We start from the raw sequence: 72,089 nt of genomic DNA, 5'->3' as shown, positions 1-72,089 counted from the left end.
GTTCTTAGCCTTCTCTGCAGCTGTTAGTTTCTGGTGCTAGCTGCAGAAGTGAGAGGCTCATGGAAAATGAGTATCCTCAGCATTAGGTTTGTAAGAGTATTTATGGTGGAAGCATTTGAAGCCGCATTCAGTGGAACTGGGAACCACAAGACTTCCACCTTAACTGTTAATTGAGGTAACTTTCTTCCTTGCTTGCCTACAAGCCTATTTTCAGAGGAAATATATAGAAGCTGTGATTTCATGTTAGTGAACTAGACATTAAACCCCCCAGACTTGTTTTTTTTGCATGTTTGCATTATTCAGCAGAACAGTGCAACAGAATTTATTTTTATGAATATCAGGGTTATAGAATGCATGCAATTCATTATTTATTTAAATACCTCATGTTATTGCTACATGTATGTAACTCTAATCTTTACCTGAATACTTGCCAATGATTATATGTCTTGCTTCAGGTACATGATACATGTGTATGCCAACATAACACTGCTGGAACTAACTGTGAAAGTTGTGCTGACCTCTTCAATGACCTGCCCTGGAGGCCAGCTGACGAAAACAATCCTAATGTGTGCAAAAGTAAGTTTTATAAACACCTCTTCATAACTAGGAACTAGTAGTCAGTACTTATACTATATTCTATAAAGATCACCATTTTTGACTAGATTACCCAATGATGACCCCAGAATAAGAAATTTTAGGACTCTTCAAGAAAAAAATTACTCTCACTTAGGAGAATTCATCTTCCTGTTGTGTCTCTGGGAAGTGAAGGGAAATGTCTTCAATGGTACACAGGCAGCATCAAATACATTTACAGTTAAATTTAATGTTTTGTATTCTGTAAAACAACTACAATACTAAAAGCATTTTAGCTATACATTTACTTCACAGTTTCAGGGATTCACAGTTACAACATTATACAATACTTTTTGTATTTGTAAATAAATAAATACAAAACCACATCATTTAATCATATAATTACTACACTACTAATAGCTACTGTACTTACTAATTACTATTTAACATTACATTTCTATGGTTATATTATATAGGCTGTACAATCACTATTCTAATTTAGCAATCTATATATATATAAATAAAAAAAATATATAAATATATATTATATATAAATATAAAAAAAAAAAATATATATATTGTGATGTTTATTTGCCTTGGTAATTATTGTCACTGAGCCTAAAAATAAGGGAGAACATTGTCATTAGAATAAACATACAGGGAGAGACCAAGTTTAACACATATTAACACATGAGAGCTAGCCACCAAACTGCCTCCTAGTCCTAAAGGATGCCATTGGAAATTCATACCTTGGTAGGAACACATAACAGTTATGTTTTATGCTTTGGTAACACCAAGTACAAGATGCAATGATTACAAGGCAAATTGATCCTTATACGTTGAGTCTAGAAGTATACATGTCAGGTTATGTTGTAACTTGAGAACTTTTGTTTAAAATAAAGATCTGGCACCAGGGTCTCTTCCTAAAAATATTTCAACTGGAGAAGGCCTAACTCTCTTTGTAGATGACCTGATTACTTTACTATTACTTGATAATCATGATAGCCTGTTTGTTACTTTTGCGCTTTAAATATTATTTAAATGTAATGCTTTGTCATCATCTACTGGTAATTTTTGTGAACTGCATCGTGCGTAATGATATGATCCCTATTTGCTAATAGGAAGGCAACTCTATAGTCATGAAATACAAATTGCAATGCTTCACTGACTTTTGGGAATTTGTGCTATTAATAATTTACAGAATTTATTGTCATGGCTGTAAGAAAACAATGAGGACAGGTCTGGAAGGTATTAAAGTTAACTAGTAGTTTTGTAGAAGTGTTGCTGGGTAGAGTTTATGCGACATTGCTCTTTTTTCTTTAAGTTAAAAGTTAGTCTATATCCAACCGGTATTTTAGATTTTCATGCTGGAAATTGAAATAGCTTTCTTTCTTATATCTTTTGGACTCTCTTTCTTTTGGTGAGAATTTCTTGGCCTGTTGTATCAACATGGCTGTCCCACTCCTGTCTGTTCTTTTGCTGTTAGATTTTTAGTTCATTTTGTCACATGTGGAATGTTTCTCAACCAAATATTATATAAAAAACAGATAATTCAAAAATGGAGCTGGAAACTTTGGCAAACTGATCTTGCTACTAAATTCCTATGGAGATATTAGAAGTTGGCCCATGCCTCATTCCACCAGACCGTAGTGTCCAATCTGGGTGCTTTGGTCTTCCAGTAAAATCACATTGTGTTTCATGTTAGTAATCTGTGTCTCATTTTTTCCAGAGTGCAACTGTAACAATCACTCGGACAAATGTCGCTTTGACCCTGCGGTATATGAAGCTAGTGGCAGAGTGAGTGGAGGCGTATGTGAGGATTGTGCTGATGGCACCACAGGAACAAATTGTGAGCGGTGTAAACCTGATTACTACAGGAATCCTAATCGGGACATCGGCCATCGAGATGCCTGTGTTTGTAAGTAGCCTTCATAGTAGGATGTTTTATAGCTAATAATAATATTAATGGGGAAAGTTGTTCATTGAATTTATTGGAGTACCCGGAAAAATTTTTAATTAGGTTACTGTAGAGAAAAAGTACATTTATTAGTGGCTAAAATACAAAACCTAAATAAGCCATGACAGGTAGTAATGATGTACACACTTTTGTGTGACCACAATGATTCCATGTTCCAAACCAACATTTACAAATATGTATTATCATAAACTCCATCATCCATGTCACTAAAGTATTCAAAATGACTAATGTAAAGGTAACTTTATGCTGTATATGCATTTTATCCTGTGCTAGCTGAATTTCTACCTTAACTGTGTTTTCATAAATTATGTGGTTCCCTAGAGTCAGTATTTTTTTTTAAATACTAAATGCATACACAATATATGTACTTTAAATATTTATTCAATGTCTACAAACACAAATTACACATACAGTTCACTGTAGATCCAGCAGGCATTTACAGTAGATCTCAGACACTATTTGCATGTCTGTTAGTCCATTTAATCCACTGCCTGAACAAACACCTCACCCACTTTTCAACAACCAGGACAAAAGGCAATGTGGTTGGAGGTTGTTGTGCTGGTTCACAACTGTCCATTGAAGCTAGGTAACCTCATCAGATCTGTGTTACATTTTTTTATAATAATTATAACTTCTTTGCAGAGTTCTCCAGTATTCTGAAATAGGGGAAGAGGGCCTATAAATGAAATCACAGCCTATATATAGTTACATACATAGGAAGTCAGGTTAAAAAAAGAGATAAATAAACATATCCCAGATAAAAAAAACCCTATGGACATAGTTAATATAGTAGGAAATAGTTGTGATGATATGAATCATAAATCCCCATCCCAATAATGCTGGCCAGTGGAAAGGCTTATTATTGCAATTTTTAAATAGATCACCTTTGAATTTTAGAGTATTGGTACTTTTTGCAAGGTAGCTTTAAGTAATGGATACACCTTAAAGTTCCTTTTATCCACAACAGCACAGCACTTTATTTTTTTTACACTAGAGACAGGTTAATGGGCAAATTACAAAAAAGCAGAAACCTGTACTATTAGAACAGCAACAGCATTCAATTTGAGATTATTTCTGTGCCAGAATCCCAAAAAAAGTTTATGAAATTTCTTTGAAATATTAAAATAAAATTTGCAATGAAATTAATATTAATGAAATCACAAGAAATAATTATTCTAAGTGGTTAATGAAGCTTTAATTTTTATTTATAGCATATGCCTATAAATCAGCCATAGACACACAAATATTTAAACATCTTTGATGACATGAAGTGGTCATATAAATGCTTTTCCTGAGATAAAACAAACGGTATTACTTGAAACTTTTTCAGCTAGAGCAATGAAAGTCTCCATACAAGTTTGATACATTTTGAACAAAAAAAGTCCTGATAATGAAAAAATGCTGATAAGAATGAGTGACTTTTTAATGTTTGTTTCAGCTTGTGATTGTGATCCAGAGGGTAGCATTGCTGGGGGTAGCTGTGATCAAACAAACGGAAGATGTATCTGTAAAGAAAATGTTGGAGGAGAGCGTTGTGACCAGTGCAAGCCTGGGTTTTATTCCCTCAGTGGTTCTAATCCACAGGGATGTATAAGTAAGTGACAGAAGGATAAATTACCAATCACATATTATTATTCAATTATTTATGCATGCTATTTTTATTATATCTGTCATTAGAGGGTTTTTCTTTTAGGTCACAAAATATTCTCCATATGCATCTTATTTTAAGATCTCTTTACTTGGAAAGGAAAGGTTTATTTGTTTGTCCTCTTTATTCCTCCTCAAGAAGTGTAATAATAATGCTGATTAACTAACAATGATCATACCTAATTATTTAGTTTGATGCCTACTCTTTGAAAACAACCTTGTGTTCACATTGCTATATATAGGGGTCCTCAACCTCAGACCATTTTTAGTATTTCTAAAATAGACAGCAGTAAAGAAAATTACATTTATATCGAACTCTGGTCTGTATGTGGCCCTCCAGGACAGGAGTTGAAGACTTCCTGCTGTATATGATGCATTTTATATTTTACTTTATATTACTTGGTATTAGTCAGTGTGAGCCATGTTATTAAAAGCACTGTTTGCATGGGTACACATATTGCTAGTACACCATAATTGTATACATTTTTTTCTAGCAAATAATTATGTTTCTAAATATACTAAGAAAAAGATAATAAAGACAATTCTGTACATTATTTTTATTACCTAAAGCTATAAATAATCATAATAAACATTCTAAAAGAAGAACTAGCAGCCACTGAATGCATAAGTACACTAAGCTTTACAGATACAAGGATGTATAATTCTGCTTGATATACAGAGTGGTAACAGTAGAGTCTGCTGTACCTGCTGCTCTTAGACCCACTGTACAGCTCATTGTAATTTTAACTTTTTACATTTTTTTGCTGCCAAATGTGAACAGAGGTTCCTCCTGTATCATACGGTATGCAATTGAATAATGGTTCTATTTATGTATGCACTAACCTGAATCCCAGTGAGAGACCCAAGAATCTCCTTTCATAGAAGAAGTTACAATATTTTTGCAGATGGTAAATTCACAGTAAAATCAAATTTTACATCTTACCAAATGTCCACCACTGGAGGGCAGCAACAAACTACAAGAGCATGTAAAGTGTAAGACATTGAAATGTAAAGTTTTAAATTCAATCCTGAATTTTAAAGGTTCATATAAAGTTTAACATAGGGTTAAAAAGATTTTTCAAGCATTTGCAAGCATTGTCTTGTTGATTGGTAAATTCATTCTTTAGTCACATAAATATTTTGCTTTGGGGTAAAATTTACATTTTTTTAGTTAATAATTTTTTTTCTTTGTCCAGTCCAATATGTATATAGGTAGTATATTGCTACAGTGATCTCAGTAAGCATTTATATCCTTTAAAGAATAATCAGATCTGCAGATTGTGTAAAGAGGTATCCATGGAGCTATATAGAGTCATATTGTGAGTCAAATACTTAAAAGTGATCAAATTGGCAATAAAGTTACCAATCCATGGCTTTTTTAAATTACTTGTTTTGACTACCAAGGCTACTTGGCTAAAGCTACATACACACTTCCAATTATTATCGTTGGAAAACGAACGACGAACGTTCATGCACGATATATACGAACGATCGTATAGCACCGATCCTGCACATAGAGTTAACGACACGATCGTTTGTAGATATTGTACACACAATAGATACGATCGTTTGAGCGATAGAGGAACTATGTGCACGACAGGAAAGTGAACGGACGTTGGTTCATCACGCATGCTCTGAACATGGACGATCAACGAACGACCGTACACACGAACGATGTTCAACGATCGTCGTCCAATCCGATCCGTCGGTCCGGTCGTTCGTTTCCAGCGACTTTCCTCGTTCNTCGGCGTCGTTGGTTACTTTTTTACGAACGATTTTTTGCCCAATCGATCGTTCGTCGTTCGATTGGAACGATAAAAATTGGAAGTGTGTACGCACCTTTACCCTTCTCAAATGATTTTTAACACTTTCGTATATGTAAAATAAACAAGATTTAATGCTGAAATATTATTCTTGTGCATATCACATTGGCCATGATGCTGCAACCTACAGCACTACTCTAGAATTAGCTTCAGTCTAAGATCAGTCTGCCTTTATTACTTTACCACTTTAATAGAAATATATCCTCAGTACCATTTGCATTCCAGTAATTGAGTTTACTGTTACTTGGAATTGATCTATCATTGACAAGCAGAAACTGAAACAAAGGGTATAAAGTAGACAATGCATGAGAGCTAAAGAAAAGAGTAAAAAAATTACATTAAGAATAAATTCCTCTTTTAATGTATTGGACCATGAAGGTTATGTGTTTTCTTAGCTGACTGTAAGCTTCTTTAATATGGTCATTCAAGTTTAGAAAATGGTAGTGGTTGCTGTGAGCAAATTGTTAAAAAAAGAGTTCTTTAATGCATGAATAGATTTAGATACTGAGAAGGTGAACAAATATGGAGCGATTTCAGCTTTCCTTTATTCTCTGTATGAGATCTGCCAGGGTAATGCCATTATTTCTTTATCATATACTTTATTTTTTGGAGCCTTTAAACAGAGCAATTCTGTTATCAGGATCCTAAAGGTATATGGCATAGAAAAAACAGTTGGATCCTTGGCTAATAGCAATCAGGATTTGGGTTAACTAAACATGGGGCACAGTTATGTTTCAATTGATTAATATTATAAGGTTTACTTGATTTTTTTTCTTTGCTTTAGAGTGTGACTGTGACCCTCAAGGGACTGCCACAGACCAGCCATGTGACAGTGAAACTGGACAGTGTCGGTGTCTTCCAAATGTTATAGGCTTACGGTGTGATCAGTGTGCTTCCCAATACTGGAATATTGCTAGTAGAAGAGGCTGTCAACTGTGCGATTGTCATCCCAGGAACTCGTATAGTCTTCAGTGTAATCAGGTAAAGGAAAGATGTTCATACTGAAATAATTACCAGCTACTCAGTTTCAATACAATATACCTTCTGAAGAACAAGATGAAAAGTTCAGTCTTGCTATGTAGTCAATGTGTATTAGTTTTTTTTTTTTTTTACTGTTGTTTCTTTTTATACTCTCTATTCTTGCCGAATCCCCTATTCCTTCTCATGATACAGCATTCTTGTAGCTTCTGTTGTCAGTGTTCTCCTGTGTCTCATTCTTTCATATTCACTTGATTGTCTGGTATCCATTTTTCCACCAAAGTTTGAATGGTTTAAATAAAAGAAACAGCCTTCTTTTGAGTAATATCTTTAATCACCAATGCATTTTTTTAAATTACACTTTCCTGGCATATTTTTCAATATTTGAACATCACATAGAGTCTTAAAAGCCTATTCATATTACGTCTTGCACTTCTTTCCCTCTAGCATTTTCATTCTCCCTAAAACTAGTATACATAATTCTTGTAACAGTCATCTGATGCGTTTTGAGTACATTTGTACTTTTCCTCAGGCAAAACAGTCTAAAAGCAATTTTACACAATTTTTTTCTGAACAGGAATTAGCAAGTCATATAAGCCCCTAAAAGCCAAACTGTGACTAGACAATATTATGTAATATGTAGTATTCAATATTACAAACCATAGAGCTAATAAATAGTAATGATTGTAGTAGTTTGAATATTACAGTAAAAGCACTGTGGACACAGTTGGTTGTGTAAGTTAGTTAGTGTTATACATTATTAATTAATATTGTTTTCATTGTAGGTCACTGGCCAGTGTTTATGTAGAGAAGGCTTTGGTGGTCAGCGGTGCACTGAGTGCCCGGTCAGGATGTATGGAAACTTGCAGACTGGATGTCAAGGTTTGTTTCATACGCTTGTTTACGACATAACATAAAATGCTGGCTGTATACTGTATTTTTGGTTTTTAAAATTGAGTATTTTATTATTTAGTTGAGAATACTGACATGGTTAAATATTTTTTTTACATAGAAGTGAAATTTAAATGACTGATTTATTTTGTTTTTACACAGCATGCAATTGTGACTTTCGAGGAACCATTGATATTGGTTGTGATAAGACAACTGGAAGGTGCTTGTGTCAACAAGGTGTTATAGGCACACAATGTGACTCCTGTGAAAGGGGATATACTGGAACATACCCAGACTGCAAGCAATGCCATTCCTGTTTTCAGTTTTATGACAATGAACTTAGGACTCTTGGTATTCAAATGCAAACCCTACGAAATGCAAGTGCGATCGATGGAGGACAGTCTACTGTAGATTTTGGACCCCGGATAGCCATGTGCAATGAAGAACTTAAGCGTATTCAGAAACTGTCAAGTGGGTCAGGTGTCTCAGACAATGAGCTTGTACGCATGGAAAACCAACTGGTAAAAATGAGGTAAAGCAGTGGCAACTCTTACACTCCTTGTATCAACAGCGTACCTAGCAATTACTATGTTTAACCTATGGGATAAGTGAACTCACTTTTGGGAACTGCAACTAGATCCCACCAGAATTCCTTTTTTCAATGTGATCTATAAGATTTTTGCCCAGTGGCAATTAACCATGAAGATATCCTCAGCAAAAAAATAACTGTGTAAATAAATGTCGAAACATTGAAATTAACTACAGTGGAAGGCTTTGAAAACATGTTTTCCCAACTATACTTTAAACAAGCAGTACAACATATTAAACAATTTGAGAATTATGCTCACTAATAAATCAATGGACATTCTCCACTTTCCCATTATATGATAAATCATATAATGAATCATTATGCAAATTGTGTAAAAAAATATATTGTTTAATATTAGCATTTAGGCTGCTCTACCTACAGGAACAAGGAAAATGTGTAATGCTTTTGTTTTTTACAAAGACATTTTTTGTTTTTTACAGAGAGGACATGAGAAAGCTAAATCCTGACCTGCCACCTTTAGATGGTTTTGAGACCCTTTCAAACGACTTGGGCTCCTTGGGACTCTACTATAACAATATTTATATGCTTTACCAGGGAAAAATTACCCAGAAAGGAAATATGGAGGCTCAAAATGCTTCAGGTAAAAAAATTATTCTTACCATCCAAATAGAGGGGAAACAAATACAGCTATTGTAATAAAGGGTAAGTCCACCAAAAAGTCATATTTTAGATATAGATCATTTCTGGATTCTCGTTTGTCATACTATACCAGCTGGATTTTAGATAGCTGTGTATTTCTTCGTACCTTTGTGTGTTCAACCGTCTCCTATGGCATTCTCTATTCTTTAAATAAATTAAAGACGAGGCAGGAAAAGCAGAAGCATCCTACAATAGACATAGGAAGCATACTGAAGTACATGGGTCTCATTATTTGAGTCCCTAGGTAGGGTACCTCTCTAACATCTATCAAGAAATAAAATAAAAATCTAGGTGGACTGAGCCTTGTAAAAAGAGAAAAATCTGGATGAGCATTATTAACAGAACATGTTTGCTTTTGCCTAGGTTTATATACTATTGTTAGTTCTGCCTACCAGTCAACACAGGAGTCTGCAAAATCCATAGCAGCAGCTGTTGCAATTGTATCCCAATCAAGAGAAGGTAGAAGGGGTTTAAATGGGGTTGAAGGAAAGATCCAAGAGGCATTGGAGGACCTGAAGACACTTAAAGATGAACTGTCCTACCCAGATCTTACACCAACCATTAACAGGGTAACTCAAAACAAAATGTGTAAATTAAAGTGTATTTTTTGTTTGCTTTTGTCTGTCTTGTATTGATCTCTCACATTTGGCCTGATTTATTAAAGCTGGAGAGAATAAACTTTCATCAGTAAAGCTGCATGATTCTGCAAACTTGGAATAATTCTTCATTTGCTAGCAAATGTTTTGAATCCTAGATTGCAAGCTCTTCCTCTCCTCCTGTGTCACTGTCTGTATTCGTCTGCCATTTGCAACCCCTATTTAATGTACAGCGCTGCGTAATATGTTGACGCTATTTAAATCTATAATAATAATAATAATAATAATATTAGTAATAATAATAATGGACCAAATCCATTCAAGGTTTGCTAGATCACCCAGCTTCACTGATAAAAGTGAAGAGCTTTCATAAATCAGGCCTATTGCAAGACCACATGGGTCATTGCCTGAAGCAGAGATACATTAAATGTTATATTTATTTTCTTTTGATTATTTTTTATGTAGGCCTACATATGTCCATCCCATGTGATATATATATATATATATATATATATATATATATATATATATAAATTTCATGAAGAATCCTAAAATATGTTGTTCGAATAATGGTAAATTTGGGGTTTTGTGCATGCAAATTTGTTTCATAATGAAAGTACAAACATGGGATCTCATTATATTGAATTTATTTGTTGTAGATCTGCGAGGGTATAAGATCAGACTCATGCACCCCAGAAAACTGTCCCGGAAACATATGTCGAAGGAATAATGTTACATTGTGTAAAGTGGGAACTCTTTGCAGAGGGGCATTCCCTTTGTCCATGAATGCCCTAAGAAGCTCGGAGAAAACTTCCAAAGATCTCCTGGACCTCAGCAACCAGCTGATGAAGAATGCTCAGATGGTAAGTAAACACCACAGTATATTTACTTTTTGCTAATAACAAGGGTTTTACCAAACTAAATACAGTATGTTAAAGTACAAGTCCAATTTATTTATTTATTTTTAGATAGAGTGGGGAAAGACTAAAACCTCTTTTGATTTTTTTTACTGCCATATGGGTATCTTGCACATGCCTCTATAGCATATGCACCATTAGAGAGATTTCCTCTCAATTACTGCCACAGGGATAATGGGTAAACCGAGCGAAAGTTAGGGAAACTTTCCTTCACCACCATAAAAAGATTTTTTCTCACTGTCCATGTCTGCTAAATTGTGACAGTTCAGTAAGAAAACTGATCTCTAGATAGCAGGAGTTAAAAGATTTTACATCTATCTAAGACCAAATATTGAAGTTTTTTAAATCATTCCAATTTGCTATGTTTTAATCTGTATAAAAACATGGCATGAATTTTAATATGTGCAGATTCTGTCATTCTGCATTTGCAATGATATCACTTTGCTATCGCATATTTTCCACACTGATGTTGTTTAGCTGCATATTGATTTTGGTGGCTCTTTGGCAGATCAAAGTTTCATATTTAATGACAAATGATTTGTTGCTTTTGTATTTAGCTGTAGATTAAATTAATGAAGTGTTTCCTTGGGGCAAATGCCATTTTACAATACCCCATGTTCGGTCTTTTCTTTTAGGACTATCTGATTGATATTAAAGTAGTGTAAAGGTAATGGTTCTCAGAGAGTATTCTCACTGGCCTGAAGCTTTTTTCAGTTGTGCAAGCTGTATGGGGCACACATATCTTCATAACTTTCAAAGACTGGAAAAAAAGTTTAAGCATAAATTCAATGACAATCTGCTACACGTGATTTCTCAATGCATTACAGGAATAATACAGAATAAAACAATATATGTTGTTTTTAGATAAATGAAGCAGAAAAAACAGCCAATCAAATCAAAGATAATGCCCAGCATTTGGTAAGTCAAGTGACTCAGACCAGAAAAGATATGGAACAACGCATTGTAATCACCAAGCAATTCATACAGCAAGTTCGAGATTTTCTGACAGGTAACAGTCACACAGATTTTTCATACTTGGCTGCTGCAGTATTTAAAGAACGTAAATGATGATGATCATGTGCTATACAATTACCAAGAAAGAAGGTATATCTCCAAAACAGCTAACCCATTCTTCATCATTGACAATGTACTAAAATGGTTTACTAGCAATTTATAGAAAAAAAGATTATAACCTAATTTTTTTAAAGCCAAAATGGAAAACTGTGCTTTATATATTACTATTCATTGTACCAGTCATAAATACTACCTTTATGCATTGGTTACAAGAATGTAATTCAGTTCCTTTTTGATTTCTATTACTTCAGTTCCCCTTGTCGGTTTACAGTCCTTAGGATAAACTGCTGATTATACTGTTCTCTGTATTTGGCCTAACATTAACTAAATTGTGCCTATTCTAAAGTTAACATACCCGTATTTTACTTGGATGTTTCCAACCACAGAAGCTATATTAGGCAAGAGATATCCTGTAATGTACTAGACTTGAGTTCTGCAAACGTCAGTGTCTATTTCATCCACGTGAGCCAGGTTCAGGTGCTACCTGTACAGACTGTTTAATCAGACTACATGTCTGAGCAACAAGCTAAGCTGCTGACTTCTTAAAATGTCAGCTTATTATATTAATATCAGAGCAGCCTTTGTAGGATTACTTTGCTGAACCAAATCACACCTTAGCTACAGGTAGTGGCTGACTTAACTTGATAGAGACAAACAATACTGCAAAGTGATTGGTTACAAAGTGAATAGGTAAAAACAGGTAGTAAATGCCTATAGAGATTCATGAAACTATTTTTTTTGCATAGTCACACACTTCATATACATTGTTTTATTCCATAAAAACGTCCAGATCTAATGATATTTTTGCAGGAATTAATTTCTTAAAAACATTAGCTTTTATTTGGCAAATGTTTTCAACCCTGGAATAGATCCATTCCAAGTTTGCTGGAGCACCCAGGTTCAGCCACGATAGTCTATCTTCTCCTGTACTGGTGATAAACCAGACCCATTGTGTAGCCAGGCAACTTTTGACAGCCTGTGCATTAGGTCCTATAGCAATCATATACTGTAATTTAATGATTGCACTGGCACACTTTGTTAACATTCCTTCTTGTGAGCAGTGAGATCTAGATTAAAAAGTGAATACTTGCCTTTAAATAACATTGGTTCACCCACGGGGATAAGTATTACAGCAACTATATATTTCTTCATAGTAAAATTATAGTACAATTATTCTGTAAAAATCTAAATCTAAAATTCAGACCTGATACAAAAAAATTATACATTTTGGGAATGTCTTTCAACATCCATCATGATATTATATTTTATGCTATTAGTTAACCATTTTGAATCAAAACTTTTATGAGGATGGCAGGGAAGAGAAGGGAAGATCCTCAGTCAAATGTTTATAACTATCTATGTCACCAGTGTGACATCTTATTTTTACAGCTATATTAATGTGTACCCTAAGTGATAAATTGTTTAGCAGTTCCCAAATTTTTAATGAGCAGTAAATGAATTGTAATCCACATCCATAACGAATTACTGTTGTCACGTGCATGTGACTTGAGATAATATAAAAGGGAGATCAAAGGTATGCAATGTTTTACTGTCAGACAAAGGCTCTGATTTATTAAAGTTCTCCAGGGCTGGAGAGAATACACTTTTATCAGTAAGGTTGGGTGATACAGTAAAACTGGAATGGATCTGGTCCAGGATTAAAAACATTTGCTAACAAAAAGCTAATGACTTTTAGGAAATCCATTCCAGGTTTGCTGGATTACCCAGCTTCACTGATGAAAGTGTATTCTCTCCAGCCTTGGAGAACTTTAATAAATCAGGGCCAAAAGCTTCAGACAAGTTTTAAATACTGCATCACTGCCAGCTTGTACATGGTGATCCCAACAAGTGTAGATATAAGTATAGTATATTTTTGCACAAAATAAGGATATAAATAACAGAGTTGTAATTGATTCCAATTTTACACTATTTTACACGATTATTGATTTTTTAAATTCTAGTTGAGGGTACCAAATCAGGCATATTGTTCTATGAGAAGTTTAGTCACTGTCAATATAACAACGGACAGGCACCAGTAACAGTTATTTAAAGAACTATAGTAAAGCAAACTATGCTATGCTGGATTGTAAATTTTTAGTTGCCCCATGGTAGATGCTGAATTTACTGACAAGTGATCTTAGAGTAGTATATAGTGGAAAACCTGGCATATCGTATTATTTAGGAATGTATAGTAACCCAGCATTTTTCAGGAGCCACCATTGCAACATTGATTTGCAGCATTTCTTGCTGGTGAATCTGACATTGAATTGTAAGCAGAAGTTACAGATGTTCTAAATTACAGGCACTGGGATAGCCCACAGTTCTGCTAGTACTCAACACATTTTAGCATTTACTAATATCTGTAATTACAATTGAAAGTGATGTGCCCTACCATTTAACTATATGGGGTGATCTTTGACGAATGTTATTTTTTTATATTTCCTTGAAAATCCTCTAAAATTCTATACATAATAAACTATCCATTGTGCATATTCTTTTTCTCCTAGAACCCTCAACAGATCCAGCCACTATCCAAGAAGTCAGTGAATATGTTTTGTCCCTCAAACTTCCTGTTGATGCATTATCACTGCAAAGAAAAATCAATGAGATCCGCAGCATAGCAGAGAAGTTGCCTAATGTGGAAATAGTGTTGTCACAAACAAGAGAAGATATCGCCAAAGCAAAGAAACTACAAACTGATGCAGAGGATGCCAGGTCTGTAAAACATTTTAGGATGAAGTAAACCAAAGTTATACTTAACTAAATTTCACACATAGCCCTAATTGTTATTTAAATAAATGTTACGCTAGTTATCATGAGTACATGGTATGTAGTAAATAGACACAAAACATTTTATATGTATTCATCTTTAAATATATTGTACAGTTAGTGAGGAATTTCTCAAAGCCAAATAATTAAGGTAATCCCGCGATGAAGGCGTAATTAAGGGTTGCACACCGCCTAACTCTGCTATTGTTTAAAAAGTGGGGATCTCCTATGTTCCTATCGCAAACGTTAGTTTAGCAGAATTTGAAGACTTTCTTCTGGCAGGGAAATTACCAAATGGAAAGTAATAAAGGCACAAAACATCAGGAGTGAGGGTATAAAGACCAAAACCTATTTGACTCAAAAAAACATTGTTTCATTCAAACACATAGGGTGCCTAAGATACAAATATGGCCCATAATTAGCCCTCATCCCAATAATAGAAAATAACATTTGGGCAAGTTATAAAGCTTTATACTCACCCTCAACTTTATATTCCCCAAATACCATAGTCTCCTTCAATGTTTTTCAGTGGCATTTACTATAAATATAGTTTCTATGGATCTTTTATTTCTTACAGTCATAAAGAAGATAGTATGCTCTCACCTAAGTGTAGCTAGGAAAGGCTTTTTACAATCATTCATTTGAGGATTCCATACTTCAAGTAATAATGATAGAGTTAGCCTAGAATACATGCCATTATTGCCATGACAACTGTGTTATTTTCCCTGTAAGATAATGTTTCGGAACAACTTTTTATTGATTTAACTCCACATTGTATATTGCATTCTGTGGGTGGCACATTTGTTCGAATATGTTGAGTGAATTGTGAGAATTATATACTGTAAACATCAATAAGTTTCTTTGTAAGTTTGTGTTGCCATGCCTCAAATTGTGTTACTGAATTCTATAATTATGAACCGGTAAGAACGGCTTGAAAAGTAATTTTAATTTATAAATCATGGCTTCTGTTTTATAATTGCTATTTAGGAACAAAGCAAAGGCTGTTGAAGACAATGTGGATGGCGTGGTAGAGAATATAAAAGTAGCAAAAAAAGCACTCCAGGAAGCTGAAGATAAAATACGGGGGTCGGGTTTATCTTTACAGCAGATCCAGGATCGTGTATTAGAGGTAAGATACTCCAGTGATTATGTGTACATTTAATTCTATCTTGATCTGTAAAATGGTACTTACAAAAATATTAACATAAATGTATTCATTTTTAGTGAAGAAAATCACAAATATTTAGGTACTGGCATCATAGTGCATTGTCATTAACAATTAAATGTGCAAAACTGATTTGGGTTACTGAACGTTGCACATGTCTTTGTTCTTCACAAAATAAGTGGTGGTAAATGGTGCCCTGCACAAGGGGCTTTAAAACATATTATTTTAATATATTTTTTTACTGGCACATTAAAAAGCAGTAACATATAATGGTGATGTTTCAAGATCAAAATATCCAGTTATGCCCTAATCTGTATTAAGGTTTAGAAAAGGGCTCTTTGGAGGAACGCACATTGCCATCAGTTCAGAATCAAAAGAATGGTGTTATTGTCTAACTTTGTACTGCAGACAACTAACTATAATGAATTACCTGCACAGATTGGACAAGTTCTGGACCCTGTAAAGAAAGGGATGAATGACATGCAAGATCAGCTACAAGGTTTTACACAGCAATTAGAAAACCTGCGTGACAGAACTGCACAAAGTCTTCAGCAGGCAGGTCAGGCCAAGCGTGCAGCAGAGGGAGCTCACAGAAAGGCTCTGGATGCTCAACAGGTACTGGTTTCATTTTTTAAAGTAAAAAAAATGTTCTAGTGAAAAACTTGTTAAAACATTGTACATGAACATGTACTCACTCCAGTGCGGGCCGCACATATTTGCACATCATGGGTCTGATTTATGAAACCTCTCCAAAACGGCAGAGGATAAACTTTTATCAGTGAACCTGTGTGATCCAACAAACCTGGAATGGATTTCCTAAATGTTATTTGCTATTTGTTAGCACATGTTTTCAATCCTGGACCAGATCCATTCCAGGTTTGCTGGATCACTCAGGTTTACTGATAAAAGTGTATCCTCTTTAGCCTTGGAGAGCTTTAATAAATCAGGCCCCATATATAAGTACAACCTTTATAACAGTGATAATGGTGCACCATGTCCACCATTATCTTTTAGTTAAAGTTGCTGGTTTTAAAAAAAATAGACAACCTTTGAATCATAAACATATTTAACATTTAGGGCCTGGATGCTGTGATAGAGAAATATGCCCTGGTAAAGAGACGATTGGAGCAAACAAATAACATTGGAGCTCATGGACAACTGGTTGCAAGGATCAAAAAGGAAGCAGATGATCTATTTAAAGAATCACAGGATACAATGACAAGGATGAAAGGTAAATCAAATATATTGGATCATTATTTGCTGAACTGCTTTTCGTTGTGATTTGCAAGAAATGGTGGTATTATTTTTTATAGCGTACTTTGCAGTGTTTGTCCTAGTTTGGTATAACTGATATTGAAACCATAACTACAGATTTCAATTCTACATCAGTTGTTATGGTTGCCATTTTTTTCCACAATAATATACTTGACTAAAGTGGTTCAGAGATCCGCCTCCTCCCCTTTGTATCTTCTATCACTTACTAGCTTTGGCCCCTACCACTGCCACTTTCCCCCTCTAAATTCTTACTTCTTTAACAATTAACAATAAAAAAATTTTTAATAACGTAACTAAACCTAACATAACCTGACATCATTTAACTTTACCCCACAACAATAACACTGGTCAACAAACATTTTCTTGCCAAACAGATCTTGATGGAACCTCCCCCCCTGTTCCTCACTAAAATTTGCCAAGGTTTTCCTGGAAATTTTTGCAAATGGCTTTGGAGATAGTGTATCTTTATGCTTATAGTAGCACCCACATTTTGAGAGTTTAAGAGCAAGTTTTTTACTAGCAAGTTTGGACCTATAAACTGTTATACTACCTTCTGGCCTGCTAAAAGTTCAGATGCTTGTTTTGACAGACTTAGGTCAAGTATTAACCTCCCTAGCGGTAACCCCGAGTGTGACTCGAGGTAGAAAAAAGTTGCTGAAAGTGGTAACTCCGAGTCACCCTCGGGGTAGGTAAACTTATGGGAAGGTTAGTAAATAGAGCGCTTACCTGATCCGCCGGCATCCCGCCGTGTCAATTGCCACGATCCCTGTCTTTCTTCTTCCTTCGTCCTGTTCTGCACTCGATGAGTCACCGGGGGAGTTCCCGGTGACATTGGTGCGTGTGTACTTTGCTGGCGGGGTGGGGCAGGAAATTTAAAATCCATTTGTATTGCATTCAATACAAAATACCGGTATTGAATGCAATACATTGGATTTATAAGTGTAAAAGCAATACATTGTTTTCATGAACATTTATTTTACAGTATAATATACATGATTTTGTGTTTTAAATTTTAATATACTCATACTGTTATATTATATTGTAAAATAAATTTTCATGAAAAACTATGTACTGTTTTAAACATCTAACTTTATGGAGACATCATAAATCTAGACAGAAATGTAGGGAGGTAAAATCATTGAGCTCATCTTGGGAGAACTGCTGGTTTGATGAAACACTTCCTTCATATTCACTTTCACTGCTAACTCCTGGATTACACTCCAAAACCTGTATATCCTCCATGTTGGATACAGGAATATCAGGGAGTATACTGAGTACTGGTACTTTTCAGTTTACCATTTTTCCACTGATGTAGACACTCTACACAAGTGTTGCATATCATATGGGGAGCCCAATACTTATCTTGGTCCCACAGTTTAATATCAAAATATGCAAAATATGCTTGTTTTACAAATTCTGTAATGTTTCTTCCCTTTTTTGCTGAAAATATTCATCACAAATGTAGCAAAATACAATAAGATCATTTAAACAATTTTTTTAAAAACTCATATTTCTGTAAAAAAAGAAAGTGTATAAATAAAAAGATGGCAAATGAAAGTTTCATGAAAATAATATGACATTTAATATAAAAAATGCAAAACATCAGTGTAAATAAAGATTGATAATAATATGCTGTGTTAACATTTGTTGTTGGAAAAATCGTCTTCTCTGATTCCTGTATCACACAAACTAGAACCAATTCAATGAAACTGATGTAATTTCTAGATTCAGCAGACCTGAAATACACTAAATAAATTAAAAAAATCCTTGGCATGTGAAAAAACAAGCTGACATTACACCACCTCGGGAACGTTGACCTTCACCAGCAGCCCCACCCACACACCCCAGCCTTAATTAACCACCTCATCATTTTTTTGGGTGGACACAATACCTAAAATGGGTCTCCACACTCTATAACCACTGAGCCCCATTACCATCCCCCAGGACCTCAAGCCACCTTAACCTTGAAAGCAAAACACCCCAAACTATCCCCAGTGCAAAGGGAAGGGCAGGTGGGAAATGTGTTGCCTTAACCACTACACTAAAACGTATCCCCACTTTCTGTTCCTTCTCCCATTTCACTCCCTGCTTACTCCACCCCTCCCTAACCCTCAACCAAACCTTACCCCAAAACCTGACCCTGACCTTCAAATAATACTTAACCCTTGCTTCTCTTTCATCCCCCTAGTCATGCCGGCCTTTCAGCTATCCTGCTTTTCCTTGGTCGCCTCCTGGTCTCACTTTCTTGTCTGCATTGCTTGTATGATTTCCTATCACTCCCATTTCAAGTCACAAGTCTGAAATGGTCATAATGATAGTAAAAAAAACTCTGAACTAATAATATCAAATACATATATGACTGTAAATGTCATTGGTGTTTTTTGTTTATTTTATCTTTAAGAGTTTAACTTAATAACTTCACCATACTGAGAAGCCCACTTGTGTACAGGGTATACAGGGTCAGCCCCTCTTTGTGGAAGAATTAAGGGTCTAATTATAAATATAATTTCATACAAAGTCTCCTTATGCCATGGCTCAAAGCTATACTGGGCAGAAACCCATGGTATCTTGGACTTCTGTGCTCTTTTAAGGCTGCAAGTAGGCTAGTGAACATATTAATCATGATCACCATTGTCTCCATTCATCATCCTGCATCTGTCCTCAGACTCCGAAAAGAAATGCATGCTTAGTGGCACTGAGTGTGTGAATGTGTGATCTTGACCTGTTTTAATGCTGTAATTGCTGCAATCTATTGGTAATGTCATTGTCTTACAAAATTAAGTTATAGGATGTGTTTGGCAATCAAAGGATGAATGTAGCCAGTAGCAGATGTCCTATGCTTTGTGAGACACTGGGTAACTTTGTGAGACAAAGTGGATAACTTGATAACAATATTGTATGTTTATGGGAACTTGCTTACTATAGACGCAGCATGTTGAATGGGTATGACATTTTTCTGTTTTTTTATATTCAGCGCTCAGCTTCCCACACATCTTGTATAAGCATCTGCGAGACTTAGCAATATGTTCCTTCCAAGATAGTCATAGACGCCTGCTCTTCATTCTCAGTCTGCCCTTTCTGAGGAAGAAAGCTATGGAATTTGTTATCCATCTTCTCTTTAGTAAACACACTATCAAGGATTATGGGATGACACATAAGTAGGCAGCTTTCAAGCATAAAACTTTAGGAAAAGCAGCTAAGTTGTGAGCTGCAAAAAAAAAATGTTTTCAATGAAGTGAAAAGATGAAGGGATCATTACTTATTAAAGAGATCAGGCTATAATTGTCATATAAAGTAAATATCTAGTAAAAGGAACTCCTTAACATATGATTTCTAGATTGTTCATGCTATGTTTTACTGTTTGTCTTGTCCTCATGCTTCTGAATCCTAAAACTACCATGCATATTGCTCAAGGTGTTTTTAAAATGAAATAGCAAATTATTATTCAAGAAGCTACTGCAGACATTGCTTTGGTTCATGTGGGGTAAGCAAGTGTGATAGCTGGTTTGTGTTTAATGTGTGAGTCGAAGGTCAAGTCTAGTGAACATTGTTCTACAGCTAGTTTAGGCAGAGGCCAGTTAACCTATCAGTATACTATTATCCTGTGGTGGATACATAAAGGATAAATGCTGGGGAAACATATGATTGTCTGCTTTTGATCCTATAAGTTCAGTGCTGCAAAGTTACTAAACAAAATTGATCCTAAAATTAAGGTGATGTTCCATTTAGATCGAATTTCATAATTTAGGCTATCCAAATTTTAGTGAATTTTTTGTCAGTTTGGATATCCAATGAGTAAAGGCTGTTACTGCATCTGCTTTAGCTGTTGCCTGGCCACTCTTAGCTTAAATAGCATTTTGACTCAGTAATACATTTTTATCTTTGTATGCTTGGTAGAATTGGAAATAGTGGAAGTGTCTTAGCATCTTTTTTGACCCAGTTGTCTCACGGCTGTAGGGAGCTTTGCAAAATATTCTACAGTTTTTATAGTTTTGCTATATAATACACCCTTTTTGGTACTTAGCTTATATTCCAATTACAGGTAGTCCCAAGTTAGGGACCTCTGACATACAGACGACTCCTAGATACGAACGGGGCTTCCCTGCTCGCTCGTGGGCAGGATGGAGGCTTGATGGGGAGAGGGTGGCAGTTAGCATGACTTGCAGAAGAAATCTTTTGCTAAACACAGCTGAGGTTGTGGGTGATCTTTAGGATTGAGCTCTTCTGCAACATCTTGTAACTCTTTTATGACCAAGACAAACTCATTTTCACTTTTTGCATATCAAAGCACCAAAGCAAAGCTTCCTCCAAAAGTTAATAAATATCTAGGCTCTAAAAAGTTTTTTTTGTTTTTGCTTTGTTTGTGAGGATTTTATACATCAACTGACACCATGCTGCCCAATAATATGTTGGGACAAACATCTGTCCTAATTGAATTTATTAAAATAATGTATATGTTCTGACTTACATACAAATTCAACAAACCTACAGTCCTTATCTTGTATGTAACCTGGGGACTGCCTGTAATGTCAATGGAGCTTCTGATTTGGAGTTTCTGAATTTTAAAACAGATTAGTTAAGTAAAATGGTGTCTCTATTACCAAGCATTATACCACTGTGCTGCTTTTTTTTCTTGGCTTCTTATGGGTAATTCTTCTCAGATTTTAAGCTATTTGAATAGTCCTGGAGACTGCACTTTACTGTGGAAAATCAATAATATTACATGAAGGAACAGGACTTACATATCTAGACTGCTTGGAATGGAATGTAGTTGCCAAGATACAGGTTACTTCAGTATAGGTTTTTTCTCTTTGGTGTATGTATTATTTTCTTGTCTACTCCCAGTTTGTATGATATCACTTCATTTTGTCATGCACTGAATTATACTTACCTCTCCTATACATGTTCTATATGTATTACTCTTATTGATAACATTAAAATTAATTTCCATTACTCCCAACAATTTTAATTATTTTACTGTTAAGCAATACGCTTACACGTTCCCCTTTTTGTGAATGGTAAACAAAAATTCCCTGTTTGGAATCAGTAAATATAAATTTTGCCTGTTTTAAAAGTTACATGTATTTTCAATTTTGTTTCAGAAATTGAAAGTGAATTACTGAAGGATCAGCAATATGTGATACAGAAAACTTCAGAGCTCAATGGTCTGGAAAGTGAGATCAGGAAGATCCGAGATGACATCAGTAGCAAAGCCAATTTCTTTTCAACCTGTAGAGATTAAAAAGAACACATATTTCTACTCTGCTGCCTTTTGTTCACAAGTTTAATATTGTTCCAAAAACTATATTGAAAAACAGGTCTAATATAACTGATGTTCCTTCTGTTATGCTTGACTTATTAAGCAACAGTTTTTTAACGCATATTTCTGAGTATGTATCAGATTGTTAAGATACCCCCAGCTGATAAGAGTGATGCTTGTGTTGTTTTATATTGTAATAGAAAACACAAATTCCCTGTGGGCTTTCTTCCTGTCAGCATCAGTTGTGTTGACCAGTCCTATTGTCAACTGTATTGTCATTTTTTTAAAGTTTATAAACTGATGTATTATATCAATTTTAATTATTTGTATAAAATCTTTATTTTACAAATAAATATTTATTACTGGAGGCTTCATTGATTACCTAATAATACATTATATAAAATATTTTGGGTAGGGGGGGGCAAGGGTGTTCTTAGTCTTTTTAGAATTGTATTTCATTGTATTATAGATGCCTTGGACCTGTCATAGCTGCAGAATGACTGCAAAAGGTAAATATGTGCCCCAATCGGCAAGTATGCACAGCATTATGGCAGAAGCTCACTGCCCACCAACAAGTTTAGTTCCCCTTTAAAAGAATTTAGGAAAAATGGGGGAAATGGGTAAGTGGGGAAAAGGTACGAATTAGGAACCACCTGGAATTACCAAGCGATTGAGTGACAAACATAAAGGTATATTTATAAAGCAGTCATTCTGACATTCACCAAATATTCCCTGAGTAGGTTAATTTTAGGGAAAAGCCAATAAAGTACAAACTTGTTTTTGGGATGAAACTTGAGTGTCTGGGGAAACCCACACAAACACAGAAAAAGCATACAAACTCGATGCATGTAGTATGTTGGCTACATGTGCCATTCACTTTTACTACCAGATTACTGAAATATATTTCTTGTAGGTTTTTGTTTGAATACTGTAGGTATTTTACATTGTGAGGTGGTATTTTATTATAATTTCAAAGGGCCCTTTGTTTCTCTTTTCTCTTGTAGAAAGAAACCTAAAGCTGGTGTTATTTTATTAGGGATCTTCGTGAATTGACTTTCACATTGATTTCATCCAATAGGCAGTTAAAATATTGTTGACAGTGTCATAATAGGAGTATAAAGGAGTAATAGGCTAAAGTGCAACATCAAAGAAAAAAAGGGCCCTGAACAAAAGACAAACTGCTTGTTGAACTGAGCACATAATCTCTGGTTTTGTAAAAGAATCAGTTACATATGAAACAATACATTACGTTTTTATAGACATATATGCTGCTGTTAGCTTGTTCATTTATAAATGTTCTATTATTATGTACTACTCCAAAGTTACAAAACTGCAGCGCCGGCTAATAACAGGACACAACATCATTCTAACTAATGATGGTATTTGGCACAGAAAACAAGTGTAACAAAATTATTCGCAAGTTGTTAGGTTTTTTTGATCACCTAGGTTCACTGATGAAAGTGTATCCTCTCCAGTCTTGGAGAGCTTTAATAAATCAGGCCCATTGTGTATTGAGGTTCACTAACAGTACATACAAAGTAATTTTAAGGAATGAACAAACTTGCATTAACATGCAGGTATTAAAGGAACATAAAGATATAAATGAGCCCTTAAACCACAACCTAACATACCACCAAAAACCAGTAATCTGCTTTAACTAACTTTAACTAGCTTTAACTTTAAATATTTGATCATAGCTCTGACCTTAAATTAACACACATTAAGCACTCCTTTACCTCTACCTTTTGTTCTGCCGTTGGTGTGTGCTGAGCGGGGATGTCCATCCAATCCCTCCAACCCGCCTGTCATGAACTTTTTATGACTGGAACACATTTTTACGGACATTAGTATTTGGCTTCCCTCTGGTGATGTCATCTCCCTGTGTCTGGTAATCTCTGGACTACATTTTAGGAAATTCTTTTTTCTTTATATTTTGTCCTTCATATGCTTGTGTATAATGGAGCTCTGTGAGTGATCTTTTTTCTTTTTTGATTTTCTCATCCAGAGATAATCATTGGTTTCTTGTTTGGCTGGACTATATTTTCTGCTTTGTAGAACAGACATCCTTATGAAAATCATTTGAGGATTAATTTGATACATAGCCATTTAGTCACTTATGGATAGATTTTTTAACATTATTTTGATATTTGACATTCAGATCATGTTATACTCATTGGTTTCTTAACAGTAAATATTAGTTGAAGCCAGTAAATGTTGGTTTGGATTTTATCCTACACATATATGTTTCCATGAATGGATGTCCATCTGAATGCAGTATTTCCTTCCCTGTTTCACTTCCGTCCAGACTTTATGTAGAGCTGGAGTTATATTTGGTATGTTTTACATCATGAGTTAGTGCTTGTTCAATATGTACTATTTGTTAGCCACATGGATATTTAAATTATTATAAATAATTCTTTAATAAACATGTTTTTTAATGTCTTTTTTTTTATTGGTTTTAATTTATCACATACAAACCGAGAGGCTGAGTTCAAATATAAAGGCATATGTACATCAATACTCTATACCATAGAATTGGGAAAAGTGTACAATTATAATAAAAACTTTGAAGATAAAATAGATAGAGACAGAAAACTAAGGGAGTCGTCCTAACAATAACAATAGTTCTGTTTCATACACTGTATCATGTCATTTTCAAATATCTTTTCTAACCTGTGCATTGATTTTCAATCAACATTTTTAAACCCATCTGAAAACAGTAAGGTAAAGCGCCTAATGGTGTTCGTACTAAAATGCTTCAATAAGGATAATGTTTCAACCAAGCTTCCCAGGATTTATTAAACTTTCTAAAAGAGTGAGAATTCCAAGTTACTGCCTTCTCGTATTGATAATTAGTTGAAACTTTCTCTAATATATGAGACATGTTGGGAGATTTATTACTTTGCCATGTCTTTGCTATAGTTAATCTTGCAGCAAATAAAATCTGATTCACAATTATTCTAAAATTTGGAGGAACTTTGTCAATACCAATGTGCAATAACGTTAGAGTAGGATTCAGCTTAATTGGATAACCTGTTTATTTTGGATATAAGTGAAAATACGGAATGCCAAAAACTGGTCAAGCAACTCCAGAACATGTGTACAAATGTGCCAATTTCATTACATTCTCTCCAGCACTTAGGTGAAATATCCTATTTATTCAAGGTTCTCAGTATCTTGCTAAAGGTAGTTTTTCAGTTTACTATTAATAGTTTCAAAACATTTCCTAGGAATCGGGATGGGTACTGTTCCAAAGGTATGGAGGATTTTAGAAAGGGTTTGCATTTTAAATGCCACTGATCTACCAATCCAGGACAATTATATTCTAGCCAATCTATCCAAATCCCTCTGCATTGTGTCCAGGAGTGTTGGAAAATTATTTAAATAAAGGTTACATTTATACCCAGGTATAGGGTTTTTCCCTTAGTCCATTTAAAATTGATGGCAGAGTTAAGTTCTTTTTGTATTCTAGGGGACAGACCGCTACCAAAAAACGCTAGGGGACAGAAACGCTACCAAACTGTATACTTGACAATTTCATGAATGCTTCTTCCACTATATTTCCTTATATTTCAAACTGACAAGGCCAAATTGATAAGTACTGGTATTTCTTGTTTGTCATATCAAAAATACACAGGGTGAATTTTCTACAAATTTTGGAATTCTCATCAATAACGTGAAATAATCAACATGAAAAAGAAGGAAGTAAAGAAAACAAGGTAGGTACAAAAATAGTCTTTAGAATGACTAAAAGTAATAAAGGTGAATCCAAGTAGGATTCCATAAACAGTTTCAAGCTGTTGAGATCCCATAGGGGTATAGGCAGAACTTTAGGTATTGGTTGCATTTAAATTTAGTTAAGGCATCTAGTTTAGGTTCATTTAGGTAAGGACACTATTACTAGAAAGGGAACAGAGAGGCTCCGGTAGGATATTCACCTCTTTATTGTTAATTTTGGAGAGGTGTACAGGTATCTTATTCATATTGGATGTAGATTTTTGTATGTGAGGTGGGCCAGGTTGGAAACCCCATTGTGCCAAAAGATCTTGACCAAGGCATAGTGAATTAACAATAAAGGTTATTCTATTCCTCATTATTACAAGTTTAAAAGGGAATCCCTATTTGCATTTAATTTGATTGTTTTGAAGTACTTGTGTGATAGGTGCAATATTTTTTCTTGCAGTTATAGTTGCTAGTGATAGATCTGAAAAAAATGAGATCTTTCAGTATGGGTCAGGTAGTGGAGCACCTAGAGATCTCCGTTAGTTTCTCCTTTATATGAAAATAAAGAATGCATGCCAGTACATCTCTTGGTATTCTTTCTGGAAGATTAGATGGTTATGGCCTCTGTATACTGTTAGTTTTATGCTAGTTGCTGATGGCAACAAGGTGGCAATCATGTTTTGTATATATGTTGTTAGCTCTGAGGCAGATATAGTTTCTGCAATAGCTGTGAATTTATTATTGTTTTTTTTTCAAGATCTTTCTTCCAAGTATGCTAGTTTTAAGTGGACCTGTTGAAGGGTGTCTTGTGTGTTGTTATGTGAATCTACTAAGTCATTATGTGTTCTAGTAAAATCATCCATTTTTTTTTCTATGTGACTCGATCTCCCATCTCCTAAAGGTCCCCTTTAAATTGTTGAATCAAAAGCAGGAAATCTTTGTGTAAAGAGCTCCTTAAGGAGACTAACATATCCTTCATTGTAGTGTCACACACATGTTGGTCTGTTGTTGGAAAATTGTTGGCGCTACTATAGTGCGATTCCTACCTCACATTCTATTTATAGCCTACTACTCCAGAAACTTATTTGTTTACCTTAGTAACCATTATAACATCATAGGAACCGGCGCTACTAAAAAAACTACCTCACCTTCTATTTCATGAAGATCCCCTTTAAGAAAAATTACTCACCTTCTATTTCATTAAAATTCCCATTAAGATTAGCCGTTGAAACCAGTAGAAACAAGCATACCCTTACAAAAAATGTTTTTACAAGAGTTTTATACTGGAGTGGTGCAAAGTGAAGAAACGCCATCATGATATCTCCTTCAACATGGTCTCCTGGTTGAGGAAAATTCTTGCTGCAAATGTGATGGCCCAGTGATTTTGACAAACAAGAAGGTCCGTGGACATAATGTGCCGGTATGGAGGTGCAAAAGAAAGGGTTGCCAGTCTGTTCAATCAGTAAGAAAGGGGAACAAATTCTTCCATTACACTGATTTGAACGGAAGACTCCCCTGTAATTTGAAGCTCTGTGAAATTTTAGAGCTAGTTTACCTCTAGAGCATCTGAATGCCAATGGAAGAAGTGCCAAAGCTTACTGATAGATCCACAAATACTGTGATTTACTGGTTCAATTACTGTCGGGAGGTCTGCTCCGAAATGGTATTTGTCACTAAGAGAGGAAAGTTGAAGGGTACATCATTCACTATAGACACACTTTAGTAGGAATCACACTATACTAAAACACTATAGTGCTAGCAATCACACTATAGTAGCACCAAATTGTCTATGGGATCAATATGCTCCCTGGTATCATTTAAAGCAGTTTCTCATCTTGTGCCGTAGAGATGAGATCTTGACTTTGGGCTTGGCTGCACTTATATCTGTAGTTGAAGCTAGAGACTGGCTTGAAATACAATTAAAGCTAAATTTTAGTATTACATTTCTAAAGTAAAACATATTTTTTTCAAATGCAGAAAGTTGGGTCATTACCTAAAAAGCTTTAAAAATTTAAAAACAGAACAGGACTGATACAGCTTTATTTGACATGTTGGATAGTGGTACAATTTAAATCTGTTGTTGTTTTTCTTGTTATTTTGTTGCTTTTTTATGTTGCTTCATGCCATAATGGCTAGTGTTGGCATGTTCCATATTCACATAACACATATGCAATCTTACCATCTGTCTGTCATTTGCAACCCCTATTTATTGTACAGCGCTGTGTAATAGGTTGGCCTATATAAATCCTGTTTATTATTAATAATAATAATTATAATATTAATATTTTTATGTAGGAGCATTTTACCTTGAGATGGACAATGAAGAAATATATATTTTTACTTTAAACTCAAAAATTGTTCATTACTAGAAAGCATTCAGCAATTGTTAAGGTACATGCTTCACAAAGACACTGTATTTTTTATATAACCATACACTATTGTATTTGTAACTCATGTTTGCAGCATTGTCGTAGATAGTTCATAACAATCTTTTATGTCAATGCTATTTTTGTATAAGAAACTTAAAATGTTTTCTATGTCTTCATCCAAACATCCGTTAAAGTAGACCTTGGTCCAAATACAAGCAGAGCCCTACCCTCAATGCTAGAGAAACATTTAATAAAAACCAATTAGAAAATAAAAGTTATTTATCTCATAATTCAAATTCCGGAGTCCATGTCTAGGTACTGGTAATGGGAGGGTCCAGGTTTTCTGGTGGGATTCTGGAGTAGAACGCTTCTTTGCACATTGCTGCTGAAAAACAACTTTTATTACTTTCATAAAGAGAAAACATTAAAATGTTTTATTTGTTAAAATGTTATACAAGTTTTTTTTTAAACAATGGGCCTGATTTATTAAAGTTCTCCAAGAATGGAGAAGATAGACTATTGCATGTGAACCTGAATGGTCCAGCAAACCTGGAATTTAGAATTTAGATTTCTTAAAATCATTTGCTATTATTTCCAAATCTTACCAGTCCTGGACCAGATCCATTCCTGGTTCACGCATAATACTTTACCATGCATGCACACAGAATTTAATCTATTTGCTAAGATTGTACAAGGAGCTACACAAGCAGATATTTACAAATTTACATATGGTTTTCTTTAAACACTCTTCCTTCTACCCTGTCTATTCTTTCCTACAGCATCTTATTGCCATTCTTAGTCATTTAGGGGTGTCTGATAATGGACTCTGCTTTGCAGATCCCAATGGTCAATAATTTCTAAATGAACTGGAGCTGGACAATTCTTCTACGATGGAGATTAAAGCACTTTTGCATCAAAGATATTTTAGCACTTGTTGGCAGTTACCTAATATATATAAAACTGTAATCAAGGTGATTTAAATGAAATAACTAATTCACTACAAGAATATATTTGCACCCAAAATGTAACCACGTGTGTATCCGTAGACTTGGTGCTTAGTGCCTTATGACTCAGTCCCAGTATATACCGTGTTTCCCTGATGATAAGGCATCCCCATCAAATAAGCCACCCCCCGATTTTTGCTCAAACAATTAAAATAAGGCACCCCCCGCAAATAAGACATCCTCCGATACCTGATACTGTGTGCCTCTGTGTGACTCCTCAATGCTGGCTGCAGTGCAAAGTGAAACTGAAAGTAACTTCAAAGGACAAGCAAGCTGCTGATCCCTGCCCCAACGGAGTCTGTTACCCGGCGAGTCAGTGATCAGAAGGGGACAATCAATGGCATATGAGTGATCAGAAAGGGAACAATCAATGGCACATGAGTGATCCGAAAGGGGACAATCAATGGCACATGAGTGATCAGAAGGGGATAATCAATGGCACATGAGTGATCAGAAGGGGACAATCAATGGCACATGAGTGATTTTCAACAATAAATGTGTACTGTAGTTTTCTTCATGGAAAAATAAGACATCCACCTGAAAATAAGACCTAGGGCATATTTTGGCATTTCAAAAAATATAAGACAGTGCCTTATAATAGGGGAAACAGGGTATCAGTGTACTCAATGTACATCAGGAGCTGTTTTCACTCATCATCATCCTTGTATGACAATCACAGAGCATTTGGCTAATTAGAAGTATATACCAGCTGTTATTATTTCTTTTCAGTTGTCAATCATTGATATAATTGATTTAATCAATTATAACAGTCACACTTCTCACTCTTCCATAATTGATTTTTATACGTTAATATCATTTATCGTAGTGACACTGCTTAATTGGTAAACAACAAGCTGTCACCAAATATTCTCACTGATTCTGTGGCACAGATTGTTGCTATTGTCACTGATAGCTACACAGGCATGAAGGCATTGCATTATGCTTGTATCATAAATACTTAGTGTAGTAATGGACCTTACTTCATTTGGTAAAACTTTTGTTGTCTATTGGTAACAAATATTACAAGAGTTTAGTGGGACTTTTAAGGCAGTAAGTATATAAAAACATTTTATTAACAACATATTCTTTTTAAAAATAAACAAAACAAAACACAGACTAAAAAAGTTTCCATGTTTTAATATTTGATTTCCGTATGCAACTTTGGCTGAGCAAAAGGGTTACACTGGTTGGTTTAACATATACCAACCTATAGAAAAAAGTTTTATAACGATCTTACAAATTTCGACACAATTCGCAGATTAAATCCACTTCATTAGGGAATAATTGTTTACAGATCGAAAAAATGAAGCAGACGGGTATCTCCTTAGAGGTGTGGAAGCCCATCAGTCCGGCGGCAACAGCCCCCCAGCTCTTATACCTACCACACAGATTTCTGGGATCCGCTAATAGGCGTCCCATGTGTTGGACAAAGTCCAACCCTAATTGATGGGGTCATCGGGGGAGCCGGGTTTGGATAGACTTCCAGACCTCTAGGGAGATACCCTTTTGTTTTCTTTTTTCTTTTTTGCAATAAAGGACTGGTGATTATTTCCCTGCTGCAATTTTATGTATGGAACTTTTGTACTGTTTTTTAGATTTAGCCTTTATGCCTCCTTTTTTGTTTTTGTTTAAGCATACCAAAATACAGATGTACTCACTGAGATCAGGACTCTGTGTAGGCAGTGCCATCACTTCCATGATTCTTTGTTCTTTGCTGTGATGATAATCCCTAATGCCATTGGCAATATGCTTGGATTTATTGTCTTGCTTTAGACCAAATTTTTGACTCATCAGTCCAGAACACCTGCTGTCATTTTGCACCTCATTCTGCATCTCAGTTCTTATGTTTTTGTGCAATATTGTGTCATTTGGACTAGTTTCTACATCAGAGGTATGACTTTTTGACAGCAAGTCTTTCATGAAGACCTCATATGACCACGCTTCCCTGGACAGTAGATGGATGTACCTGGGTTCCACAGGTGTTTGCTAGTTCTAAGTTGACAGCTCTGTTGGACATCTTCAGATTTCAAAGGAAAATAAGCATGATGTGTTTTTAATTGGCCAGGTCAATGTCCACAGAATCCACAGCCTGTTTCTTTGTGCTTTTTTGAAAGAGCTTGAATAGCAAATCTTCAAACCCTCTGCTCTGAAATCTTTGCCCGGGTGAGAACCTGCTGATATTGTTTCCCTTTATTTTGCCATGGTGTATGACTTACAAAAAACTGTTTTCCACAACTCCACCTTGGTAGCAGAGTTTGGTTGTTCCTCTCCCATTTTATTCTTACACAGCTGTTTTGTTTCAGTTAATGGCTGTGTTACAACCATTCTGTAATAAACAATTCATATTTGTGAAATAATTCTTACTTTACAGCATTTTTACACACCTGCCTAAAAATGTGCACAGTAATATACATAAATGTATTTGTACTGTTTCAAAATACAACTTTATGCATTGACATCCCTCCTAGACCAGCGTTGGCCAACTGGTAGTCTGCGAGAAACGTTTGGGGGTTCACGGCTCTGGCTCAGGAGAAGGACCCCGCTAGTGGGACGCACCATCTAGAGCCACGAACCATGTCTCCCGTACAATTCCCTGGCTCAGGGAGGTGGGCAGGCTGTGGCCCTGAACAAAACCCGCCCACTCTCCCATCACAGGTTCAGATCTGTGATGGGAGAGTGGGCAGGGTTATGTATTCATGACACCACTATAGGGAAGGTTTCTCCCCCTTTGAGCCGGTAATTTTAATGGTCCGTGGAACCGAAAAGGTTGGCGACCACTGTCCTAGACCCAGTCTATGCAGATGCTATGATCACATGCTGATTTGGTATTCTTTGTAGCCAGGTAAATCTCCAGAAAAACACTGGAGAGGAATCCAACCTGATTTTATTACATTAGATGTATTTCCAATCTTTCAGTCTGGAAAATTATTGACCCTTTGTTTACTTGATTACCTTTCTGCCTTCTGCACAGTGCTGGAAATCTCTGAACCAGATCTCTCTGACTGGTATCAAGACTTCTTTCAATATCTGCACCATTTTAAAAGCACCCAGGGTAACCCACCACATAAACCTCTACCCAAATGGGGCCCTCTACACAACATATATATTTAATCTGTATCTCATTTCTCTTATGTCGTTATATGTGGTTCATTGCAGTCTTTTGGGATACTTAATGGATACTGTAGTATTTCAATTAGATTCTGGGGTGAACATATATCTTTTACACCAGTGGTCCCCAACCTTTTACATGTTGTGGACAACTAAATGCACCAACACTGGACCACGCATACACGGAGAGCCGTGTGTCACTCAAAGGGGAAGAAACTTCCCTTAGAGTGACGTCATGATGCCAGAACCCGCCCATCACAGGTCTGAGCCTAAAGACACAACCGCCCACCTCCTTAAGCCTGGGAGGTCCGCCTCCGGCCGGTGCACTCCCCAAGTGGGGTCCCTCCCTTAGAGCTGGGGCCCACTTGTTAGGGGGTTGGGAACCTCTGTTTTACACTATTTGTTAGCGTTTTTTTTTTTTTGGTTTAACATTTATTGACCTTGTCAAATGCTGGATTTGACTATACTTCTTTAGGATTTTGAACTGGTAATCCCCTCTGCAATGAGCATCATTTTGTAGTAAAGCTCTAATACATGTTAATAAAGATGGTTGGAATGTTATTTTTTTAAGCTCCACTATACAAACCCTCTAATTCTTATATTTGATCTGTATCTCATTTCTCTGATGTCATTATATGTAATTTCTGCAAGTGATGGTGGTACATAGAAATTATTCTACAACTATTTACGCTACTGTGAACAGGTAAGTCAATCATCTAAATTGAGTGTTGGTACATACAGATTTGAGGTACCTATAGGTAAGGCCTTGGCTAGGTGTTTATGGAAAGGAGTTGCCTCTAGAGTACATTCCTATTTTTTTTTTCTTTGTTTACTTTCTCTTGTGACTTTTTTGGATGAAAGTGAATAGATATAAGAATAGCACCTTCTACAGTATTCTTGATGGTAATTTTAGGCTTTGAAGCCTAACTTCTAATTCTGTTTCTATTTATCAATAAAAAATATTTTGACAAACAGGCAAAATTTTGCTTCTAAGTATGCTGCTACTACCGCACTGCTTGTCTGGCTAAACCATAATGCTCTCTCAATTCTAAATGATGATGAGCTATTACCAGAACCAATAGTAATCATCTTCCTGTGTACTATATAGTGTGGTAATGACTATTATTTCTGGAAAAAGCTCTAAAATACTATAAAATAAATACACTTATAGGTTGTTGTAAACAATGGTGTGTCCTATTTTACATTGCCTAACTTTGTTGTGACCTGTTTGCTAATGGCCTTCAATTTTTTTGGGTACCAGTCCATTAATCTGACAAAGTAAAACTTTTGTCACATAAAAAGTCATCTTTATTAGTTAATTTATTTTACAACAAAACAAGCAAAACAAATTGCATTTATATTTACAAAGGCATAGATAACAATGATAAATAAAGTAACATAGCTAGGTTCCTAAAGGCGGCTTGTTAGTTGATGAATTGCCAGGATCCTATATGTCCTATGTACTTTATTCTTTAAAGCTTTTTATGAGTAAGTAAAAATACTGTCATAAAGATGCTTAGCTCATGGCACCAGTTGAAGTTAAGCAGTCTATACTACATTTAAAGTTACATTGACACATAGGTGCCAGACAGTAAAAATGGGTGTCTCATACTGCGTTAAAATATTCCTTAGGAAGTAAAGTACAATGCTAACACAGTACAATTCCAGAAACACAGAGACATTATCACTTGAGATGAAGTTATGATAAAGAACAGTTCAGTAGAGACCTAGTAAATAGAACTCTATGTAAACATGTTTCAGAAAATATGATTCTCATCAGTACAGGTCTTACTTTTTAAGAGACATGTGGTTTAGAGAGCCAGTGTTTAATATTCTACAGCAGCACCACTTTTGTGTACAGCATATATATGTAAAAGCTCTGTACAGCCCATTGCAATGAGAACTTAGGAAAAACTTTTATAGTCACTGTATATCAATATGCATTGAAAACACTGTTTAAAAAAATACAGTTCTCAGACCTTCATACACATTATGTACAAATAATTTTTTCCAGTAAGATGTACAGTTGTAAATATGTTTCACAAGGAAGAGAGTAGGTTGAACACTTAAGTAAGGCCCCCCCCCCCCTGTGATGTCCATGATTGGATGTCTTTAAGTCATGGAGCAATGTAGATCTGGTGACGTAGATCTAGATGTATGTAGATCTCAGTCCTTGACTGATAATTATCATTGCCATATCCTTCAGAAAATGCCCACATTATCCACTGAATGCTCCCAAAGAGAAAATATAAGGGATCTCCTTTGGCTTTACTCTGAAGCAAGATCAGTATGTGGCTTTAATACACAGATAACTGTGAAGCTCATCTGTTAAGAAAAACAAAAGTATGCATTATTACATGGCACTAGAAAACCAGTTAAGGATGTACAAGCCCCCCAAAAAATAATATATTGCAACCTATCATTACTTAGATGTGGTGGTAATTTATTAGGCTTTTGTGATAGGTCTGACTGATAATGGTTAAAATCTAGGTAATTCGGTAAATACTGTAAAGCTACCAAGGTAGTTGCAGAATATGTATTACTAAGATGGCTTCCTGTGGCTCACCCTAAGGCTTTTGTGCTAAATGAGAAGACGTTTTTCTACCTGTTCATCTACCTGCCCTACATAGTAGATGTACCAAACACCCAAGCATGTTGTTTCTTGTCAAAAGAAACAAAAAGGTTTGGTCCAAGATGACCCAACTAAAATTATCCCTATGATTTGTATGTAGAAATAATTTATTACAAATATGGGGTTACCGTAATATGATCCATATGTGTTTAAAAGTTAAACTTTATTTAATTATTCTTTAAAATTATAAAAGCCATGAAACACATTGAGTCTAATGAATGTAAGTTATTTTCTCTGGTGTTGACTGTGTAACCCTCATGTTCATGCTATTTGTGGGGTTGTTACACTACAATATCAACATCTTAAAATTGCAAAGTGTATGTTTTGATTATTCACAATGTTGGCATTATGTATATTTTTAAGATATGAAAAAAAAAAAAAACTTAAGCATATATCTTTTAATTGTTGCTCACATGTGAATGCCAATAAATCCCCTTCTTGTGCTGAGGGTAACCCAATAATTTCCAGATAAATTATATCCTGTTGTCAACAACAATTGACCATGTTAACCAAAGGCCCATACCACGGACATTCCCTGCCTTCCAGTGCTATAGATGGTGCAATTTTGCATTATTGGCATGTACATGAATGTTAGATGCATGCTTTCCAATAGACTAGAATGTGTAGGAAAGAAAACATGCTTCTGGCACACCTGTAAGTGTTGAATTCTAAAGAGGCTATGGTGGCAGACTTATTGAGTATTAGGAGACACAAAGCACATGAGCAGTTAATATGTTTTCTCTTCTACTGCAGAGACCTACCATTTGGATTAATTTTAGAGAGATGAAAAGATCAAATATTATATGACAACATATATGATCCTAACTATTATTATAAAAAAAGTAATAGAAAAAACTTTCCCAAGCAGCGAATATTATATACCACATATCATTAGCATAACAATTTTTTAGGATTAAGTTACTGTCATTTTGTTGTTAGTAGGAGATCCACACATAACTTTACTTTCCAAACAACCCATTTGGAAAAAAGACATATCTATTGTTTTGATGAGAAATCGTATACTAGATGTAATATTACTTAACACATATATTAAAAATAACACACAAGAATATCTTAACTAGCACAAGTGTAACCATAATTACATATAACTTACAAAGAAATGTAGTGCCAATCAAGTCCACGATAATTCCGTCACATGACTGAGCAGACTCCTGTCTGTCCACTGCCACAGTGTGTGTAATTTGTAGTTTTCCCTGAAGCTGTGATGCCGTTTATGAATGGTCTGGAATGGGAGACAACAAAGTATAATTATTAGTATTATTTAATATAAATCATTGATTTTTAAAGATGGGTAATTCCATTGTAAGATTTTGTAAACAGAACTGGTCAGAATTGGTTTAAGAAACATTATCACACACTTTGACATGCATCATGAGCCATTAACATATTATTTAATGGTCTAACATTTAACAATCCCTAAGGATGGGTGTATTTAATCTTTTTGCTGAAGAACCCTTGAAAATGATTTTCAGTTCTCTGGGGAGTCCGTACTTAAACCATTTTTTAGGAGTCAATGGAAACAAGGTGCCTTATTTATTAATGCTTTCCAGGGCTGGGGAGAATGCACTTTCATCAGTAAAGCTGGGTGATCCAGCAAACCTGGAATAGATTTCAAAGTCATTTGCTATTTACTAGCAAATGTTTTGAATCTTGGAACAGATCCATTCTAGGTTTTCTGGATCACCTAGCTTCACTGAAGAAAGCATATCCTCTCCAGCCTTGGAGGAGCTTTATTAAATCAGGCACAAGCTGTCTAAATTGGTGGCCAGAAGAAAGAAGACCCCTTGCTTCCCATACAGTGGTGGCTAGAATACTACTTCCAATATTACTTCTGTAGACATCTAAAAATGTCATTATTAATAGCTCTACCAAGTTATCTATGTGCAAGAACTTTGCAGACATCATTTAATATAGGATTCATCAGCCATGGTTCGACGGAACCTTAGCAGCTCCAGAGGAACCGTGGTTGTAAATGACTTATTTATTTACCCTATAATGACAACCACCCACAGAAAAAAAATATTTTAACGTGTCCTGCTAAATGGCATCTATAATAAATGTTGGCCTTATTTATTTCATCTACAAAATGTTTCCTAGTTACTGAAAAGCTGTGTTCTTGTTTGATAAGCTATTGCTTAGAACTGCAAAGTGAGGGCTTCGTGTGTTTACAAAGCATATTTCTCTTAGGTAGCACTGGACTGCACAGAACACATCACCCAAATGTATTATTAAATTGGATGCACAATACATTGGTAAAAAGTACTTAGGATGTATATACCAATATCTTTACAGTAATATTACCTTTTTCCTGAAGCATTGTCAACATTTATGAAATGCATGTTCCCTTAAACTGCTTAATAAACCGCATCAAAGTCAAGGAGTTTGTTTGTGGACAGTTACATTTTAAAGTTTGCTCAGTGTTTGGTTTGCTTGTTTTGGCTGAAATAATTTGTATGATTTCTATCAGAATAGGAGGCAGTGTTATATCTCTTTCACTGCTGAATAGGTTCGTATTGGAATCGGACACCCAACAAATATATCGTAATCTGGGAACAAAATGAAATATATTGCGGCTTACCTGTCCTTTGATTAGGGTGGTATTAATATGTTAAAAACTAAGTTTTTTTGGAAGTACATAAAAAGTACCCGTTAACCCTGATAGAAATATTATGTCCTTGTAACGTTCTGTGGATTTACCTAGGATCTCAAATTGTGGTATTAGCTTTCTTAGATAATGTGCCTGATTTGTAGTCCCATAGTATTTTTACATGACATAGTAATATAGGGGTGCTAAGGCATAGAGGTAAATTATTCAAATTAATAATAATCCAATACGGTGAACCCAAGTACAGTAACCAGAAGGTCGTATATATTTATTTGTCTTTATATATTTATTATCTTCAAGGCAATAAGAGCTCAATTTAGGATATATGTTTCAGTTATAAGCAGGGTTTCAATGTATATCTGTTTCTTTAAGATTTATCACATAAATCAACAAATATTTTAGTCAGTTTTCATTTTGTTAGTAACTTCAGTATGTATGAAAAAGTATGCTATGCTTAGGTCACTCAAACAATCAGGTTGGCATGACTTTGTTTTTCATTGAAAATATCTGAAACTGTGCATGAATAAAGAACATTTTTACAAAAATATGTTGCTGCCATTTTCAACAAAAGGCTTTTGTGTAGAGAGCATTTTCATAACAGAGAGAATTTCTATGTCCCACTGTTAGTGTAAAAGCGTGATGATGTGGTTGCAAATTATTAAAGGCAGTCACCTTCAGTTCTGCCTCTTACAATGGAACGGCTCTTAGGTTGGTATTCTTGGCTATATATAAACTGCTTTTCTGTGGTTTTATTTTGAGACTTATTGCTAAGTGCTTTGTTTTCCATCATCACTTAAACTCACGTGATCCTAATTTCTTCTATGTGGGCAGAATGCTTCCACATAAAATGTTATGGGCTTATATGGCTATGTACAAATTACCTGCTACAGAAAATATTTTTTTAATGGACATATTATAGTGTAATCATAACCATAGGAAATTGTATCTCTCTTTGTTTTAATAGTGCAATTTAATTTAGACTAATACATCTTTTTTTAAATAGACTAATACATCTTTTCAAACACAATATTGACTACTATTTTTTTACTGGACTAAATAATTATTGTTGGGTATATTTGTCAACAAAAATTGTGTGAAAGAATTTCCACATTTCAAAAAATATAAGTGGACTTCATGAAATGCAACTGTTTTACTAAAAAAATAGAGCATGTTTACTTTCAATGTGACTGTTCACTAAGCTTAGTGAATGGGTGATTGGAGTGAACATAACAAGATTGTGGGTGCAAAATTCCTGTTTTAATTACCCTAGCACATAATTGGGTATTCATAGTGAACACAGATTTATTTAATTTATATTAGTAAAATATTTATATCTGTAAACCACCTTTTCCAAAATAAAACAATTTGTTCTATTATGGCAGACAGTGTTTGCCATATACTATACTATACTATATACTATATTGGTACCCATTTCAAATTCATCAGAGTTAGAGGGGGAAGCGCCAAGCCCCATAGCACCTAATTTTTACTTTTATTTTTTTCACTTATGGACATTCATGGCTACATTCAGCATGAAAACTGTAGGGGGGAACTGGTGAATGATATTAGAAGAGCCATACCTCATAGCTCAGGAGACAATAAACCATATTTATATTTTTACAGCCTGACATGAATTGACATGGGGTGTCAGTAAGGCTGACCATCCCTCACACTCATTACCACTAAAAAAAATAGATCTACTTGCTTGGACTGACAGCCACATTCCACACCACACACCTTAGACTGACTGCCACCTGCAACTAAAGTAGGTGTAGGTTTATACTTTTTTTTATAGTTGTATTTAGTTAACTATCCTGTTAGTAGTGTATAAAATATAAGTAATTTTTAACTTCCCCTACGCACTAGGACATTTCTTGTTCTAAGACAGTTACCAAGATGACTTATCCTTTAGGTTTCCACTAGTCTGTGTACTACATGCATTAAAGCATGCATTTTTTCTTTTTGGTAGGGTGATAAAAGGTTAAAATTCTAGTTAATTTTTATTGCTCCCTTGTATCCCAATTTAGGGGATTCACTCTTTCTAATTGTCCTGATCACCAATGACAATGAAAATAAAAAGTAAAGATAAATCCAAAATTTGGATAAGTGTCTAAGAGGTTATTTCCTCACATTAGAAATATATCCTATCACTTTCTGTTGAGTCTACAAGGAAGTGAAAGGAAATAATTCCAATAGGACAAAGATAACACATATGTCAAAAATGTTTGGGCTTTAGATTTACTATATGGTCTTATAAATACCACTGCTAAAATATGTAAGATACATTGCTGTTAATGAAACCAAAAACATAATCATGGCATCTAAGAAAAAGTATTGGAGATGCAAACTTATAAGCATCTGGGAACCTAGGGAAACAATAGTCCTTCTCAACGTTTGTATTGCAGCTAACACTCTTTGGTAGAGCTGGCTGTATTTAGCCTAGGTAGCATTTAAGCTGTGTTACAGACACGGTATAGTTGTATTAGTGATGTATAACTTACTGTTTCTTGTGACTTTTCTTCATCAGACCATGTTCTGAACAAGAGATTGGCTTTCCTTTCTCATATGTTTCACATGAGCTTCCATTAGGTACATATAAATTAGTAGGAACTGAAAATGTATCAGTCTTAGCAGTTCCATTAGATAAGTCAAAGGGCTTGCACTGAGGTATCTCCACACACATGATATCATGATGCAAGTTAGACTTCTTAGTGCTGTTCTTCTTGGCTGTGCTTTCCTGAACAGAAGATTGAGCACTGACTTTTTTTGAAGTAGGCTTGGGAGAGCTGGCTTTTTTATTAGGAGTTTTCTGGGAAGTTGGACTGGCTTGGGGAGGGGGTTTCTGAGTGGTGTTAGTTGTTACAGTAATTGTTAATGCAGGCTTTTTGCATGGTGTATTTGTAGATGGTGTTTTTTCTAAGCTGTGTCCCTTAGATTTTTGAGAAGGTGGCAATGGGAGGTCAAGAGATTGGGAAATATTTTTAGATTTCTGTTGCAGAGTGTCCTTTAAATGTGAATCAGCTTGTGTTGGTTTACTCAGATCAGTAACCTTTGTAGCTTGACTGACCTGTGTCTTAACATTTGTTTGAGAGTGTCCATCCTTTGTGGAACCGACTTGATTCATTTCTGAAAGTGAATTACGCACTGGGCTAGTCTGTGTAGCACTATTTTGTTTTACATTCTTTAGTGTTTTTTTTGGAGGGTCACTCTGCACTTCTTGATTTGACTTGGGAAGAAGTTGGTCTTGCGTTAGTTTATGGTGAGATAAATTATCGTTAACCCTCTTGCTTTGTTCAGAATGAGACTGGTGAAAATTTACTGAACTGGTATTAGAATTGTTCTCATCATGGCAGAGGTCACAAGGGATCTTTGCTTCTGTTCTCTCAGCACACAGTTTGTTGGCTGCATGAAGTATCTTATCCCTGTCACAAAGGCTCCCATCCTGAGAAGAGCTGTTCACTGGGGTTGATGGTCTTGTAGCATCACACACTTTGATAGTGGGTACTCCATTCTTCACCTCAGAGGATCCAGAGCTGAGTGTACTGTTATGCATATGCATTTTTTTCATGTGATAAACAACGGTTGCTGCATTGAATGCTTGCTGCAAAAAAATAAAAAAAATAATAGACTATTACTGATAATACTATTATGCACAATATTTTACATCTTAAAATAAGACTCATTGTATTTTAGGTAAACTCAGAAAGGGGCAGTATTTTCTTCTTTTGAGCATACCACTGCATTTTAAGATAATGAAGTTTAAGATAATTAGTGTAATTTAATTTTAATAAGTATCATTTGGTTTTGCCAAAAAGAAAGTGGAAACAATGGGCTTTGCCTATTTGCATGAGAACAGATATAGCAAAGATAGTCCTTGGTAACTTAAAAGAAGTTGTACTTTGTATGAAACAGAAATCCATTTTTTTATCTTTTGCATTTATGTACATACACAGAAACATTGAAGCATATTCAATAGTATACAAAAATTTGCCAACCACTTACTCTCCATTTGCTTTTGGCAAAGTTCTTCTTAATCTGGATGCTTACTGAACGGTAAATATCTCGATGGAGGGCAGTGTTACCAGCAATCCTGTAGAGGAAAAAAATATCCGTTGTTTAGTCCTATAGAAAGAGAGAAACAAAATATCCCAACTAAACAAAATAAAATAGCTAAATAGCCTTAATTTTAGCTAAATACATATATTTTGTTGTGCTTAGAAGTAACACAAATATCGGACTGAATACATTTGATTTAGGATACAGATTGGTTTATTAAGCAAGGTAAACCAGTCTTATTTTTTATAGAGCCTGCTATTTTGCTGGTATTTTAAACAACTAAAAATACTTATTCTCTGACCGTCTATTCTCTGGCTCTGATTTAATAAAGCTCTCCATGGCTGGAGAGAATACACTTTGATCAGTGAAGCTGGGTGATCCAGCAAACCTGGATTGGATCTGGTCAAGGATTCAAAACATTTGCTAGCAAATAGCAAATGATTTTAAAGAGTCCATTCCAGGTTTTCATCCTGGGGATCACCCAGCTTCACTGATCAAAGTGTAATCTCTCCAGGCTTAGAGAGCTTTAGTAAATCAGGGCCTTTATCTTAATTATACTCTACTAGGTTTTGTGCAACTTTAGGGTTCATCCAGAACCTCAAACTGTGGTTGACTGACCTCCTATTGATGATGTTTGTATAGTTCTGGAGCCAATGCCACTTGGTAGAGCTGGCAGCATGATTCTAGTAATGATTTTAGATTGTATGATTTTAGCCTCTACTGTAGAGGGGTATTCTTTCCACTAACCACAAATTTAGGACAACTTTTTTTCCCATAATTTGGTTTAAGAATTCACCAAGACCTGAACATTATTTCAATGATTCCCCTGAGTTAAAAGGATTGAGAAATACTACTCTGCTTCTTCTATTGTAAATTACAGTAGGTATCTGCAACTTAGAGACACCAGAGATTTGCATGGTCGTAAGATTTTACATGGCATTTATTTTCTCAACACACACTGTGAACCAAAACTTTTTTGCTGGAACAGTTTACAAGATCATTTATTCAGAGCTTTTACTATCTTTTACCAGACGCCAGATAATTAGATGAACATAATCTTTAGGCATGATTGCAATTTTGACATGGATCTAAATTGCTATAGTAACTGATTTATGTTTGGCCTGACAAGTTTTCCTTTTTTTTTTGTAGCACGTCACTAAAGATAAGTATGTGGAAATGAAATGTAAAAGGCCACTGTGCTTTCAGCTAACAGCTGTTCATGTTGTTAGAGTCATTTCAAACTAACATTATTATGTTCTGCCGTACAATCTTACCATGGATGCTCAAGGGCATTCTCACAATTATAGCGTTTCTTGGGATCCTTCTCCAAGAGACAACCTATGAAATCTTTTGCTGAAAGGAAAAGTAAACATCAAAATAAGTTCAACTAAAAATATTGAATAAAGCAGGTAAATTGTTTAATTATGCCTAATAACACAACAGTACAAAGAAAAATAATAAAAAGGGAAGTTTTTCCTGACAGCAATCCATAATATTGAATTTTTAGGGCAAATCATGAATTTTAATTTTCTTGTTGCTATTGCAAACATTTGTACTTGCACCTTTCCCTTAGTTATTTCTGTTTTAGTTTTCATAACTAGAAAAGCTTAACAAATGCTACTATTTCATATAGTGGCCTTTATTACTGATAATAATTATGTGTAATAACATAAACAAGTTTGTTGTAGAGTAAATGGTGTTTTAGACGCAAAGTTTCCCTTTCATTAGAAATGATTTACAAAATGAATGAAAATCTATACAGATGACCATTTTCCCTTAAGTGGCTCCCTTTACTATTTTCTACTATTTTTTTTTTTTACATATCAACCAATGCAATAGTGCAAGGGATACAGATACAAGCATACACATATGAGCACATAAATCTTTCATACCAGATTTAGAAATGTCATCCCAAAATGGTGATTCGAATTCATAACTTCCGTCCTTAATTTTTTCAAAGAGCTTAGATTCAGTTTCTTCATAGAAAGGGGGGTAGCCACATAACCTAGAAAGCAGAATTTGTTGAACCTTAATTAGTTAATTGATTTATACATGTTCTTTTTATAATTCACTGGTTCCAAACATAAAACTCATGCACAGTATTGGAGCACACTACTGCTGAAAGGTAGGAATAAAAATGTTTTTATTTGGTAATTATTTTGTTTTCAAGCTATGTGAATTTTTTATGCATCTTAGTGAATGGGGTAAAGCTATGATGACTTCAGTTCTCAAAAACTTCAAATCTGGTGCAAGTGATTGTCCTGATTTTATTTTGTATTGAGTACACTAAACAAATTACAAATATAAGTAGTTTTAACTTAGCTTCACCATATTCACTAAGGTCAGTGAACAGTAATTTTCTTGTAAATCAACCCCATTATCCTGGCAGAGTGCCATAGCTATGTTATTTGCAAGACAGCAAAATATGTATCGCTTACACGAAAAATAATAAATGTTTATGTATTTTCGATGGGTACTTTTCTGGAATTTCACATTACAAATAATAACAGTTGGTCCAACATTTTAATGTTTTTTTGTGATACAATAAATCTGCAGTGTTTTTCTGTTCCGACAATAAGGTTAACACTTTGGCCTTTCAAAGCATTGCTGAGTTATTGAACAAATTAGACCAGCTGTCAGTGTATTTCACAAACTTCATCTCTCATTAGAATGCAAAAGAGTAAGTACTCCATATTTGCTTTTGAAATTGTATAAAAGGAAAGAAATCTGAGCACAACACATTATGTTTCAAAATGTATGTTTTAAAATGGTACTTACAAAATATATGTTATAACACCAATAGACCAGCAATCCACTGCCTTACTATATGGCTTTTGTGCAAGGACTTCAGGAGCTGGAAAAAATAGAATCATAACGCAATTTAGGAGAAAACATATTTATAGGGAAATAACACAGTTATGTAGCCTATTATGAACAACAGAATGCAAGGCTGATTTCTTTGGAAAGGGTTTAATTATACTATATGAGTAAAAATTATTTATAGAATAAATAAGGTAGAACAAGTGGGCTCCAAGAATAAACATATTGACATTTGAATAAAAAAATCAACTGCTCAGCATTTAGGCATTTAAGTGCAAATTAGAGGCTCCTGTAATTTATAACTACAGTAATGATGCCAATGGAATGTGTTGTATCAAGAGAAATAATTGTTATAAAAAGCTGATGTCTGCTTATGACATTTATATTGGTGTATCCATCTGGTTGAATTGAGGTCTCATCCTTTGGTGTTAAAAATGAATTAAACTTGAAATCTTTAAAGAAAGTCACATGGTCTGTTAAAGAAAAAGCACAGAAACCAAATATTTTACCTTCTCTTGCAATGCGCTATTGAACTTTCCAAAAATATGACTGCCCTAAAAATCAGTTCTATAGCACAGTCCTATTGCTCCTACCAAGCTCTTTTCTCTTCTGAAAGAATCCATTACTTTCTGTGCTAGCCAATCACCTCTAATCTTCCCTTTGGCTCTCTACATAAACTTTTATGCAGAGGAGGAATGAAGGCGAATACTATGGAGTGAGTGCTTGGAATCACTGACATCACATCCAAGATGGCAGCAGCCAGCAGCGGTCTTAGAGCTTTTTGATGTATACCCAAGGAAGACTTTTACAGATAAATAAGACCCAACCCAAGTACACCTATAATCCTATGTTTTTTAAAAAATAAATAGTCTGATGATAAAGCCCCCTAAAAATTGGCTGGGTGACAAATACCTGATGATTTAGTATATTAACCTAATAAAATATGCCTATATATAAACTTGTCAAAAATGATTTTACTCTGTAGTTATTATCCCATAGAAGATTACATCCACTCACCAACATATCCTGGAGTACCACAGGCTGTCGACATGATTCCAGTTTCCTCCATTTTGGATAGACCAAAATCTGTTATCATAATTTTGGAGTTTTCATCAGGGGTGATGTAGAGGAGGTTTTCTGGCTGTAGATGATATGATAAGAAAATCTAAACCATCAGATGTGAACAATGACAATATTGCTAGAGAACAGGACAACTAATTTATTTTCTATAACATTGCAAAGCTAGTAGAATGTAGGACTATTAGCAGTTACCATGTGTTTACAAACAGAATCAAATGGGAGTTATTTGGAGTGATTTATTTGCTCTATATATTTGAAATTATGCCCATGTCAAATGTTTGATTCATTAATGTTTATATCATCATTATAAGTTCTCTGACTAGCATTAAAAAAAAAAAAATTGTAGAAACATTCAAATGCGATAAACAAAGTGTTTGAAATACTTATTGTCAATAAAGCCAAAAAATATTTTTAGAATCAAAAGCTTTAAAACTATACCATAGCAGTATTTGTGGTGTACTCATGCCTCCAGTGATTCTTAGTTTTAAAATAACTGGTGAGCCTAATAGCTGATGAGTAGTAAAACTATGCAAACCTACTCCCTGGCTATTGCATTGTCACTGTGTCTGCACATGCTCCATTTTTAGTAAAGGAAGTACATGGTTTCTTGTATTGTCCACTGGAAAAAACCCTCCATGTGACTTTTTTACCCATCTGAACCCCAGTGGTCTGCAATAGGCTGATTATTACACAATGGGATGCACAGTTTACTAAACAGGGTCACATAACTATTGGACTTTTCTTTTCAAAAACTAAAACCAAATCAAAACATAATATTGACATATGCAGGACGAATTACAAGCGTTGCATAGGCTCTGCATCAAAATAAGATGGTGGAATGCACAGGGGCCTTTGACCTCTAGATCTGTAAACAGAACAGCAACCTCGCTTAACTATCCTGAACTAAATGTTGTTTAATGATGTCACTACTTACAACACTACAACAAATCCCATGAATTTATAACTGTGTAGGTTGTTAGAGCAAAAAAAGTAAGTTTACCTTTAAATCTCTATGGACGATTCCATTGTCATGAAGATATTTGACAGCAGACAGAACCTGGCGTATAACATTGCTGGCATCTTTCTCAGTGTAAACTCCGCGCTCCAATATACGATCAAAGAGCTCTCCTCCAGATACCCTACCACATACAATCATCCAGGCTGTCAGATGTTATGTTGCGGATACACACTATTACTAACTACAGGTACACCTTTATAAACTGAATACCTAACAATAAAGAATTCTTTAAATACAGGCATTACATTTTTTTAATTCAATTTAGAACTCCATATGCCAAAGATTTCTGTGTTCTCACAGTGTTAAGAGTATCCTAATGGGGATATAACAAGCTGTAAACTCTATACAAATAGCATACATTGCCTATACTCTATGGAGAGTGGATCTCCCATTTTTTAAAATATTCTGGTTTGGCCTCTATTAAGAAATTTTTTGTTGTTATTAAAACAGAACAGACATGCCAAACTGTAGCTGGGCGTTTTATTTTCATTTTTAAGTTGAACATAAAATATTAAATACAGCAAATGAATATATGGTTTAAAAAGTAAAATTAAATCATGTTTACTAATCATTTAAATTGTATTAACAAATATGGAGGCCCGATTCATTAAAGCTATTTAAGGCTGGAGAGGATACACTTTCATCAGTGAATCTGGGTGAACCAGGAAACCTGGAATGGATCTGGTCCAGAATTGGAGACTAGAGCTCCTTTTGCTGTCTGAAACTGTAACTATATATATATAGTCCTAAACATAATAAATGTAACATGCCAAAACACTATACTTATAATTTAGCATTTTTTAGATACGGTATTGTCTTGTTTTAATAATATTAGTGGGCGTATTATTTTCAAAATAATAATTTCTAGTTTTGAGGTCAACAGTTCCAATATTTGCCAATAAAAGGGCTGCAGCTTAATACCATTGTATATATTTTTTCTGATTCTGAGGATAATATTAAACGTGGATATATAACAAAAAATGTATACTATAGGTGGACATTTATATTTTATTTTTCAGATAATGCATTACTATATGGTTTATAGCAGTGTTTCATTATCTAGTCAATGTTTTCATGTACAGTATGTAACACATAATAAGGAGAAATAATATTCTAGTGCTTTGTGCTACTTACAGCTGCATGACAAGGTAGAAGTGTGAAGTGCTCTCATAGATATCCTCAAGTGTCACAATATTTTCATGTTTAATCCTTAAGAGAACAGGACAAAACATTAGTTCTGCTTTGACTTTGATTCAGTAAAAAAAAAAAAAAATAGATGACATACAAAAAGAATTGTTCATAATAAATATGGAAAATCACATGAAAAATTCTTACTTTTTTAGAACTGCTATTTCATTCTCCAAGCTCCGGTCTCTTGCACTATTCACTTTCTTTATACATTTTAGAGCGTGGTGTTGTCCCGTGGATCTGTTTTTTACTAGGAAAACCTCAGAAAAGGCACCACTACAAGGAAAAGAAAAACAGATGGCACTGTTATTATAAAAGAATCATACATAGCATTTTTTTTTAAATACTGAAAAACAGGTCACACCAGCCCATAGTGTTTAGATGCAAAAGTAATTGGAGGATGGTATGTTGAAATCAGGACTAAATTAATTGTGCAAGGCTTATTTAGGAAAGGGAAACCTACAACTTGGTAAATTACAAGTGGTTGGGCTGATTTTATTAAATAGAGAGGTTGTTCACTTTCATCCTGCAAAGTGATTTTTCACAGCTTAGTAAAAATTAAAGTGAAGATATACATAGTTTGAATACTCAGTTATCTTTTTTTCAGGCACAGCATTTTCTTGTTCTCAATACTGCCTGGCCTCCATGTGAGGAAACAGACTGGTCATGTAAAAATATTGGCACCTTGAAGGCTGGTAGTGTGAGATTGAATTCCTGGCCAACCTATTAGCTGTATGGTGACTATACCTATTGATCTTCAAGAAAATGGCCAATGAGGTCAGGAAGGCTTGCTGAACTGGCCTCTCAACCAAAAAGTTTTGGGACCCTTGTATTGGAGTATTTTCAGTGTTTCAATGCATGCCTTTTTTTTAGGTAATGCAGTTAAATTCAGTTTACCTTCAGATGTAGTTGTCCATTAAAGCATTTTTCTGTATGTGACATAAAGAAAAGCCTAGGAGCTACAAGAACACATGTGGAGCATTTCTTTGTAGCACATTGCACCGCAGGTCTGATGTACAAAACCAATATTATATAACATTTTCTCTCCTCCAGTGTCCTTCAAATGAATCATAATAGAGGGTCATTCAAGCTTTATTCTGTGAAATGTGACAGGCAAATACACCACTATGCTACACTGGCAATTACCTCTCCATTTAGTGAATGAATTTTCCAAAGCACAAATCTTTAGCCAAGAATGAATTCTTCCATGCATTAGGAGACAGGAATATACAGTATGTGTTTGTTACTGAATATACAGTATATTTGTAGAGTTCATTGTACAATGTACCAATGTAAATGGTCAAATGCTCCTACATTTTTCACATTCATAGATGGCTGAAAATATCTGCAAACAACTTAAAAAGCCTGAAGGACACAATTGCATTAAAAACTAAAATGCATCTCAATATTACAGAGATACATGAAATAAATAAGAATATGCCTATATATTATATGCCATGAAAAATTAGATATCTTTTTACCCTAAAATGTCATCAAATAATATATTAGTGTTCTTAAAACCAAAAAATGGTCTGGGAAACATCATAATTTTAATCAAAATCTTGCAGAAGTTAAGGGGAATGAGGATACATCTAATGCTGACTTGCAAGTTGCATCTTTGTCTTTCTACTTTTTTACTGACCTGGAATGTGCATACATGCATACATGCAATGATTCTCCACTTTTTACTGCTTTTGCCTGGATCATTGACTGATTAGTACAGCAAGGAACAAAATAACAAATCTTGCACTTCTACCTTTAAAACGGAGTGTAAATTGCACTTGCTGAAAAATTCTTCTTGACTGTTCTTTAGGCGTACCTAAACTCAGAATTTTCACATAGAGAACCCTTTTATGTAAGGTAAAAACTCTGTTTTTTTTTTTTGGTGCAGCACCATCCCCTAATTCTCAGCCGCCTAGGCAGTCGAGAATCAATGGGAGCGCAAAACCTCCGGCGATACCTATGTCAGGCATCCTGGATAGCTCTTGGGCGCTCCTTCTGCGCATGCCCGAAATGCAGGAGCCTTTTTGCTCAAAGATAAAAATTTGCTGATCTCACGCATGTGCAGTGAGATTGGCAATTTTTTTTTCCATCCTACATCACCTGATCTCGCGCCTGGGTCAGGTGACGTAGGATGAAGAACCTGGAAGAGAGGACAAAGATGGCGGCGCCCGGAGCGCTGGCTCCAGGACGGATGCTGAGACGACGTGGGACCTGATGCCGGACACCCCCAAAGTGATCGGACTGCCCTGTAGGATTGAAGGTGTTTTTTTTTTGAGTTTTGAGTATAGATCCTCCTTAAGTGCAAACTGGCAGAGCTGTTCTCCCACTAATAAACAACCAATTAGAATAAATCTAGACTATTTAGTTACCATGATAGCCAATTATGATGAACACATAGGATTTGTTTATAAACAAACCATGCAGCTTCAGGCACAATGACCGCTAAAGACCATATGACAGTGCATTGCATTGTGAAAATAAATACATAAAAAAAAATTAGTACAAATTGTCAGATGCAGACCTAGGTAAGGGTAAGGGTAAAAAAAAAACTCATGACTAGAGGGGTGCCATGAGCAGAAGATGTTTTGATTTTTGCCTGTAGGGGGGATTTAGGAAAACAATTTTGTTATGTAATAATTGGTAACTGACACATACTGACACTGCTAAAACTTTATCTGGGTCCTTAGACCTAAAAGACATTTGGTCATGAAGGTTTTTATTATCAAGTCCAAAACTATAGACATGCTAAGGAGTTTTATTCTTCTTAATACTTTGGTTTCCTATCTGATGAGTGGAGTCATAAGTGGATTTCAACTATCATGTGCATCTATCTAATAGACCTGTTCCAGGAAGACCTTTCAGGAAGACCAGGTATGACCTCTCAGTGAATCTCTTAATTCTTTCCAATTGTTTTTATACATTTTACCATATTACCCAGTGTCTATTACATAAATAACTTCTCATCATTGTGTAAGCAGCTGACATTTCTCCTTCCCTACTGGTTAATCTGGGATATTCAGTTTGCATCTACTACTTGTTTCCATTATTAGCCATAAATCCTTTCTAAGCCCATGAAAGTCTTAACCTATGCTGTGTCAGATCAGGATGCTGAAACCAAAACTACTGAACAACATAATACATTTTACAGGTGATTGTATAGTTTAAAATCTTTGTATTTTGTGAATTCAAAGAGAACTACAATTGTTCCATGTATATGTATATTTAAATCTTTACATACAGGTCTTTTCTATGACACTGATTGTCTTGTTTATGCTTTAGGCATATTATATGTAATCAATGGCAGAAAGAGAGTGTTTCACATAATTTTAAAAATAAGATAATTGCGGAAATCATGTGTTCTACTTCTGTGTCCAGAAAATGACAAAATGGTAAACTTGGTTCATACATTATTAAAATTTTTGCTTTTAAAGAATATTTGTCATATGTGTAAGTGCTATGTGTCTGCATTAGTTAAGCCAGATTTTTAAAAAGATTTTCTAATACTGACAACAAAAGTAAGGAAAACAAAGGTATAGTTCACAAAATATTAAAAGTAAACAGAAACTTAAATGTAGTAGAAACAATTCTATGAAGCTTGAATGAACTGGGTTCTTGTGGACCCCATCCATTACCAGTCTGCATACATACCAGTCTAGTTATGTATTTGGAAACTATATGCAAGTAAAAAAAAGTTAAGCTATTTTCCTTCACTGACATGATACAAAATGGAAGAAAAAAAGAAAAGCATCAAAATATTACTTCATTTTAGTAATTGCTGCCTATAGCTTAGGTTGTCATATTCGACATTTCTCATTATAATGACATCACCAAAAAGTTCCCAACACTACTGAGGTCTCTCTGACTTTTTAATTCAAAAGACATTAAGCTGCAGCATAAACACCTCTTGAAGTCTGTCAGCAAAACTGTGTGTATATATATATATATATATATATATATATATATATATTGTATATACACACACAGTTTTAAATTCACTTAATAATATTTTTAGAGAACAAGCACTATATGGATCCAACAATCCTTAGATTTCCTGACTTTGGTATGTTTCTGAAAACATCTAAGCCCTTAAATATGAACAAATCCTAAACATTCATTTTGAGCTTTCAAAGTAAATTGAAAAAAGAAAATGTGAAGATATTATTATATAACACCAACAACCTTCCTTGTGTTATGTGATTGGAAATAAGGGTAGGGCTGCCAGAGCCTTGATCTTGAAATTCATTATCCAATGATTCGAGTAAGTCAATAAGTATGTTCAGTGCACCATTTTCTAAACCCTGGATTTAAAGGTAATTTGTGGTGAGGTACTTAAATTTATTCAAATCTAAAGCTGAAAACCTAATTATACAAGAAAGTGTTATGCAAGAGACCTTGCAAGTAAGATTGACCAGCCAAAGCCTCATGAACAAGTTAACATCATTCCTCAGATTTAATTTCCAACAAACAATTTTTTTTATCACTTTGTCAAGGATTATGGTTTATTGTGTTTAGATAGCTTTATGTTAAACATAAAGGGCTCTATTTATAAAACAGTTTCTCAGACATTCTTTTAAAAATTCCCTGGTGTTCCTCCAGAACCATGTGTTATCATCTTCTAGACAACTGGAAACTTTTGGAGCATACTGATCATTTTGAGCATACCTAGTTTATGCTTTGTCAATACAAAAATGACAAGTTATCTGTCAACTGTCATACACTTTCCCTGCAGTATAAGGGCACAGTAGAGATTTTTTTTAACAGAAGAGAACTAATTTTGCCCTAATTAAAAATCCCCCAAAAGAGGATTTATTTATTTTAAAGTAGTGAGAAAAGACATGGAAATCACTTCATTCTGCTACCAGTCCTTGTGTACATCCAGAACTGATGGTCTTCAAAAGTTGAAGACTTGTTGGCTGCCATTCATGTAGAACATGGTTATGTAATGCCTTCCATAGAGTAGGGCTTGACGAGCATGAGAAAGTATAACCTGACAGACTATTGTAAGGTGGGCCAAAAAAGTACCCAAATCTTTTCTACTGAGCAAGTGTAAAGATCAATAAAGTAGTAACTATTTTAAATGTTTAATACACACTTTTACAAAAGTAACTAGAAACATGCAATCATTCCTTTTTCAGTTTTTCAGAAGATGAGTACACTGCAGTTTTAAAGGCATGGACATGGTCAGCAGTAACACGAAGGCTATGGCATTTAAGTGATGTTGAGTTGGTACTAAGTTTTTATTACATGTGGGTGTAGATAGATATTAACTTGAGCTACTAAGTTCTGTAAACGAATTCTTTTTGCAGATAAGGATAGCCTTAGGGTACCCCTACTGGCTCAAAACATAACACAAAACATTCATATACAATAATTTAAACATATACCAGTTTAAAATGCATGACTATAAAAAACACAAAGCCACATTCCATCCAACCTACATAAGCTGGAGATTTATTTTCATTTCCAACTAACCTAAATATAGATGGAAAATAATAAAACTGTTTTGTGTACAAACTACAAACAATGGTTCACAATAGAGGTAATAACTCTGACAGTTTTATTGCAAATCTCATGGTGTAGATTACAAGTATGTGTTTTTCCTTTATATTATTATGCCATGAAATAAGCACAGAATAGCTTCCCCATAATGTTAAAAACTCATAGGTTGCTAGGATACCAAAGTTAATCTTTAGAGATGCTATGAGGCTATCATTGAGGCTTTAGTATCTATGTATTCAAGGTAGTGCAAACTAAACATACAAATGATCCTAGTTTAGTTTTAAGATATTCCACATGAACACAAGATCATACTGACATGTGCTCGGCTGAGAATAAATTACCTCATGGTATAATAGCTAAAGCACATTATCATGTTTGTCTTCTGTGGTCTGCAGGTGCTTTACAGCCTTCCTCAACAGGGAGGAAACAACAATATATAACGTGTATTAATTTTACGTGTATGACTTTACCAGAACTAATAAATTGATCTGAGAGCTCTAAAGTTGGAAAAGTTGAAATCCGATTTGGCCAGAAGAAATACTATGAACATTTCAAATTCAACAATGACTCAATTTTAAAGGTGTAGCTTGCTGTGGTATCCAAGTACCAAGTAGATCCCATTCACATACACGTTGTGAGAAATATACCAGTAAGTTAAAAAAACTTACGATCCTAGGACTTCCATAAATACAAAAGTATCACGTATGTTGTTTGTTTGCTTCTTCCAAATACAGCCATCTTCCTCCTCCTTGCAACCCATTTTATCTATAGTGGACACGGTAAATTCTGTCAATGAAGGATAAAAAATAGGTATTAAGCATAAAAAACACACACACATTAACACAGAATAATATGGCCAAACCCATCTTAGCATATTTATAACATAAAGTAATATAATAGGTATATAGTATTTATGATTTTCTTAAAGAGGATTTATATATATATATATATATATATATATATATATATATATGTGTGTGTGTGTGAATGTTCCAATGAAACTAATGAATATAAAGGTGGGATCCCATGATTAAATAACTGAACTCCACATGATCACCTACCATCACTGGCTCCACCAACCACTGGGTAGGCCAGTGATGGTAAGACTGGGGAGGTAAGGGTTAGATGATGCTGGACATCCCCCAGCTGGGAAATGAGGTGGACCCTGTCTGACTTGCTGTAGTTTCCAATGCACAAAATGAGAACTTACAGTGGAAGGGATTGGTTATAAAAGGCCCAGCAAACTCAAACGACATATAGGTGTTGCTTGTGTTTTGAAGTACACAACAAGCAGGCCAGCCACTGTTTTGCAATCTTTTTACTTGACCCCATACTAGGTATACTTCCTTGGACACCGCCCCCATGACCTAATGTTTCATCATTGCAAAAGTCAAGCTCTTTTGATCAAGGCCTGGTACAGAAGCATCCCCTGTCCCCCTCTGATGGCAACCCTGGGTACTAACACCAAACAAAATAAATACACTTTATGCTGGACATACACTATGTGATGTTTTAATCATTTTTCTATTAATTAACTAATCAATTTATTAAAAGATTTAATAAAATGAAAATGTATTAAAATCTATGGCCTCCCTCAATCAATTTTGACTGAAAGATTGATCAAACATTGACTGTTTGTTTTTATCATTCAAGAATGACACTTTAAAACTGCAAATGATTCCCACAAGTAATGCCTAGTCTATCTTTGTGTTTACTCAGAGATGACATGATTAGGGCAATCACATCTGAAATAACTCCAAGTAGGGATGAGCGAGAATGCCTCTGGCATTCTTGTGAAAATTTCCTCGAACTTCCAATGGTTCTGCAAAATTTTGGCAAACTGATTTTGTGAAACCATCGGATGGGGAAATTAAAACAAGAGGATTCCCAGAGCTGCATTCAGCCCTGGGAATCTCCCTGTTTGCAATCCCTGGGGCACTAGAGGTTTATTAACCTCTAGTGCCCCAGGAATTGCCTGCAGTCACAAGCTGTGACAGCAAGGTTCGCGCGGTCACGTGACTGTGGGAACTGAACTGCAGATGAACTTTGCAGTTCCACTACGATCCCCGGGGCACTAGCTTACAATGTCAGGAGGTTCTCCTTTGCTGGGTACCCCGGGGATCGCACACTCTTCTCAATGAATGCAGCCACAGCTGCAATCATTGAGAAGATGCCCAGCAAAGGAGAACCTCCTGACATTGTAATACGGTAAGTATCTTCTACAAATGATACATTTTTTACAGATACAAATGTATCAATTGTAAGAGATACTTATATTACAATGTCAGGAGGTTCTCCTGTGCTGGGTATCTTCTCAATGATTGCAGCTGCGGCTCCATTAATTGAGAAGGTTGTGCGATCCCTGGGGCACTAGAGATTATTTAACTTCTAGTTCCCGGGGATTGCAGAGGGATTCACCTCTCGGCGAATCAGAAGGCCGTTCCTGCTTACATTTTCTGCAAGATTCTTCCGATTTGCTGCGAGATCGAACTTAATATTCTCGCTTGCTCATCCCTAACTGGAAGCACCAAAATAGATATCATGTTTATTATATACAATCATTAGGAGGAACTTTAGGAAGAAAAAATTATTATCTACATCATGGACTAAAATATCAGCTCAGAGAGGACACTCTTACTTTGTGATTTACTCCATAGTAAATATGTTTCTTCTACATTATTAGGTGTCTGACTCATTTACATGTAGAAAAGACAAATCAGTAAATGTTGTGTCATTAGAAAGGGTTTCTTTATTGGCTTACACCTAGCTACAGCAGATTGATATCATCATGTAAAGTGACCTACAAAAGTTAGAAAATTGTGTTCACAAAAAAAAAGTCCTCTATGAGTGTTCAGGAAGATCCTATGGTGGTATAAACAATCAGTGGCAAACCACTACTGGCCATGTATAGCTGTGTGCACAATCAATAAGGTTCTAACAACATCTGTACACATGATAGAAGATAACAACTCTCCTGAGTGAATTGTGAAATGTGATAATCCAGCAATGTACCTATGCAAACTTAAACAGAAATTAAAAGGTTCACTTTAATTTGACTATAAACTTCACAATCTCTTTTAGACCTTTGTAAATATAGGTGGTACAAGGACCTGCCTATTTATATACAATCAGAATTGCATGCATGTGGTAGCTTGTGATCCACCTAGGTACGAACAGTTGCAAACAATTCACAATAATCTATAAAATATATTAAAACATAAAATACTGAAATAGTGTACTATAAAATGAGCAGGACTAAAAGCCATGTAGAATAATGAAATATGCAATAAAAATAGTTTAGTAACTAAAGTGTATATAAAAAGTGAATGAATAAAAGCTGTCAGTAAAGCCACTGAGCAAATGATACCTATAATGTCATTTTCAAAGAGGTCATGATTTCAAAACTTATTCCCAGCTGTACTAACTACTTATTCTACATGGTTTATAGTGCCTAAAATTAAAATGTAGCAGAACTGTTTTTAGCTTTTAAAAAAAAAATTGACTCACCAACGGGGGAAAATGCAGTCAGCTTTGCACTTGGCATATTAGCTGCAATAAGAGCCAACCTAAAATAAAAAAAGATATCATTTATATATATTAAGTCACAAAATGTATATTGCAGGTTTGTTGCAAATAATAACAACATATATGCAGAAAAAACAAATCATTTGTGGCTTCATTTATCATTGGGGTTGATTTACTAACAGAGTAGAGACAACGTAAACATTCACTTACGATAAATAAAGTAGAAGTAGTTTTATTAAACCTTCATATGCAATTAAGGTCCTGATTTTTTCAAAATTCCCTAGCATATCTTTATTTTGTTAAACACATATTCTTATAGTGTTCACTTTTTTAAAAATGTTTGAAATTCTTTTAATGTATGCAAGCAAGTATGTATAAAAAATTGGTTTTTGAGCGTGTTTTATTAAATATACACTAGTTTATCATTATGTACTTTGTCTATTGAGCAAGTAGTAAATCAGGCCCAGTATGTATCACTTAATCATCTGGATTGTTAACTTGAGTGTGGGCTGATGGATCACATAGTCATCATAAGGTTGATTTAATAAAACTTTTTAGGCTATGTATACATGTCAGATGATTAGTGCCTGGGATAAATGGTCGTGCTCATGTAGGACGAGAATCTGGCATGTGTACAGTGGTCGCCCAACGCAAATCATGGATCTATCAGGATGGATGTATAAACAACCAATTGTGAAAGATTGCTATACAAGTCATAGGGGGACAGCACAGCAGAGTGCCACTCACTTGTTCTACCCCTCTCTATAAAACAGAACGGGTGCTGTGTGTACAGTGCTCATTCGTTCATCTGTCACTCCCTGTCGGAAATGATCATAAAAGATTGTTTACAGTGACAAATATTTTACAGTTGTACGCAGCCTTGTGTGCCGTGTGTACCCTGAAGAACACACTAAGCATTCAGCAAACTGTTTATTAGGTTGTATTAGAACTCCACTGAATGTTGGATGTTTGGGTCAGTTTTGCAATCGACCTGAATCAGAACAACAATTCTAATAAACAATAGGATCTTGACTGGCTACTTTTTTAAAGTCAGAAAGTTGTGTAATAAGTGGGCCAATTTTCATAAACGTATCAAATGGGTTTTGGTATATCTCTGCTGTGACAAAAATGTATTTCACTACACCAAGAAAAAAATCTAAACAAAAATATATGTTCACACAATAAGTCAGTTTTCATTCAAACCCCCTTACTTTAGGGAGATGAAATGTTGGGTGTTCATTAGTAGAAAACTTTATCACAGCAAGGCTTCAGTATAACAAAACACAAAATAAGCCTCCTTATTTACCAGAACGCTGGAATTCCCTAATAGCATATCAACCCTTATAATAGAAAAGCAGTTTCTTAGGGCAACCTTATCAAACAAATGCTTCACAGAGGGGCTCTTATATATAAAAGTTCTAAATGTGTAATACATGTAAAGCTAAACAGTAAAATAATTCACACTGTGAATAATATTTCTGTTTGGATTTTGTTCTCTTTTACTTGTATGGTGTACTGAAGCATCACTGAATGGCAAATAAGAAATTTATACTTGTCCCTACCTAGAAATTGTATCTGCAAATGTGTACATTAATAGAAAAAAATGATGCACCCAAGCAAAAGTGCATTGTCCAACACATTTTCATTTGGGTTCTATCTAAGAAATAGGCTAATGCATTTTGAGGGTTTCAAAGTGTTCCATTTATAAAAGTTATGAAATACACAAGAAATAATAAATAAGGTATGTAAGTAAAATTATACTTAAATGGTTAAATAGATTCATATAAAAATAATTAGAAACAATAGTTAGTCTAAAGAAAAAAGGAAAACAAAATAATTATACAAATGGAAAATTAAATAAAAAAAAATATTTAATACATAAAGAGTGTTCAAATTATACAGTATGTAAATTCTGTACATGTATGACAAAGGTATAAAATTATAAATCCTAAAGGTAAAAAATACTACTACCCATTTATCTTTAGGTCTTGCTTGATTTTAAACTTTAAGTTTAATTTCTGCACATAAGTTCCCTATTATTTTGCCACTCTGTTACAAGAACCAGGGCGATACTCCTGTCTGAACAAACAACTTACACAACTGTGACTTTAATAATGTCATAAGATCCAGTGCTCCTTATTTCTACTATAGTTCATGCATACACCAATAAACAAGATCACCATAGCAATAAGAAACATTGACATTGAATGAAAAATATAGTACCACCAGTAATTTACCCTGACAGTTAATGCAGTATTGGTTGCAAAGACAATAAAATACAATTAGGCCAGTTATAACTGTATTATAGCTACAACTATAATAAAATAACTATATATTCAAGCCTTCAACACTTCCAAAGGTGTTTTAGGAGTCAACGTTAGCAATCTCTACCTACAAAGATCTCTTATGAAGTCTTATATTCAGCTCTATTCAGTCTCTTATTCAGCTCAAAGAAATATGCTACACATACTTTTTCAGTAGCAAACTAGTTTAAAGCCTTGTTTTTTTGTTGAATTTTTTACACATATAATTTATATGATTAAATCCTTGGTTATGTGATAGATTGGTATGGGTTGAACAGACTTGGAGACCACATCAGCCTTTATGATAGTGATCAATTGGTAACGTATGTGTAATACACAGTGTTCTTTCCTACAAGATTTGTGGTTTGTTAGTGTTATCATACATACTAACTACATTACACTTTATCACTTTTGAGGGTAGATTTTGTGGAAAAAACAGGGCGGGGGATCTACCAAAATATTCTCTTCTATTGAAATACATGTGAAACAATGTTATTTTTTAACTATATATGAAGATTATTGGACCAGGGATAAAACCTCTTTTTAAATGTGTTTTTTTATCTACATGATTCATATTACTTGTGTACTATGTTTTAAAACTATAAAAGCAAGTGCCTTATTACTAAATAGGCTCATTGGTACAATGCACACCAATATACACTGACACAAAAGGTATGCTAAATGTATTTTTTAGCATCCACTGTGAAAGTTATGCATCCACTGTTTTCCACTCGTTGGCAGGTAGTAAGGTGTTTATACATTTCAGAAAATCTGACATTCATACTAGTATGGGCCTATATGTGGTATGAGACAATTTTTCCTACCTGAAGTCCGGAGTGATCCGCTCCTCCTGTGTGCCCAAGCTATCACCACAATAATGAACTAATCTTTCCTAACATTTGCTAGAGGTGCTAAGTGGGGAGTGCCCAATCAGATTATGTGGGGCAGCGGGGACTAGACAGGCACATGTGATCTTAAAGCACAAAGCTGCTCACTTGAAATCTCCTTAGATGTCCATTGTAGGCATGTGAGCGAAGGGGAAGGTCAAGGAATCTGATCATCTCTAGTCTAAGCTGCAAATGTCAGAATGACATGTTCCCACATTCCTCTATGACAGTAATGCTTTCCTTAAACCCCTGCTATGTACAGGCTGTCTAAATGCATAAAAGTAACAATATTTCTTTTCATTCATGTGTTGTTTATGTGTCATAAGAAATGTGCCATATTCTCACTGACACAAATACACTGCATAGTTTTCTCCTGTTATATGTGTTTTTTTGAACAGGACATTTTGATTCACCTAAATAAAGTGAAAAAGGTATCCAGTGATGTGAAATAATAAAATAATGGCAACTGGCAGCTGTTTCATAACACAACATGTGTATGCTCTCCTCAATCTATTTTGATTTATGTTTATGTGCCATGCATACAACCTGCTGGCTGAAAATATCATTTTTGTTACCCAGTGACACTGATAACATAGTGGAAAACATATTATATACAGTTTGTTGTCTACCTGATTTGATTCAGAGGATGCCACAACAGTGGTTTGCTTTCAGTTTCTCAGTAATCAGTCATTGCTGCTTCCAGTTCACTTAACTGAGGGCCACAATTGGCAGAAAATGAAATTTTACAACTTTTTGCAATAACCATCCTTATGCATAATTTATTGCAAATGGTATGGTTTCTAGCAATACATTGCAGAATTGAATGACAAATGGGAATGTTTTCTTAAAATCTTTTACACAGCTTTTATGTAAGGTGTCACAATTCAGAGACACAGACAATGCAATACCTGACTAGCCATAGCCACTTTTTTCCTTCCCAAGGGAAAATGCCTTCTTAGTCACACAATATCAGACTGATTTCTGGAATCGGTATATATTATCTTACTATAACCAACTGTGGATATCATTAATTGTAAGAAAACACATAATTCCCCTGCATAATTTTAATATTAAATTAGTGAAAAAATACCTAATGCAATACAATATTCCATAGCTTAACCATTCTTCTACATTTGTGCATTACCTCTTGCTTTTTGTATAGTGTTCAGGTTAGGCATTTTGTATGCTTGTGTATATTGAATAGCTCTTTATTTATGCATTATATGTTATATGAATAATTTATTTTATTTAATACTCAATTTTTTATTGGTAGACCCAATAGAAATATAACTATAAAAAAACGATTGGGGATCTAATCCTTCCTCCCTCTTTTTATTATTAAAAGCATTTTTTTTTATTTATATAATTGGAATAGATTAATATAAATAAAATATTACGTGGACCAAAGTTTTTGTGAATCAAGGTATGCATGCTGTAATTTTTTTATTTTAGCAGCATTTTGTGTATTTGCACATTTACCAGCATAATATATTGTGGTCCAACACATGTTCATGATGATGCTTTGTATGCTAAAAAGTGTCTGGAAATGTAGACTGATCTTTAGAAACTCTATTAAGTTTACTGTGGAAATATGTGCTCTGCTGGGTAATGACTGACTTTCTGTATTTAGAAAGCTTTTCTATGCTAAAGTTATAGTGAAAGTATCCACAAGTCCCATTCCATCACAAAACCTAAACTGATTTGAAACAAGGCTTTGTGATCCTCTAATCCCTCCTCAATATAACCTGCATAGTAATTATGCACAGGAACATGTGTGTAAAATTACAACACAACTGAATGACCCTCCTCCAAACACAGGTTGCTTCATTTTGTGTACCCCAAATCAATGTCTGATTTTACTATAATCAGCCAGACAAGATTTGCCAAATGTCTTTTGCTACGTTTAGTACATTTTTCACACCGTTCTGCATAGTGTTGGTCGAATATCTCACTATTCCATTCGACAGCTATTCGATCAAATAGGGGGATATTGTTCGGGTGATCAAATGTCATATTCGAACACCATTAAAGTCAATGGGGGAAAAATTTGGGTTATTTTTCGGGACTGTGTAGAACTGCAAGGGCAATCAGGGGAGCGGAGCTCACAGCTCCGTTCCCTTGATTGCTCTTGCAGCCCTAGCGTAACTATAATATGTGTTCTTAGATAGAGATTCTCTACCCAAAAACACAGGAGTCCCACGGGATACCCCGGCACCAGAGGCTAAATGGGGACAAGTCTCCCCATTCATTCACCTCTAGTGCTCTGTGACTGGCTGAGGAAATGAAAATCCTGATGATGCTTGAGCTGTCATCAGGATTTACTTTTCCTCAGCCAATCACAGAGCCTTAGAGGTGAAGAATGGGGAGACTTGACCTCATTTAACCTCTAGTGCCCGGGGATCCCACACAGACAGGACATTACTTTACCATTAAAGCCTCTTTTTTTTTAACAGAAACAACAAATGAATTGCCAGAAAAGTAGTAGGCAGTTTTTTTTGGCAGAACCAACAAAGTCACCTCTACCAAAGTACTACATCCTTCAGGATTTTTTTTAAACTTGAGTTTGGTTTTACCAGTATGGGTTTAATAAAAATATGTGCTAGTACTTTTATACAGTTTGAAACTACTTGCAAGTGCAGAATTTGCTGGCTTAGCATTTATTTTATGCTACTTAACTTTATCATCTCCATACAGGCACATATTGTCAAAGCAAGTAGCAAAGCAGCTTATATGAAGTCACAGTGATACTTTTCAAGACCTGTTCTTTTGCTGACTCAGTAATGGCATTTCAATCTGATGCTTAGCCACACATTGTCCCTGCTGAGAAGAACATGCTAATTGAATATCTTTTTATTAAGGAAGAATGTTATTATGTGGGTGTATTTAGTGGCACATTCTATTTGTTAATAGTTATACAGTGTTTAACTGATCCTTAACCAAAGTTTGATTTAAATCCATTTTGCTATTGTATATACTGATATTTTGTTTATTATTATTATTATTATTAATAAACAGGATTTATATAGCGCCAACATATTACGCAGTGCTGTACATTAAATAGGGATTGCAAATGACAGACTAATACAGACAGTGATACAGGAGGAGAGGGTTTAGATTTACAGTTCTATGTCTATGTTGTATTCCATTGCTGATGGAGCTGCTATGGCTGAAATTATCAGCCTATGTATGCTGTACCTGCAGGTGGCTATTTTCCTTTATTTTCATGCACTTTAAAGTAGCATGAAATTCAATATTAGCATAAATGTTTAAACTTTAAAAGCCAATCCAACCAACTTCCACACTCTTGCTTTTTACCCAGAAGTCCAACTTATTTGCACAAGCAAAGGAGACAGGAAAGGTGTAAAGGTACCTGGAGACTAAAACTTGTGAGACTAAGGTTCAAAACATTGAAAGCATAGAAAAAGAAACAAAGAGAAATAAAAGAAATGAAAAAATGGGAAGAGGTGAAATAGAGATAAGAAATTCTGGCATTCAAAGGAGTACATTATTATGATTACATTTAAAATGTAAACCATGCGTCCTTGTATTAAGGATAAATATCCAATATAACTCTCATCTGAACAAAATAGAAACAGGGTAAATTGATTATTTGTATCTATCCTTTCCATAATACAAACCTTTAGAGAGTCAGTTTAAACCATGTTTGAGTAAAAAATGGTTTTCTACATTAGTATTCATCCACAATCTGATATTATGCTGTTATACTCCCAAAAGTAATCTTGTAGCTTTCGAGTAGCAATACACACATATTGGATTCATCATTCTTCATGTAAGAACATAAAGTACATACTTGTATTGGTGTTTAACTCTGTAGGTTTCAGTTGTCCTACAAGATCTAAATTCTATGGTTCCCCTGGTTAAAATATCTACAGGTATCACATTTGAATATGCTAACAGTCTCAAAAAATAGTCAGCGAATAGGTAAGTCCATGATGTTGCTGCTTTTCTGGATACAAATTGTACTGCATTTTGCAATATATTATAGTAAAAAAAAATGTTTTTTTATCTTAGAATGTAAAGTAATTTGTGCAAGATAATATTGCAACAAGAAAGATTAGTGTGTCCAAAAAAAACAATGTACGCATTTGTTGTCATAGGTAATGCAAACTTATCGCTGAATAAACAAGCCCATAGTGGAAATCTACATGACTGGGGTAGCTCAAAAATCACCCTACAAGCCAATTACCTAACTGCAGGTTCTTTGTATAAATAAGGAAACCCAGAGGAACCTTACACAAACACGGAAAGAACATACAAGCTCGATGAAGAGAGTGTCCTGGCTGAGATTCAAACGTGGGATGCTAGTGCTGCAGAGGGAAGAGGGCAAGCCACCATGCCAACCATACCACACAATTTCAAGAAATGTTCCAGTAATCACCTTGGAGACGGATTTCAAAAAAGTTAGTTTACAACTGTTACATGTGTTGCAAAACTTAGCCAAACATAAGACTATAGGTGGTCCTTGAGGTCTTTGATGGCCAGGGGTCCTCTGGTCACAGAGAGAGGGACTGGAGCCTTTATGCAGCTGCAAGTGTTTCACAGACCTATGTCTGCCCTGGTCCTCCCTCTCCCTGTAATTCTGTAAACCTGAGAATGTTTCAGGCCAGTTTTAGATTGGGAAATTGAATTGATCTTACCTGCTTTAAATGGAAAGTGTTTTTTCTTCCAAGTTAGGAGCTTCAGAATTCCAGTGGCAAGGGAGTCAACAGGCTCCTAAAATCCTTTTAAATAGTATGTGTATAACTACCATGCCATGCTTATATTTCATGTATTGGGCAAATATAGATTTGCAAAGTTTTTAACAGAATCCAACTTAATTAGCAAAAAGCTGTCTGACTTCAGGACCCCTTATCCCTGTGTCATGTACCTGGTGGATGCTCGAGGTGATGATGTCAGCCTCCCTTTACAACCTTGGCACGGTGGTCCTAATGTTGATGACAGCAATGTGCGGGCAGGTGTGGTACCAGGCAGGAGACAAAGCAGATCCAGAAACAATCCAATTTCATTAATATTAACATAGAGTCAATGTAGGAGTAACAAAAGGGCAATCCACGAGCAAGATAAAGGTACAATCTGGGTCACCACAAGTGATCAAAAATGAAGCTGGTGATCAGTAAGCAAGGCAGCAGGCACCATGTATGAGGTTAAGTACAAACAGACAGTCTTGAGCCAGTTAAGGGATTAGTATGCACGCCTACACATGGTTCGCTCAGGAGGGCGTTGTGCATGGAGGCTGATAGGAGTATCATTATGCTCCTGTACAAATCTTTCTCTACAGGTGCACACAGAAGCGTCCATGCGCTTCCCAACCAGTCTGTGGGCCCTTTCTTTACACTCTCACTATCACCAATACCAAGCACCCACCCATCTACCTTGCCTGCCCCAAGGGAAAACTAGGGGTAGTTAAGCACTTGCTGCTAAGAACCAGGTACCTGCCCTAGGTGAATTTGCCCATTGGAAGAGTTGGTCTTAGGAACAGTTGGACAATCTGTCCAAAATGTACTGCTGTGTAACCGTTACAGAGACTGCACTATACTTTGCTCTATACTTGCTATAACAAGGACTAAAAGAAAGTATATTTATATATATACAGCAATACTGCTGTAAGGATATTTTAATACTATAGAAGTTTTATTTTAATACTATAAAAGTGAGGGAAAAGCTCCAAATCTTTTTAAGAGGACACAATAATAAAAGGCATCTTTGCACGGGACTTTCATAAGTTCTTGTTTTTTTCAAGTATTGCAAAGTTTATGAACTTAAAACTGCTTTTGATATGACAAGATATAAAATGTTAAATAATTTTTCTCAAGTTAATACAGACAAGCACTTTTATGATAAGCCTTATGTAATAGAAACTTTTGTTTTTATGCATTTGTAATAAACACTCTCACACAATACTCCATCCACCCACACATATTTTACATTTTCCATCATCGCCAGAGCATTCAGGCCGCAGCTTCACCTTTTTTCTTGTATTATAAATGTATAAAGCACCATAGCTAATGTACTAATTAATTTTTAATTACCTATTTGTTTACATAGCAACACATAAGCTCTTTTTATCATTTTCTAATTTATCAAGCCCAGCCTTGGCTAATTAAGCAATCCCCAGAATCTCTGGCAGAAACGTTGCTGCTTTGCAAATTGTTCCCTGCACAGCCAGAAACTTGCCTCAGAGTGAATGTGAAACACAGAGGAGCCAAACTATCATGTTTTTTAATCACTCAGTTATTTCACTTGAGAATCACATGGCATTCTTTCATCATTTATTAGATATGTTCATTAATTATTCAGTAACAGTATCCTAAAATGTTACTAAAAAGATAGAAATAGCTTTATTTGAAGGTGAATTAAAAGCCATAAAAACTTGTGCCAAAATATTTGCAACAACTGATTGTGGTAATTAGTTGTACCATTTCATATATTGGTCATATCATTACATATATTTATTTACAACCATGTTAGGCTACAAAAGGCTCATATACAAGAGACTTACTATAGAAGGAAAATAGGATACAAAAATAAAAAATGCTATATTCTGAAACGAATAACATGCAGTAAATAAAATAAAGGATCATTTAAAGTGTTATGGCCAGCCATTCAGTGCTGTATATAGGCCTGATTTATTAAAGCTCTCCAAGGCTGGAGATGATAAACTTTCATCAGTGAACCTGAGTGATCTAACAAACCTGGAATATATCTGGTCCAGAAACAAAAACATTTGCTAACACATAGCAAATGACTTTTAAGAAATCCAACCTATGTTTGCTGGATTATCAAGGGTCACCAATAAAAATGTATCCTCTCCAGCCTTGGAGAACTTTATTAAATCAGGCTCTATGTCTATTTTTTTGGGCCTACTTTCCTTCACTTCCTGGAGGGTGCAAGGACATTTGGGGACAAATCCCCCCAGGGGAGCTGCTAGAATATATGTTGTGGGTTCTTACCGTGCGCTGGAGAGACTAACCCTGATTACAGTCTTCTTAACTCCAGGTTGCAGGATACCCCAAAATTAGATGCAGCAGTAATGGGGTTTAGTTATCTCCAAACTCCTGGACTTATATAACATGTTAGACTTTTTTAAAAATGATTTACTAAGCAAGGTCCCTTTATATTAGAACTATAGTTTTGCAAAGAAAATTTGCGATCAAGTAGGGCTTGATGATGCTGAGAAATTCTGCGTATGTGTAATTCCAGCCTAACCAATTACGTTGGCTGAAGATTGGGAACCTGGAAAAGGAGCAGGAGAAGATGGCAATGCCCACAACACGAAAGGAACAGGTAAATATTTATTAAAAAAAAAAATGATCAAGTTTATTTATTGCCAAAGGGGAATTACTTGGCATAATGAACCATATATTTACATTGGCATGGAGTTAATGTGTAATGAGTAAAGTTTGAGTGAAGTAAAGAAAAAAAGAAGAGGGAACAGGAAAACAGTATGAAGAATTATGAAAAGAAAGGAGGTTAAGGAAGTCTGTACAAATACTACAAGGATTATAAGATTAAATGTATATGCATAAAAGTAATGATGACAATGAAATGTACAATAATAGTTGCTATGATGAAAGATTTCTATATGCGCTAGCATATAATTGCGATAATCCAAAAAGGGAAAGAATAGGAATGAAACTCCTGAAGGAATAGTGACAAGATGAATGAGGATGAGTGAGTCATACAGTAAAAACAGTAAACATACCACAGCAACAACATGTGAAGCACACAACGGCATGTGTAGATCCAAGGATGAAAAAAAACATTTATTGATATTTACCAAAAATACCAGAAAAACCACAGGAAGGTTATATTGGCCCAATAGGTTCCATTGATTTACACTTACAAATACATTGGGCTTTTTTTGGTGTTATGCCCATTTCTTGGACCCGGGTTCTAAACAGTAGACCCGTAAGCAAGTCAATTACCCATCATGTGTGCACAGTCAGAGCAGACACATACACATGGCTATCATACAGATATTAGGGGCAGATACACACACATTACGGATGGACATATTTACACACATAATGTCACGCTTGGGAAGACATGGCCACTAGGGGGGCTAAGGCTTGCACAGAAATAGTTTGAGCCTGGCAAGGGCCAAGGCACAGAATCTAAGCAGTAACTAGATCTTCTCTAGAACCTCTAATGGTGAGGATGCTGCGGTGCTGGTTACTGGCAGGTTGCGGTCCTTGGGCACACTAGGGTGGGCAGGAAGACACACAGTACCAAATCACTAAGCAGAAGAATTGTCAAGGAAGGCCAGGGTCAAGGAAGGCAGCAAGCAAGAGAGGTCAGGTTACAAGCCAGGAGTCAAATGCCAGGGTTCTCGGAAATAGACACCAGGGACACGAGCCACCAGAGACACAGGGAACACAGGAGACACTTGAAGAAACAGGAGGCACAGGTGACACAGGAATAGGAGAAGAACACTGGAACAGCACAAGGGAATTGGCTGAGGAACCACAGACTGGGCAACAAGGGTTAACACAGGAGCTGGACAGGGGAAACACTGAATTAACCAACAGGTGTACAGGATATGCTCAGCAGAGCTAGGGGCAGACCGTAGTGAGATTAAATATGTCACTTTAGCCTGGTCAGTGGGGAAACTTTGTGGTTGAAGCTCATAATGGATAACGCACTGGTTGATGAAGCTACAGCAGGTCTTGGGGTGGTTCAGCAGGTGCACTGGAGACCAGCAGCTCATCCTGGCAAGCAGTGAGTGAATGAGGCTGGTGGAGCACCTGGATTTGGGTATCTTCCTGGGCGTCTAGTCTCTGGGCGAGTAGTTGGTTGGGGTTGGTTTGGGTCTGCTGAGGTCTGGCAGAGTGTATTCATGCTTCGTGATAATTGTTTCACTTGGGGAGACAGGGCCACTAGGGGGCACTACGGCTTGCACAGAAATGGTGTGCTGCTGGTTACTGCCAGGTTGCTGTCCTTGGGCACACCAGGGTGGGCAGGAAGGTACAAATTACTAGGCAGTAGAATTGTCGAGGAAGGCCAGGGTCAAGGCAGGCAGCAAGCAAGAAAGGTCAGGTCACAACCCAGCGGTCAAATACCAGGGATCCAGGAAATAGACACAGGAAATAGGAGGCTCATAGGAGTAACACTGAATTAGCCAACAGGTATACAGGGAATGCTCAGCAGAGCTAGGGGGCTAAACACTAGTAGAGACATGTTGCACGAATGCTAAGTGCTGTGTCTGAGCTAGCTAATTAGCCAAGGGTGGTTAACGTGGTGGTTACCAGGCTATTTCCTGATTGGCCAGCGGGAGGGGTGATACTGTTGAGTCAACCATAAACTCCTCTGTATAGCAAAGTATTCTAGAGTCAAATGCATGGCCTTATGTGTGACAACTGCATGGCTGAACTTGGAAAAAAATTAAGGTTTTGTAATGGCTCAGTCAAAGTCTGGACCTCTATACAACTGAAATGCTGTGACTTAGGAGAACTGTGCATAAACAAATGCCACACAAACCTCAATAAGTAAGACAATGTTGCAAAGAAAATTGGGCCAAAATTCCTCCACAATTAAGTGAGAGACTGATAAGGTCATAGAAACAAGAAATGCATCAAATTAATGCTTCAGAAAATGCTATTGAATCTGGGGTGCCACAAGCATGCAGTAAATACTAAATATAAGACTGGATTGTTCATCATGGTTTGTGGGTATAAATTAGTGGGACAGAGCATATGCAATTCATGCAAAACATGCAGTTAGGTTTTTATGACAGTGTACAAATAAATGTAACACATGTAAGGCTAGAATTAAGAAAATACTAAAAGAGCCATTCTTTCATTCCTACTTTAAATGATGAAAAATTGCAAAAAGAATGGAATTGGCATTCAGAATAAAATTAATATAAAAGCTCTATATAAAAGGTGAAGGGCACCCACCACAGAACTATTTTAAGAAGTGTGTTAGCTTTAAAGCACCTTTAAATTAAAAGTATGTTGTACTTTAACACATTTAATTCAACAACGTTGCTTTTTTTCTTAAATACAATAAGGTAAGAGAGACAAGTACTCTTACTACTGATCAGCCTATGATCAAAAGGCAACATCTTTTACTAAATATAGTGACATTTTTAGAGACAAGTCAAAGAAGAGGTTGCAATATCAAGAGTTCTAGTAGATTTCCTTTTTATAAAACAGGTAACCACATAACTATTTTACTATTCTTATTAACTAAAGAAAAAAATGGAGCCGTTGCCTACAGATCTATGTCATATTTTTAGTTATCAATTATACATTTCAAGATAACTTGAGAAAAGGTTACATATAAATTCATCTAGATCCAATGACTTTGGTAATTTTATAAAATGTAATAAAGGATGTTCAAAAACTTGCAGCAATACAGGTGTATTAAGAGCAAGGTGGCCTTTAGCAACAAATGTCTATTGACAATAAGCAGTATTTTCATTCTAGGTTCTGGTTCCCACTTATGCTATGACAACTTTCATTGTTACAGACCATCTTTTACATATAATGTACTGTGTATTATGAACAGACAATAATGATAAGAGTATCTATCTTTTCTGGTAAACAAGTACTGGCCTTATAGTATTTTTTCTTCGACAAGTTTATTTTTGCCAACCACCCTAATAATGATGCCAATCTTTTTGCCCGTATGCTCTAAAACATTACCTGACGGGAGAGAACTTAGAAGAGCTGAAACTCAACAGGATTATACAGTCTAGAGGATACTTTGCATGCATAGTCCTACACTTATAGAATTATTCTCCAAAATCAAATGTCCATTTTTCTACCAGCACCGTTGACACGTAGCTTTATGATGTGTCTGGAAATGCAAGTCCTGTAGTCTGCTGACATCTATATCATTGCCAGGCCTGTAACACCAGTGTTTTGGATGAAAAAAATGAATGAAGCTTCAGATATGGCAGGCACTGAAATAACAGACACACACAACATTCCCCTGCAGCAAATTTACGCTGAAATAGAGAGAATGCAACACATTTCACACAGGGTATTTTACTATACATCAATTTAGGGGATTACAGACGTGACAGAGGAAAGGTCATGTTTTGTTTATGGTATGCAAAGCAAATATAAGTTTAGGGATCCTTACCTAAGATTTGTAGATAGGATGGTTTGGTCAAATGTTCAGTTCAAGCTGAGTATATCAGAACAGACCCTTGTACTCTGATAGAAAGAATCAGGGATTAGAGGGGAGGAGAGCTGGTATTCTCTCTGCTGTATGGTTACTAAGCAGCATGCACAGAGGAGGATGGAATAAGCCATATAACATACACTACCAGGACTTTATGTGTCTTTATTTGTATGCAAGACAGCTACAGACCATGTTTATAGTGGCGTTATGTATAAATTGTTAAACATATATAACCGTATCAGTTTGTATGGGTTGCTCTTTATGCCAGATCCTTTGTATGTATGAAATGTATGTATCTTTAGTTTGTGACATTTATGTTACTTACATGAAATTAGTGTGCATTTTATCAATAAATCTCATAATTAAGGTAATGTAGCAAAGGCAGATGGTGACTTATCAAATCAAGCCAATATCATCAGTAACAATCTCTCTTTTAGACTTTAAAAAAGTGTAAAGATTAAACATTTAAGTACATTAGATAAACTGTTTTATAAAAATTTATAATATGAAGTGCTGCAAAGTGTTCATGAGTGATGAGGGATGAGTGAATCAATTATAGCAACTTAATGCGTTGCAAACTTTTTGGTTCACCCAAATATTTCAGACAGATGTGTAATATTGGTGGAAATTTATATTTTTAATTAGTACTAAAATGTACAGATGGATGCCAGAATGGGTTAATTTTTCCAAGTGCAAAATGAACTCCAAAAAAGCCAAACTTCCCTGCATATGGATAAAAAAGCAGGCAGAACACCTAAAACTACATGCATTTGGAATATCAGCGCATGGTTCTGTGAAACAGCAGTCGCCAACCTTTTTAACCTCACTGACCATTCATAATTTTAAATCCCGCAGACCATTAATTTATATTTTTTTAAAAAGAATAATACATTTGAAAAATA

At 35.3% G+C, this 72,089-nt stretch overlaps 2 protein-coding genes across 11 annotated transcripts in view; one reads left to right on the top strand and one right to left on the bottom strand.

The window, feature by feature from the left end:
- LAMB3 (laminin subunit beta 3) overlaps positions 1-22,562 on the top strand; it is a 76,305-nt gene extending 53,743 nt beyond the window's left edge. For all 7 annotated transcript variants that reach the window (XM_072425387.1, XM_072425411.1, XM_072425402.1 and 4 more), the window contains 15 exons: positions 456-576; positions 2,303-2,491; positions 3,990-4,145; positions 6,806-7,002; positions 7,785-7,881; positions 8,053-8,422; positions 8,920-9,080; positions 9,503-9,708; positions 10,395-10,598; positions 11,517-11,661; positions 14,234-14,441; positions 15,483-15,624; positions 16,099-16,275; positions 16,738-16,891; positions 22,038-22,562. In XM_072425387.1, coding sequence (XP_072281488.1) covers positions 456-576; positions 2,303-2,491; positions 3,990-4,145; positions 6,806-7,002; positions 7,785-7,881; positions 8,053-8,422; positions 8,920-9,080; positions 9,503-9,708; positions 10,395-10,598; positions 11,517-11,661; positions 14,234-14,441; positions 15,483-15,624; positions 16,099-16,275; positions 16,738-16,891; positions 22,038-22,177 — 2,667 coding nt within the window. In that variant the 3' untranslated portion in view covers positions 22,178-22,562. The remainder of the gene's footprint in view (positions 1-455; positions 577-2,302; positions 2,492-3,989; positions 4,146-6,805; positions 7,003-7,784; positions 7,882-8,052; positions 8,423-8,919; positions 9,081-9,502; positions 9,709-10,394; positions 10,599-11,516; positions 11,662-14,233; positions 14,442-15,482; positions 15,625-16,098; positions 16,276-16,737; positions 16,892-22,037) is intronic.
- An 11,122-nt stretch (positions 22,563-33,684) lies between these two features.
- Positions 33,685-71,227, bottom strand: CAMK1G (calcium/calmodulin dependent protein kinase IG). Of its 4 annotated transcripts, none has more exons than XM_072425372.1 (14): positions 71,146-71,227; positions 56,829-56,887; positions 53,990-54,107; positions 47,967-48,095; positions 47,766-47,840; positions 46,614-46,752; positions 45,551-45,674; positions 44,492-44,567; positions 43,606-43,718; positions 42,988-43,066; positions 41,660-41,747; positions 40,159-41,258; positions 36,146-36,274; positions 33,685-34,724 (listed from the first exon to the last, which is right to left on the bottom strand). In XM_072425372.1, the coding sequence occupies exons 2-13, from the start codon at positions 56,863-56,865 to the stop codon at positions 36,184-36,186; spliced, it is 2,169 nt and encodes a 722-aa protein (XP_072281473.1). In that variant the 5' UTR covers positions 56,866-56,887; positions 71,146-71,227; the 3' UTR covers positions 33,685-34,724; positions 36,146-36,183. The 4 variants fall into 4 exon arrangements, with proteins under 4 accessions (XP_072281473.1, XP_072281463.1, XP_072281455.1 ...); XM_072425362.1 differs by lacking the exon at positions 71,146-71,227 and adding an exon at positions 64,925-65,141; XM_072425354.1 differs by lacking the exon at positions 71,146-71,227 and adding an exon at positions 64,695-64,878.
- Positions 71,228-72,089: the final 862 nt, after the last annotated feature.

Source organism: Pyxicephalus adspersus, chromosome 1, assembly GCF_032062135.1.
Source record: "Pyxicephalus adspersus chromosome 1, UCB_Pads_2.0, whole genome shotgun sequence".
NCBI classification, from domain to species: domain Eukaryota; kingdom Metazoa; phylum Chordata; class Amphibia; order Anura; family Pyxicephalidae; genus Pyxicephalus; species Pyxicephalus adspersus.
Note: the sequence above shows the minus strand (reverse complement) of the source record. Positions and strands in the feature narration are given on the sequence as shown.

Bases quoted from the DNA above. Each gene is read 5' to 3' on its own strand.
- CAMK1G (XM_072425372.1), bottom strand. From the start codon at position 56,865: ATGCCAAGTGCAAAGCTGACTGCATTTTCCCCCGTTG. The intron at 44,568-45,550 runs GTGAGTGGATGT...TATTTTTTCCAG, and splicing joins TGGTACTCCAGGATATGTTG to CTCCTGAAGTCCTTGCACAA. The intron at 43,067-43,605 runs GTATGAAAGATT...TTTTCCTTTCAG, and splicing joins GGATGACATTTCTAAATCTG to CAAAAGATTTCATAGGTTGT.